This window comes from Humulus lupulus, chromosome 1 (genome assembly GCF_963169125.1).
Source record: "Humulus lupulus chromosome 1, drHumLupu1.1, whole genome shotgun sequence".
NCBI classification, from domain to species: domain Eukaryota; kingdom Viridiplantae; phylum Streptophyta; class Magnoliopsida; order Rosales; family Cannabaceae; genus Humulus; species Humulus lupulus.
The window spans coordinates 116046104-116118192 of record NC_084793.1 but is presented as its reverse complement, the minus strand read 5'-3'; the positions used below and the strand labels follow the sequence as shown (position 1 = coordinate 116118192).

General features: G+C 38.4%; 1 protein-coding gene across 1 annotated transcript; it reads right to left on the bottom strand.

Moving 5' to 3' along the window:
* Positions 1 to 52172: 52172 nt before the first annotated feature.
* On the bottom strand, positions 52173 to 53850 carry LOC133797169 (scopoletin glucosyltransferase-like). The gene has a single exon (XM_062234993.1). It carries the CDS (start codon positions 53836 to 53838, stop codon positions 52381 to 52383), a length of 1458 nt encoding a protein of 485 aa, XP_062090977.1. The 5' UTR covers positions 53839 to 53850; the 3' UTR covers positions 52173 to 52380.
* Positions 53851 to 72089: the final 18239 nt, after the last annotated feature.

Genomic DNA, 72089 nt, shown 5'->3' with positions numbered 1-72089 from the left:
AAAAAGTGAATATACACATTATTTATTTATGAAGTCAATACAATCAATCTAAAAAAATTATAGCTAATAACAATCTTAAAAAATGTCAAACTTAAACACAAACACAAAAGTCTACGTTGTAACATAAATAGTAATGTTCAAATATCTCAAAATAACTATTAGGCATCATTTTGCAACATATTCATAATATATAGCATTTTCACCTCATCTGACATTGCACAAAACACTCACATCAATGATGACTTTTTTGCTAATATGTTGGTGCCTTCAATACATTGCATTGCAGTTAGGCTGTCAATCTTGCTTATTTATGTATATAAATTGGCTTGCATATCAGCTACTTATTTATCAGTCGATAATGCATTGATCAGTCCTTGAAGCTTGGGCACGATTTCTGATACAGATTTTGCTAATGCACCAAAATTAGCTGACATACCATCCATTACCTTTGACCTTTTCTTTTTATAACGTTGTTGGACACTAGTAGTACTCTTAGTGGATCTGCGACACATATTATTAGGTTGTTGAGTATTTGAGACACCATCAAACTCATCTATTTCTTCATCATCCCCTCCACCAGCTATATTATCATCAACTCACAAATCCACACCAATTGTATCCTCTTGTCGTATTTCCTCTTCATAATCGTCAACATTACCAACATTTGTTCCAGTAGCACGATCTTGACCATATATTTCTGCTAGCTTGTAGTAATAAGGAAATGGTTTTCCATATAATCCACTTGCATCTTTACGTTTCTGTGTATTCGCAAAACAAAGCAATCACATGTTCTCATAAATAAAAGACATTAATATATATACATGATTATATATAAATATATGTCAAACTATATTATATTTACCTTCACCCATTCATCATATGCTCATTGTCCCAACCAAAACCACTTAAAGACAACAATTCAGTCAAGCAATAATACTTTCCCTTCAAAGTTTTAACATGAGATTCAATATGGGGTGAGGCCTTCAATCCAGAACATTGTAATTTTGTTTCTAACATAATCTCTATTTATTGAAAATATCCATTTTTGAATCCACAATCAGCTCGCCATGTAGGATTTTGACTTAACTATAGAAGACAGTCGATCAAAGCATTGTCTTCCATTGGAGTCCAGTAATGTTTATTTTGACCTCTCCCTCTTTGACCTACAATAGAGTTAGAACTCATCCTGTACATTCATATAAAATTTCTCATGAGTATAAAAACAAAACTCAGAAGAATTAAGTACTCATAAATCAATATGAATGAAATTAAACTCAAACAACTTGGACAAAAAGTATGGGCATTTCAAATTAATGTATACATGTCGTTAATACATCAAAATATGATCAAAAGTGCTCAAATACAAATAGTAGAATAATAACTACTAAAAAAAATTTATCCTAATTCTCTATTTGCTCGCCATGTATTCCACATTTCTTAAGCCAAATTTTGTCTCCATGTGGTCCAAGAATTTGAAGACTCAACACTATTTATATAATTATTATCTGTTGTAGTACGATTTTCCTGTAAAACTATCCACCTCATTTTTCACTGGATCAATGTCCATCTCTTTTCGAATAAAATTATGCAACATACAACAAACAAAAATTATACGTCATTGTGTTTTCAAGTCATAAATTGCCCATCGCATTTTCAACAATCCAAAACAACGCTCAATTACATTCCTAGCACTTGAGTCTTTCATATTGAAGAACTCTTCTGGTGTGTTTGGAAGGTGTACATCGTCCCAATCATTAAGATGGTATCGTGTTCCTCGAAAAGGTGCAAGAAAACTTTGACCATTGGTGTATCCAGCATCAACTAAATAATAATAACCTACCACGAACATAAAATAACTTTGTTATTCGATGGAAAACTGCATTGTTAGTTTGAGATTAAACTTATACAAGTTTTCTATATTTTATTTTACCGTTAGGGATTTAACCCATTTCTCCTAGCCACAGCATCTCTCAATACTCGTCCATCGTTTGTTGAACCTTCCTAACCTGGTAAGACATATATAAATTGCATGTCCTGTGAACAAACCCCCAAAACATTGGTTGCGATCTCTCCTTTTCTTGTTCTATATCTTGGTTTATCAGCTTCACGTACACACAATCTTATATAGGTTCCATCTAATGCTCCCAAATATTTCTACATCAAATTCATTCCACTTATTATAACAAATTTTAGTTAACAATCAACAACTACAACTTTTAATCCATAATCCATACCTTAAACCACTTCCACCTTGGATCGATTGAGTTCTCTAATACTGGCTCAACTGGTTTCCAAAATTCTTTTTGGCAGTGAATCATTGCTTTTTAACATTCATGAATATATTTACTAACAGTTTTTCCTAATCGTTTAAAACTAAAACCAACAACATGATTCTTATGGTGTTGTGCTAGAATATATAGAAACATTGCTACCATCTCCTTAATCGATACATTGCGTGTCCTTCTTAAATTTCCTCTTGTAGTGAGTATGTTACATAATTTTTGAAAAGTTTGTCTATCCATTCTTAATTGTGAAACACATTTGACATCACTTTCATACACTAAATCATGTAATTTTTCTAATTGTCTATAGACTCTCATAATAGATAATGGATGATTGAGACATTTTTTGTAACCTATCCATGCATAAGCGCATGTAGTTGTACATACACTCAAAATAAGTTGTAATAGTACAATCCAATTTTGTACTACAACAATAATCTTTTGTTTCCTTGTCAAATTTAACGAAGTCATTCGACTAAAAAATAAACATAAATTAACAAACTATTTTGGTATAAAAAAAAATAGTCCAATTCTCTTTTCAAAATATGAAGATAGCAACAATTAATTAACAACACACATACATACATATATATATAGTTACTATGTATATATATAAATAATTTGGTTCTCATTCTTCTTATATGGTTTTCTTTTGTTTTATTGTTATTTATTTTTTGTTTTTTTTGTTAAATGACTTTTCTCTTTTCTTCTTGCCACTATATTTTACAAAAATAGTTAGACTTCTTTTACTAAAAAAAAACTATTGCACCACTTTATTTTATTGTAAAATTTTGTAATAATTAATCAAATAATAACATTTTTTCAAAAAAAAAAAAAAAACTATTCTTTCTTTAATAGAAACTATCTTACATAAATACTATTATTATAATACATTGCATTGCATTGGAAGACAAAAACAATGAATATATACATAAATCTTTAAGAAAAAAAAATCAAGAAACGATGTAAATTTTAAAATAAGTAATGATATTCTGTTTTTTTTCCCTACTAACTCATAAAATTCCTCAAGTATATAAAGAAAAAACATATTAATATATTACATATACAGTTAATATATTATTGTTTAAGAATTCATATTTTTTTTAAAAATTGTTTTTTCTAAAAGAATTTAAAAAACGCATTTAAGCATTATTATATATATATTAGTTCTAAAAAAAATGTACGTACCAAAATTTTATTTTAAATTTATACAAAACAGTACTCATTTTTAGTTGAGAATTCCTTGCATTCTAGTTATATATGCATCTTTATTTAAATTTCCAACAAAATATTTATCCTAAATAATAATAATCACAATAACATTAATAATGAAAATAATAACTTTTCAAATTCAAATTCTTAAATATCTATTTGAATATTCATATGTCGATTTCTTTTCTATTTTATTTTTTAAAATAAAAAAATGGAGTGAATTAGTTTTAATTAACATCATTTAAATTTGCTTCTATCATGTATTATTTTGGAAAGTCGATAATGAAAAAAGATTCATAGAATTTAATATTCACTATCTATATATGTGTAAATAATTACACCTGAGTCAACATGTTCAGAATTGAAACTATCCATATATGTATCATAAACAAGATGCGAGAATATTAAATACAACTAAAGTGAAAAACACAAACACAAATCTTTAACATAACATATCTCTAATTTAAAAGAATTAAAAATTAAAAAAATATATAATATGTTACCTAAAGGTGAAGTGTGTGTCTGGAATAACCACAATGGAAACAAAGTGTAGATTTGATTGTGTAAACAGAAGTCAATAAGAGAAAAAAAAATGATGAAAGCACAATAACAATAATGAAGAAGAGAAGAAATCATAAGAAAAATGATAAGAAGTGAAAAAAAATTATGTTTACTTTAGATAAATTAGACTGATATTTATAGGGTAGAATTATCTATTAATTTTTAAATATAAAAAATCAAAAAATATTTTCAGCGTAATCTCATTCATTTAGGAGATGAGAGGAGAACCTTTCTTTTTCTTTTTTTACTAAATTTATGTGGGTCCCACTACTCTTTCCCATTCCTAAAATTTAATAAACACATGAATGAAATTGGTTACCATGTAAGTTATTCCCATTCCCTCTAAGTAATCATGCCCTTAGACAAACGAAAAAAATAGATAAATATAGGGCGATCATGGAAGAGCAAGGTCAAAAAAGAAGATTGGAGTGGGTGGTTGTGGGCAGTTTGGAGAGGAAACGATGAAGAAAACTGTAAGAAAAGAAGAAGGACCGTTAAAATGAAAAAACTACCACAGAGCTCCAAGAGGGCGCACGCTCGAATAAAACGCAACAAATGTGACTGTGATTGTGAAGTCTATGCTAACAAATGTGAAGTTGTTATAAAACTATTATGATTACAGAAATATAAAGTATAAATAAATAAACAGAATAACAGAGAGATGTAAAGAGAGAGTGAAACTCTTGTATCTATCATTTTAATGGGGGAAGGACCCTTATTTATACAGATAAAAAAAGCCCTAAGGAAATTGGGTAACTACTCTTAATACAATCAAGAATTATTACTGATATTTTACTTTGGGTAATCTAGTGATTCTTCATTATTATGGATATCCATATATATACTATTTATAACACTCCCCCTTGGATGTTCATGAAAACCGCCTCATTAAAAACCTTGCTAGAAAAACTCAGTAGGACAAAAACTCAACCAAGGGGAAAATAGTGCAATGTATATTTACTCCCCCTCATTTCGACGCTCTTAAAGATCCCTTAATCGACGCATTATGATATTATGTACAATCTTCTCGAACGTTGATGTTGGTAATGACTTTGTAAATAAGTCTAGAAGATTGTCGCTTGATCAAATTTGATGAACAACAAATCCCCATTCTTTTGAAGATCATGTGTGAAGAAGAATTACGGTGAAATGTATTTAAATATTTCTCCTTTAAGGTATTATCCTTTTAGTTGAGCAATACATTCATCATTATCTTTATAGAGAATTGTTGGTATTTCTTTATCGGGCGATAATCAACATGTTCCTCAAATATGTTGTTTCGTTGATCTCAATCACACATTTTCCCCTAGCCTCGTGAATTGCAACTATCTCAACATGATTTAAAGTTGCCTCATTAAAAACCTTGTCAGGAAAATCCAATGGGACGAAACTTGAACTAAGGGAAAAAGAGTGCAACACGTATATATCTCCCCCTCATGCATATATCCATGGTAACTTTCGTGATCAAATATCTCATATGAATTTCATTATAATTATAAATCACCATAAATTATCTATGATCACATATTTACTATAACTCTTCTAGAGTATATGTGTAGAATGGAATATGAATATTTATCCAACATATTAAATCAATCATGTATATAACCTTGTTCATTATCATATCATATCAACAATTTTATAATATGCATCATATTTGTGGATATTCATTATCTATGACTATGTTCAATCCAAAATTTGAAATTTAAATATGATCACATGAATGAATATCTTCAATAATATCAATTTTCATTTGTAATAAAGATGGTACTTCGGGACCATATATTTATTGCATTCTCGTTACATGTTCTTTAATTTCTACATCAAGTAATCATATACACTATGATTCTTTATACATATGAAGTTCTTTGGGACTTCTCTACTCCTAATTTAATCTATAAACAAAGAATATATTTAATAATTCACAATCTACAAGATGAAATAAGAAATCATTTTTCAAAAGTTTATAAAATAATCAGGAGCTCTTCAAGAGCTTTTTACAAAGTATTATTTACGAATTCACATTGCATAGATAATCATACTTGTAATTTTAAATAATTTTTCACCTACATATCTTTAATCTAGACAAAGATCTTTATTGTATAATGTGCGGGACTTTGAATTTATATCTCATAAGGCATGTTAAATTCTTCTAGAATTTTTCCGGTAAGGCATATTTTCAATTCTAATATTACTAGGAGCTCCAAATAAATAATTTGTGTTGCAACGTTTATATGACACATATCAATTCTCATAAAATATATATACTCCAGGCTATAATCAAATCTTGATTATATTTTCTCATAACAATATGTATATGCCTTTATTTAATCATTCTCTTTTCTATGCAAATTTCGTACAATAATTCATTTGTGTACAAATATACAAAATTCTCATTAGAATTACCTTTTTTCGTACAAATATTTATTTGTACCCTACAAGTTTTACTTCATTCTATGTGAGTAAATTTATACTGCTTGGATTGCGTCATATAATTTTAGCCAAAATTATTTATATATCGATAATTCTCGACTCATTTAATATCATGATCATTGCTATCTCATATTAGTTTATTGCATATGCAAACATTTTGTATTGTCGACAATAATTCATAATATGATAACCCATATTGACATAACTTAATGAGATCTCATTATCTTCAACATTCTTGTCAAACATGTATATTATTTATAGGTACCTATATAACCACTTCAAGGGCTTTAATTATTATCAACTTTGTTATGTCTACAACTTCTTTAAGGACTCCCTTCAGGGGCACCATTTTTATTTAATGTTTAAATTATCAATACTTTATAACATTAAGGTATCTTCATGAGTGCCTCGTACTTACAACATCTTCAGGACGAACCAAATGAACATTTGTTTTCATAATTTCTACTTTGTTCACTTATGCTTCAAGTTTTATTAGACTCGTTCTAACTCAATTTAAATAGTATTGATTTGCAATTGGCATATAAATATGTATGATTTTATCATTTTGAACTTCTAGTTCTTATTTTGTGCAAGGATCGTTTTTCAAAATATTCATCGATCCAACTGCATTTCTCTCCCCCTGATTGAGAGAATATTTAAAAAAATAATAATACATCCTTTAGGGATTTCAATATATCACAATAAATTAATATTTGTTCAAACTCATATATATTATTGGGTCATTGAACTTCAGGTTCAATAAATCACAATTATGAACATATTTCATTTTCAAGAATGAGTCATATATATGTATAGTTGAAAATATACAAGCTTATAATTCTTGTAAGTTAATGATCATACGACCTTATCACATCGATAAGAAATTATGCAATGAAAATACAACAATGATTCAAGAATGCAAAGTGAATATAATTAAATTCTCATTATCAAAATAATATAGTTTTTTTTCTCATACTTATTGGACAAAAAATATAACTATATAGCAAAATAATTTTCAGAAGAAATATAATTTCAACTTATAAACAATTATGAAAATTTTGAGAAATGAATGCACTAACATTCTAATGAGTGACACGTTTATAAATGATATATATGAAGTAAAAAAAATTAACAATAAAACTGGACAAGTTAAAATATTTGTAAACAGAACATTTGAAATATATATATTTTTTCTTTTAAAAAAGCAAGTTATTCAAATTTATTTTCACTTCCCATATGCAATATTTTTTTTTCTTGAGCACCATATAAGAATTAATAATAAAAAGAATCTTCTGGTTCTTCATCTAAATTTAGGAATTTTTATACATTTCATTGCATATGATTGATCATTCAATTAATGAAATTCAGGTTCACTATATTTTGTATTTCACTAAAATTTTCAACATATACATAACCACTATAAAAGTTTCTTTTTTTTTTTTTTGATGAAAAAGGAAAATTATATTGCACCAAACAGATTACAACCGCCAATTCACAAACAGCCTAACTCACAACAACTTACAACATCTGAACAAAGTCATAAAGCTTACAATTCTTACTCAAATCTTTTTGACTAAGCCTACCCTGCAATCTTATCTTAAGAGTCCTCTTGATTATCTTAAATAGACTATGGGGCGTGTAGGACACCTGAGAGAAGTAACACATGTTTCTGTTACACCAGATATGATACACTAAAGCTACTAGACAAGCTATATATATGCGTTGCATCACTGTTTTAGGCTTCCCGTCCAGCCAAATCTTCCAATTGTCCCGCTGCTTCGGCAAAATCTCAGCACCAATCTAGCTATTAATCAACTCCCAGATTCTATGAGAAAAGACACAGTCAAAAAATAAATGACTGTGAGTTTCCTCACCTCTATCACAAACCGGACAAGCCACTGAATTAACCTCAACATGGCATCGGGCCAGATTGTTTCTCGTCAGAAGATGCCCAAGAACCGCTTGCCATAGAATAAAACGATGTCTTGGCACAGAAAAACTACTCCAAACTGCCTTAGCAAACCCCACCTGCTCCTTCTGAAGCATGTTGTTATATAGCAGATTCAAGATCAGCTTACCATGAGGAGCCGCACTCTCCAAATCCTTGACAGAAAATGTCTCTCTCAAATAACAAACCTTGCACCAGTACCAAGAAACATCTGCTTTCAGGTGGTAATCCCATATAGAAATTCCTTTTAAATAGACTCCATCAATCCATTTCACCCATAAGACATCTTGCTTTGAAGATAAAGCCCAAAGGTATTTAGCCAATAGGACTTTATTCCAAAGAGATCCTTCCTTGAAGCCCAGACCTCCCAATACTTTCGGAAGACAGACTTGGGACCAAGAGGAGCAATGAAATTTACTCCGATTATTCTTTTCTCCCCAAAGAAAGTTACGAAAAAGTCTGTCTATTTCAAGAACCGCACTAATGGGAAACATAAAAATGTTCATCCAATAGTTATGAATGCCCTGCAACACTGAGAAAATCAATTGAGTGCTCCCCACAAATGAAAGATGTCTACTAGCCCAAACATGGAGCCTATTCTGAATTTTCTTAAGAATTTCTCCACAATCAGCAATCAACCATCTCGTAGGCCTCAGCGAAACTCCCAGATATTTCAGAGGAAAACTCCCCTCACCAAGTGCTACTGATCTAAGAATTTCAGTTCTAACCTCAGCTGCCACTCCCCCAAAAAACACTTGAGATTTGCTCAAATTAGCTTCCAAACCAGAACATCGACAGAACTTCAAAAAGCCATCAAATAAAATCTGAACAAACTTCACATTCCCCTTACAAAACAGAATCAAATCATCCGCAAAGCACAAATTTACTAGATGCAAATTCTTACACAAAGGATGATACCTAAACTCTTTATGATGAGAAGCTTGGATCAAAACTCTAGTAGGATACTCCATTGCTAGAACAAACAGCAACGGAGAGATGGGGTCTCCCTGTCTTAACCCTTTCTTCCCTTCAAAACTTCCTTGTAATCTTCCATTGAATAAGAGAGTATAGGACGTTCCCATCAAGCAATTCATTATCCATTGAATAAATTTCCTAGGGAAACAGAAAGCATTCAAGATATCCTCCATAAACTTCCAGTCAATAGAGTCATAAGCCTTGCTGAGGTCAATTTTTATAACACAACGGGGAGAATTGTTCTTCCTAGAATAACCATGCAGAATATCCTGAAGGATTAAGATATTGTGAGCAAGCTGTCTGTTCTGAATAAAGGCTCCTTGATTTTGATGAATTATCACAGGAAGCACCTTAGCCAATCGGAAACAAATCATCTTGGAAATACATTTGTAAAGGGTGTTACAACAAGCTATAGGACGATAATTTGTGGCCTTAGATGGGGAAACAACCTTAGGAATAAGAGATAAGATTGTACCATTCAATGTAGTCGGAATCACACCACTTTCAAAGAACATCAGAATCGCCTCAGTTATTTCATCTCCAATATCCTTCCAGAGAGTTTTAAAAAAACCAGAGCCATAACCATCGGGGCCAGGACTCTTGGTAGTTGGAATACAGAAAAGAGCTCTCTTAACATCCTTTTCAGTAAAGGGATGAATTAGATCAAGCTGATGATCTAAAGTCAAAACAGAATTCTGTTGGAAATAACTCAAGTCAACCCGATCAGTTAGAGTAACACTCTTGCCCAGAAATCCTTTAAAATGACTGTGAAAATGTGCTATCACCTCAGTAGGATTCTCTACAACTTGCCCCTCATCATTAGTAAAACTCGTGATACGATTCCTCATTCTCCTCTGTTTCAAACTAGCATGAAAATACGCTGTGTTTTCGTCACCAAATCTCAGCCAGTTATTTTTACTTTTTTGCCTCAGGAAACTTTCATACAACTTGGACATGCTAGCAAACTCAGCTGCTGCCCCATCCTCTTCCTGATGTAATAATCTCGAACAAGGATTTTTCTGTAACATTAATTGAGCTAATTCATATTTTTGCTTTGCTGTTGCATAATTCTGAACCACATCCCCAATCTGCACTTTGTTGAACTGGATCAAGGCAAGCTTTAGTCTTCTAAGCTTCTGTATATTCTTCTGCAGACCAGTACCTCCTACTGGTTTAGACTAGTTACTCAAGACAGAGCTCCTAAAATCCTGGTGTTTATCCCACATATTGAAGTACCTGAAAGGCCTAACCCCTGAAGTTTGGAAATGAACAGTTTTGATGATACAAAAACAATGATCAGATAAAGTATCCCAATTAATCCGGCCTTCAGAATCAGGAAAAGTATCAATCCACACTTCATTAACAAATATTCTATCAAGTTTTGAGAATATTCTTAAACATTCTTTTTGTTTATTAGACCAAGTGAAAAAGGAACCACTGGATCTTAAATCAATCAATAGAGAATTAGCCTTCCATTGCCTACTGTCCTCCACTTCCAAAGCTGAAATCTGCCTACCTCCAATTCGATCATCATATTCAAAGACTGCATTAAAATCCCCTGCAACCAGCCAAGGCCTAGAATTAGACTGAGGAACTTGAAGCTGAGCCTAGAAATTTTTCCTCTCTTCCATTGAATTTCGGCCATACACAAAAGAAAGAACAGTTGTTTGACTAACACCCTTTATTTGCACTTCACAAGTGACCAGCTGGTCCAGCTTCTAAACAACAGCCACATGAACCAAATCTGGATTCCAAACCAACAATATTCTCCCTTCGATTTCCTTACTACTGTACCAACTCCATCCTACGAACACATCATGCATCATCTCCTCAATTTTGCTGCTGTGAAGTTTAGTTTCCAGGAAAAAAACCAACTTTATGAACAAAACAGAACTGTAATAAGGATTGTTGCTTATTCCTCTTATTTAAACCCCTTATATTCCAACACAAAACATTACACCCCTCCATTAGAAATATGATGCGTGTGTGACTCCTTATTTGAAACCATACCAGTCTTCTCCTGCAGAACATTGAATTTATTAGCTCTCACAGTCTCTTCTGTGGAACTTTTTTTCCTTAGACCCCCCACTTTCTTAGGTGTAGTCCAAGTGTTCTCCTTCTCAGCCGTTGAACAACTAGCCTCATTTGTATCTTCAGTTGTTGTGATCATGGAATCCTTCGAACCTCCCTTAAGATCCGACTCATCTCCTTTATCTTTTTTCCCAGCATCCTTTTGATTGCCTACCACTGGCTTATTCTCAATCTTTGATTCACTCAGTACCGTAGCATCCCTAATATCCCCTTTACCTGAAGCTGAAACTTACTGTTTTGGTCTCCAGACTACCTCCTGAGCATTCTTACAGCTGGACGCAGTGTGGCCTAAACCCTTACAACAAGAACACCGTGTGGGAAGCCATTCAAATTCTATAGCCTGTTCCATCAACTGCCCTCGCTCATTGATAAAACTAATTGAGTGAGGTAATCTATCAGTAATCTCGACATCCACAAGGACCCTAGCGAATTTTACCATAGATTTTTCCTTCGTTACCCTGTCCATCATCATAGGTTTCCCTATTGTGCTAACAAGAGCACTCAAACTTTTTAAACCCGAATATTGAAGGCCAAGATTTGGTAATCTCATCCAAACCGGGACTGAATTCACCACCCTCAGTGTATCTAAATCAGTCGACCAAGGCCTCAATAGGACTGGTTTCCTATCAAAGTGAACCACTCCTGCTTCCAAAACCATATCCCTAGTTGTTTCATCCTTAAACTTGACTAGAGTATGACCCGCATTCATACAGGCTATCCTTTCTATACCCAATTTTCCCCATAACCGATTAATAAATCCTTCAAAAACTACAAAAGGGGGATTTGCTCCTAAAACAACACATACCAAAGCTGACTTCCAAAAGGATGCCTCCACTTCAGTCTCCTCTATATCAATTTGAGCGATCAGTTTCCCATCACGAACCAGCGACTCCTCATAATTGAGCCGAGCTCCACCATTAGTTGTAATTTTCCCCTGAAAGTTAGACCACTTTTCCTTAGCCAATTCTTGAAAGTCTGTCTCCTCCAATTCAATCGCCCACATCCGGGAACTAGCCACTTTCTCAGATAAAGGTTCTACGTAACCCTCCAGAACAATATCCTCCCCAACCTCTTGAAATTTCTCCTCTGAATCTGCAAAAATCTCATCCGTGAGTTCTTCTCTGACCAGATCCTCCTCTACAACTTCATCACGATGTACATTATCCTTGTTGATTACCTTCGGAGATGAACGCAGTCCAGGCTTCTGACCAGCTTTCTTACGCCTCACCATGGGGAGAGAGAAACCAGTCACACACCAATTCTTTTTTATTTTTGTTCTCCGAACCTTTCATTCATTTTTTTTATATACTAGAGAATGAAATAATTTTAATATCCTTCAAAATATATAATAGCATTGATTCTTCAAAAATCAGATTTCTCCATTTAATTTTTATAATATATTATGTTCAACAACATTATATTTAACAATTTTATTTATCCAATGGTGTGCTTGCTTAAAAGCACAATTATTTTTCAAATATAAACTTATCATTAATTCCAGTTAATACACAATGATAATAATCATGTTTGTTGTAGCCAAATAGATATAATCATAATATGAATATATCACTTTTTTTTTCTCATTTCTTTCCAACAAGTGGTCAAATTTATTAATGAAATAAATCATTCCTTATTCTTATGACTTTATATATTATATAATTAATGTACAACCGGTACATATTATAAGTAATTTTTTGCCACATTCACAATTATATAGAAATTGTACAACTAGTACATAAAATATGTTTAACTTTAGCTAGCAATATATTGTGTTAAGGTTTCATCAAGAACCTTTTCAAATAATCTTTGTGACTTTAGAACACTTTGAGGAATGTAATTATAAATTACATTTTGATCAATGAAAAAGTTCACTATAATACTAATAATTAGATATTCAATTCTAGGAATGTGCAATGAATAATTGACATAAGTAATGAATCATTCACTTCAAGGAATAACATTGAAAAGACCATACTTGCTTCTCGCAAGAAATATTGCATATATAATAACATGACTAATAATATCAATACTCTTTAAAATAAAATTTACTTTCTAACATTCTCTTCACGGAATAATATTTAAATGTACAAAAAAATTGATATACATGTTAACTTCTTTATTGTACAATAAGCACACATCCAAGTCAATATCAAATGTAGTTACACCTGAATTATTTTATTCTCTTCATATTTGTTTTTCAATCTTATTTATCATTATTACATATTTTAATGTTTTGATGCGATTTTCTTAAAACTTTTGGGGATTGGAAAAATCAGTCACCAATTGCATCAATCATAATACATTTCAATGTTTTCTTAAGTTATGTTCATAAATTCCATATAATTGACAAATTTGTGAAATATTCACTTCAAGGATTTTGCTAAAATATCACAACTCTTTAGCAATTATGTTTCTTTTATATATCTTAATGAATAATATCACTTTTGTATAATCTTCTGGATATATGGATGACCTTATCTCAAGGTTCTATTAAAAAAAAATTCAATATGCCATCGACATGGAACTTTACATATTCTAATGTCACTGCTACAAAAAAGGGCAATTGTGTCTGTCAAACGTGTCAGTCAACACAATTGACTAACGTTGTTGACCAAGAATTAGCATTTGTGGCAGTTGGGCAATGCCACAAATGTGGGAGCATTTGCGTAAGTATGTATACTAACGGCATTAAACGGGTTGGTTTGCGTTAGTGCCCCACTGACGCAAACGGGCCGTTACCGTCAGTGGGCCACTGACGCAATTGGCCTATTAACTAAATTAAGCCCCTTCGTCCCTGAGAGCCCATCCACATTGACCTAAAACTTTCAGAAAAAAAAACAGGTGCGATTTTGGTGAAAAACCAGTGGCGCATGAGTGAGTTTTCACTCATTTTGGTGAGTTTTTCTCTTTTTTTTCTTTTCAATTTTAATGTAAAAATGATGATATATATATATATGTTGGGGTTTTATGCCCTTATTAAAACTCAATTTCTTTGTAATCTCATTTATTATCAATAAAAGAATAGAAATCATTTTTTGACTTGGTCAATCACTTTGCTCACATGTTTTATTTTCATGACTATTTGTTTAATATAAACTTCTATTAAATCCCGAGCATATAGCTAATCATATTTATAGTGACGTAGTCACAATGCAATATAAATATGATTATATGTTCAAAATAAGTTACTCCTAAGATTAATCAGTGCACAAGATTTACATTGATTGGCCAATCTACGATATGATCTACTTACACATTACAGTGTTATGTTATTTCCAAAACATTAGCAAAGTAGATAAGATCGGATGTATTTGTTACATCGGATTGAACCGATATTGACAGTTGATAAGATAAGTAAAAATACCGTTATTATCTATTCTAGTCATATCATATAGTTGACCATAGGTCAATTCAATCTCAATTCTGAGTGGTTAGTATTCTAACTGATTGTAGTATTTAAGTTCTTTGACTTGTTCGTTACCAGCTTACCCTACGGACTAGCCCATACTTACATCTTGGGAACTCAGTAGTATAATTGAGTGGGAGTGTTAAACATCTATTGCTTCTAATGAAGAAGTGAAACAATGGTTTCCTTTTAGTTTGGTTCAAGGTGTTAAATGATAGAGATCTCACTTCAGTATGTAAATTAGTTTACTGAAATATCATTTACAAGGAACTAAGTGTTTTAAGGACAAAATACAATGAGGGGTAAAACGGTATTTTAGTCGTATCTCATTGTAGACCGTCTTTAGAGGATTGAGTGACAATTATGGTTGTAACAATGGATAATTAATAGCGTATCTATATTTGTTATAGAGCGTTCTATGAATTCAAGAGTGAAATTCTAATTCTATAGTAGAGTCACGAGGAATTAATAAGTAGTAAATTTTTTTGTTAGATTTATGATAACTTATTGGAGCCTGATTTCATAGGCCCATGGTCGCCATTGTAACTTGGATAAAATCATCTAGATAGTCTCAATCAATTGATTTAATTATCAAAGTTTACTAGGTCAATTTTGGATAGTTTCACAGAGTTATGTATTTTTTAGAAGAAAAGAGAAATTATGGCAGATTTATTAATTAAGATAAATTGGTATCTAAATTAATAAATAAGTTTAAATCAAGGTTCAAATTATAAATAATTAATTTGATAAATTATTTAATTAATTAAATCAATAGAAAATAATACAGGCCTTGATTTTAAGTCCAATGGGCTTATAATCAAATGAGAAATTTCACGGACCTAAAGCCCATGATAATTTCGACCTAGAGCTTCAAATTGGTTATTATTTAATTGAGTTTTTAATTAAATTAAATGGCCTAATTGAGTCTATAAAAAGAGTGCTTAGAGAGAAGATGGAAGATAAGTTTAATCACTGGTTTTCTGATAGTTTTAGATTATCTCTAAACACAAGTCATTTTCTATGCCCTTAGCTATTTTCTCTTCTTCTCTCTGTATCTATCTCATGTGTTGAGAATTTCCCACTTTAGTCTAGGTGATTCTAAGGATACTTTGGAAGACTGTGAAGAAAATATAAGATCGAATAAGTTTCTTGATTATACTCTGTGATAGAAAGGATACAAGGGTTAGAGAAACTGAAGGAATGACTCATTCATTCCGCTGCGTATACTGTAAGTATTCTTATCATTGTTTCTCTTTGAATTCAATGTAGAAACATGTTCTAGGTTATCTCATATTAATTTTTTTAATATTAGTTCTACATGAAAATAAATAAAGATCTTGTATATGTTTCCCTAACAACTGGTCTCAGAGCCTTTGGTAATCTTTATTTTCATGCATGAACATGTTTAAAATTGGATGGTTTTCATGCTTTTATGAAGCATATTGAATTTTATGTGATTATTAGTAATTTTTAGGTTTTTTTTTTTTGATCAAAATGAAGATTAATTGATCAACCAACAAAATACAAACAAAGGCCAGAGCAAAAGCTCCACCAAACCAATTACAGATTAGAAATGAAATCTAACATTTTCCTCTCTCTAGATGACATCTTTTTAGAGCTGAAACTAAGAGTTCTGGTTTTAATAGAAAACCGGATCAATTGGTCTAATTTAGTGACCGAATAACAACAATTATCAAACACACATTTATTCCTGTTAAACCAGAGGAAATAAACAGTAGCTGCAAGAGAAGCAGCTACCACCTGGCCCAGCCAATCATGCCTGCAAACAGCCAACCAATCATGCCACTCAACAAACTTCTCAGGCCAGATCAAATCCCCCAACCAGGTAGCAATAGACAGTCTGAGCTTCTAAAAAAAAGTGCACTCAAAGAAGAGATGCGAATGGGATTCATTCATCTGGCAACAAACAGGGCAGCTCAAAGAATCAATATTCACATGAGAGTAATGGAGAAGATCTCTAGTGAGCAAGTGATTATTAACAGCTTTCCAAAGAACTAACCGGTGCTTAGGCACTGAAAACTTGCACCAAACTGTACGCCCATAGTCTATGCTTAGGTTATTTTGTTGTGTTTCTATGCTATTAATTTTTATATATGCTTTATTTTGTGTAAAACATGTTAAAAATTAATTAGAAATTTGTTTTGGTTTGAAAAATTGCTTAAAAAAAATTCCTAAATTTTTTGGCCTGGCTGCCCATGCGCGCGCAACATCTGCACGTGATGAACAATACCGTAGTGGTCATCCGATTTTTTTTTTTAAATTAAAGAAAAGTAAAAATTGTGAAAATAAATTATTTATAATCAAAACCAAAAATATCTAATTTGTTTTATCTTTAAAATTATTTTTTTAAAATAACATATTTTTGTTTGTTGAGATTTAAATAATTAGGTATTTTCTACAAAGATTCAAATTCAAATTTAAAAATAGACTAACAACTCAATTTTTAATCTTTTAATATATTAAAATATTAGAATTATGATATTAGATATTTAAGATATTTTCTTTTAAATTCTTGATATTTTTATTAAATATTTATTTGAAAATATAAATATCTTTTTATTCTATAGTTTTTAATATTTAAATTATTTGAAATTTGAATATTGTTAGTTAGATATTTTTATGAATATTTGATTAACTATTTTGAGATATTTTATGTTTGTTATAACTATTTATATTTTATTTTTTTAATGGTTAAAATATTAGCTAATAGTTGTAATAACACAATATATTTTTTTTAAAAACATTTAAGATATTGATTTTACAATTTAAAATTGGTTAAATTTTGAAAAATATCATTTTTTTCAACCAATTAATAAAATATTGTTTTAATAAATGGGATTTAAATTAACTTTGGTTAATTGTTGATAAATCCTATTTAAATTAAATTAATTTTTTTCTTCAAATTAACATAAACAAAATTGATTGTTGATAAATGAAATTTAAATTAGCTATTGTTAATTGTTGATAAATTTCATCTAAATTGACTTATTTTTGTAAAAATTTAATTAATTTGAATTTTTTTGATAAATTCTAGATAAGTAATTGTGGTATTTTTGCAAATGAAATAAATTGTGGTATTTTTGCATAAATTCATAGAAATGCTCATATAGTAACATGATTAGGCCCATCCAATTATAATATGTATGTTTGCACTATATGTGGTATTTTTGCAATTGGGCTAAGATGCATATAGTGGCCCATATGTTTGTTAGATATATGGTTTTTCCCAAATAAAACATTCATAAAATGATAGGTTTTATTTGGGCCCATTAGAAAATGTAAAGTTTAAATTCCTCTCTTGTGGGTGATTCCACTTGTGAAGGCCCATTTGTTTTGCATGACTATAGTGGGGCCTAATCAATTAATAACAATTAATAAAATGAAGATTTAAATTCCTGTCTTTTGGACCTTGTATGGAAGATTAGGGGGCCTCTGTAGTGGGAACGATATACTGGACCCAACCCTCCTCCATACAAGCCCAATTGGTAAGACCCATTTACCTGAGTTGGACTTAATTGTATAGGTTCATTATATTAGTTAAACCTAAATATTGATTAGTAACAGATTAATTCTAAATTAATTGAATTTGTTTCAATGTGACACTTTAGAATTAATAGGAAATTATAGGACTTTGGTTTTAAAAATTCTAATCTTACAATTTTTTGGAGAACTAGTCATTAATTTTTGAAAAATAATAAAAATACTATTTTTTTAATTTTATAATGAGCTTATTTTAAGATTTTTATTCGATCTCCACCGTTGGTTTAACATAGTCAATAGCTTAATGGGGCCTCGAGGCGCTTTGATTCGTCCCCCTACGGAAGGTGTTCATTAGCTATTTTGACAAGGTTAGATTTTGAAATATAGATAATTATAGGTCAAATTCTACTAGACTCACTGCAATGGTGACTACTAGGACTAAATCTATGATTATCAAAACCGTGGGTCTAGCACATAAAATAAGAGATTTTGTTTTCTTATTTTGATTGAATAGTAGGTTGCTAATAGCAGTGTCCATTATTAAATGAGTTTACAACTCTATTTAACTAGTGGTATTTTTTTACTCTCGCCAACCGGGACAAGGATATCATAGATTAGTTAAAAACCTAAAGAAATAGAGATATGATTGTTTTTGGTATTTTTTTTCTCATATCTTACATATTTTGGTATATATTGTGCTATTTCTTGAAATTTGTGTGAATAGAAGTTTTATTGAGTAAATGTGATTGATTTCTATTTTAATATAATTTGTAGTTTTAAGCTAAGTAGTGTCTGTGACTACTCCTATCCTTTCTCAACTTTCGATGGAGAAGCTCACTAGAGAAAACATCCTTAATTGGAAGCAGAATATCAACATAGAGTTGATTGGTGACAACTCTGAATTCGTCATAATTGAGGAATCCCCAAAATGAGCATCGTGTCCGCATGTTAGTGATGGCACTGTCAATGCTCGTGATGGCACCGTAAATACTTTGATAGCACCATCTCCGCACATACGTGATAACACCGTGAATGCTCGAATAGCATCGTGTCTGCACATTTGTGATCAACTCAACTATGGTCTGACGCAGCTCATAAACGAGCTTCAAATTATTGAGCCTGTCATGGGTGGACATAGTAAAGGAGGAGAAAATAAGACTACTGTTGTTGCTGCTGATCTAGCTAAGGCTGAAGCTAACCAAGCTTCGTCTTCGAAAGCTGGAAACAAGAGGAAAGGTGGACAAAACAACAACCCCAAGCCTGCAAAGGCTACAAGGAGGAGTGCACAACCAAGTGCACAGACGCCTAAGGGGAAGAACAAGAAAAACAAGGAAAGTAAAGATAAGTGTTTTCACTGCAAAGAAAAGGGGCATTGGAAACGAGACTGCCCCAAGTTTCTAGCAGCTAAAAACAAAGGTAATGATTATAATTCATTTATCTTAGAAACATGTGTTTTAGAGAATGATAAATTCATTTGGATTATTTATTCTGGATCTACCAACCATGTTTCCAACTCTTTACAGCTTCTTGAATCGTGGGAGGAAGTGAATGAAGGCGACTTAAAGCTTAGAGTTGGGAACAGAGCGTTCGTTAAGGTACAAGCTAGAGGAGCTCATCTGAAGTTCGGAAATAAATACTTAATTTTAAAAGATGTATTTTTTATTCTGGATTTTAGTAGAAATTTAATTTCAGTTTCCATGTTGCAATTAGAACAATTTGTTATGACTTCACAAGTTCTAATATATTTATTTTCTTCAATGGATCACAATTGTGTATTGCATGTCTAGAAAACGGGCTTTATATTCCGCGACCTAATGAACCCATCGCTCTTAACAATGATTTATTCAAAGTAGCTAAACCTAGGACCAATAAACGTCAAAAGACCGATAACGATAATATTATGTATTTATGGCACTTGGGACTAGGTCATGCTATGATAGGATTCAAAGACTTACAAAGGACGGACCTTTGAGGGAACTCACCTTAGTTGAATTACCTGTCTGTGAATCTTGTCTAGAAGGCAAACTGACCAAGCGTGCATTCTTTGCAAAGGGTGATAGGGCCAAAGAACCACTTGGACTTGTTCATTCAAATGTTTGTGGACCTTTGAATGTACAAGCCAGAGGTAGTTTTGAGTATTTCGTCACTTTCATTGATGATTACTCTAGATACTCATGTCTTTACCTAATGCATAGGAAATCATAAACATTTTCAAAGTTTCAAGAATTCCTAGCAATGACTCAGAACCAATTAGGTAAATCGTTAAAGATCTTGCGAAATGATAGGGGTGGAGAATATTTGGATATGCAGTTCCAAGATCATTTAACTGAACTTGGGATTTTATCACAACTTACTGCCCCAGGTACTCCGCAACAAAATGGTGTAGCGGAATGCCGGAACAGAAATTTATTGGAAATGGTTAGATGCATGCTTAGTTACTCAACTCTACAAACTTCGTTCTGGGGACATGCAATTGAAACTGTGAATGACATTTTCAATGTCATGTTGTCTAAATCAATCCCCAAAACACCTTTAGAATGCTGGAATGGTCGTGAACCTAGTTTACACGATTATAGAATCTGGGGTGTCCCGCTCACGTTCTGAGGAAAAAGGAAGGAAAACTAGAACCACGAAGTGAAGTTTGCATGTTTGTTGGCTATCCTAAAGGTACTCGGGGTGGACTTTTCTATAGTCATTCAGAAAAGAAAATGTTTACTTCTACGAATGCTACTTTTCTGGAAAATGACTATGTCCAAAACTTCAAACCTCGCAGCAAAGTAGTTTTAGAGGAGATGGTTAAAGATTTGACTCCAACCAATGTTCCATCATCATCAACGTGAGTTGAAGATGAAATTCCCACTCTTCATGTCCAACCGACGCACGTCGATTTAAATGAATAAAGTTCCACTGTTCCTGAGCAAACAGTCACAGAGCCTCGTCATTGTGGGAGGGTTTCTAAGAACTCATTTCGCTATGGTTTGTATGGTGAAACCAAAATGTTTTTTGGTGACACTAGTAATGATGATCCGTTGTCTTTCAAAAAAGCAATGGCTAGCCATGAAAAGGAACTGTGGCTCGAATCTATGAAACAGAAAATGGAGTCCATGTACTTAAGTTTCGTCTGAGATCTTGTGGAAGCACCTAATGACTTTAGGGCCATTGGGTGCAAGTGGATCTACAAGAAGAAACGAGGTGTTGATGGAAACATCAAGACTTATAAAGCTTAATTAGTGGCAAAGGGTTATACCCAAAGAGAAAGCGTGGACTATGAGGAAACTTTTAGTCTGGTAGCCATGCTCAAGTCCATTCGCATCCTCCTATCCATAGCAGCCGCTCTGAACTATGAAATCTGCAAATGGACGTCAAGAAAGCTTTTCTTAATGGAAAGCTTGATGAAGTCATTTATATGGATCAACTAGAAGGATTTTGTTATCCAAAGAATAGGCGTTGATGATGTGGTAGACATTTTTAACACGAGGCTGACACCTGGCAGAAGTTCTGTTCGACCATCGACCACTGAGATTCCCCTGACATGATATTTGGATTTTATATACGACCAGCTTGGTCATATACTCCGTATTATTTGAGATAATTTTGTACAATTGTAATCATATCCTAGATTATCTCCCTTGATCCCTGATGATCCGACTATTTTGGAAAGAATATCTGTAACTAAATTATGTAATCTTCCTTGAGCCTATAAATAAAGAAAAGAGCTCAAGGGAGGGGATCTTTTTCCTTTTGGCTGATTTAAGTTTATGCTTTACAAGATAATTAGAGCTATTATCTTACGATTGTATTATTCATCCTTCTAGGGCTTGTGAAACTCAGAGAACCCTAGTTCTTTGATCACTCCTCTGAGGATTAATATCAATAATAGCTTAAGTGGATGTAGGTCCTTACCAATTCGTGGGGCCGAACCACTATAATTTTTTATGTCGTTTATTGTTTTTCCATTAGGTCTATTTCAACACCATCCATCACATCAAGCATTTGACTCCGGGTCAGTTGACCAAAACGAGGGTCAACATATGGTGCTTTCGTTGAGAGCTTGAGATGAGGTTGTTGAAGCACTAATGGCGAAAACAACAAAGAAGACTGGGCAGACGGCTGGCACTGCACCATCTCAACCTCCTCCTCCGAACGTGGCTGAAAATGAGCCGGACTTGGAATTTGTTGAGGAGGAACTGGACTCTGAAACGCTGAGAAATACCCTGGGAGTATTGCAGGACGAATTGGCCAATCTGAGGGCCAGTCAAGAAAGTGCTGCAGAGACTATGGTGTGATAGCAGCAAGAAATAGAGCGTCAGCGCCAAGAGCTGAGTGAAAGACAGTCGGAGATGGACCGTCGTCAGAGGGAGGCCACGGCATGTAACCACCGAACTATCTATGAAACTTAGGTCATTAAACCCACTAGACATAAGCACAACTTTGAAAAGAACATACATAAGAAAATTCATAACTTTATTGAAAACTTTAAAGAAACAATATTTGTAATACATAAATGAGCTCATTGTTTTAAAATAAAACATAACTTTGAATAAAATTGTTTACAAAGCTACATGTGGAAAAATACATAAAAACATAATTTTAAAGAGACTAAAAAAAAACGTTGTCCTCAAATCGACACGCAGCCCATCCACTCCATTCCCCTCCATACACACACCAAACTTCCAAGAATCCTTCCGCCTCTGCATCTATTTTCCTGCATCATACTAAAAGAAAAGGAGTAAGCCTAATGCCCAGCAAGGAAAAACTACTAACAACATAAACATACTCATAAAATCATATCATAACATATGCTATAAACATATCATAAAATATACTAAAAACATATCATAACATATACAATATAAGACTATACTAATAATGGCCATTATGACATGTGATAAACCATCTACGTCCCCTGTCTAATATTTGAGGTAGGTTAGATCACATGTAATGTATGATAACCCATCTACATCCCCTATCTAATATTTGAGGTAGGGTAAATCATAACATAACATATAAAAACATAAACTTATCATAACATATTAAACATAACATAACATAAAAACATAATATATCATACAAACATACAGGATCTAGCCTATTTTCTTTACCAAAATACCAGGATGATGAGAACAAGGTCAGGATTTTGGAACACTCCTAAAACCATTAATAGAGAGGTGAGTTTTCTAAAAGAAAGAGATGAAGAGGAATGAACTAAACCATCGAGAAGATACTTACCAACGAGAAATCTCAAGTTCGAAGAACTTAGATACCTAACAAAGAATAGAGAAGATTGGGTTAGGAATTGAGTAGAGAAAAACTATAAGAACTAATGAAACAATACAGAATAGGAACTAAGAATAGGAATACCTTTGAAATTTCTATTACCGAACTACACTTTGAAACCGAAATAGACTCTATGAACCATACCTCCCAAGTGTCTAATAAGCTTAGAATGATAAAGCTTATAACCCCAACCCAAGTGTTTATCACTCTATAGTCTCACTAGCATCTAGAAGGCTCTGATCAATGCTTGAAGAATGAATGAAAAGGCTTGGTGCTAGGTCCTATTTATAGAGTTCTAGGAATAAAAATCTTCTTTTTGGCTTTGAATAAAAATAATGAATTTAATTGAAAATATTTGAATATTCTTCAGCCAAAGGCTTAGGACTTGGTAAAATTGTTCAGAGAGGTTTAAGGAGTCAAAGCTTGATTTTTAAAAACAAAAATAATAAAAAAAAAATAGAATCCTAACTTCTCACTCCCTAAATCTCGTAACTCTAAACTAACCTACAGTAAAATCAACACATCTGGAGTTGTAGGACTCCTATTTTGAATATCTTTATACCCTTAGAAATCTAATTAAATTATCTACAACTTTTTGGAAATACTATTTTTCGAAATTCATAACATAACTAGGTCAAAAATAGGTCGGAAGTTATAGTTCCCTAAAGTTACGGAAAAAAAAATATATTTAATCATCTAAATAACAACCTAATCCACAAATAAATAAAATTGTGATAAATATCATGCTCCTAACAGATTCTGGTGATGACTAAGTCTTATATTTCCCTTATTTTATCATTAAAATAATAATTCCTTAATAATAATGCATACGACAAGTGTCATAATCCTATTGGCTCTATCTAAACCTTAGGAATAACTATGCTCATGACAAGTGTCATATTCTTATTGGCTCTATCTAAACCTTAGGTTATAATAATCATCGTATTAATAACCAGCAATATTAATCAAAGCTTATGTTATAATTAATATTCTTAAACTATAGGTTAAACTTATAAAATCCATAACTATTGCTAGGAGTTTCCAACTAAATCCCGGCTTGAACCAAAATCCACAGTTCTAAACATACTATAACTACTACTAACTATTACTATTACTACTACTATCTAACTAGATAAGTAAAGTTCTTGGACTCTACATGGCAGCCCTCGAAGTAGCCCTACAATTGGCTAGGAATCAGGCTGCACCTGCCTCGCAGCCTGATCAACCCTCGAATGGGCCACCTAAAAGGGGTCCCAATCCTAGCCCTCCGACCCAGCCAACGATCCCTCAAAGGCCGGAGCAGCCACCAATGCCTCAGGATGATGTCCCACCTAGGGATCCTAAGATGCAACCCCCATCCCAGGTTGGTCGAGGCAATCCCCCATAGCCAAGGCAGAATAGGGCCGGGAAGCAGCCCCGCAGTCCTAGATGCCAAGGGGGTGAAGAGCCGCACCCACCGAGCAGGGGACAGCATCCTTCTGGCAACAGAAGGAACTCAGAGATAAGCTCTGTGGTCAGGGGGCCCCCACGGCATGATAATGCACGGGGACCTACCGACCAGCGTAGGCTCCCCCTAACGCTCGGGAAGTTCCAGCTCGAGGAGGCAACCGAGGGAACAGTCAATCCCACCATAACCAATCGAGGTTAAAAGATGGGCATGGCTACAATGAGGCCGACTCAGGCAGAGGGAATGCCGGTCGGAGGAATGAAGAGAGAGGTGGAGGCAGAAGTCCGCCACCAAGAGAAGACCAACAAGCGAGACATAATGCTGGGGGCAGCCCAGACAAAATAACGTCTTTAGCCAGCTCGGAGCTAGCAAGCAGCGGCGGAGAGACGACGACTTAAGAGATGTACTCAACGACCACCGAGAACGGCACGACGAGTACATCCCCCCAGCACCAGGGGTCCCGGCAATTCCTGAAGTTGTTCAAGCCCAGTTAGATGCCCTGAACCAGGTAGTGCAATAGCTGGTCGGGGGAAGAACGTCTCACATCGAGTACGATAGGAGGAGGGGCACTCCTTTCGTCCAGAGGATTGCTGTGGCAGAGACTCCCAGTAAGTTTAAAATGCCCACACTTCCTAACTTTGATGGGTATGGTGACCCGGTATCTCATGCAACAAATTTGAGATACAAATGGACATTCAGAAAGTGTTCAAAGACGCCCGGTGCAGGATCTTTCCTGCAACACTTTCTGATGCTGCACAGGAGTGGTTCTTTAAATTCCCTCCTGCAAGTATTGAATCTTGGGAGATGTTCATAAAGGAGTTTTACGGACAATTCTATGCGGGTCGTGTGCACCCAACTGAGGCAAACTAGCTGGTCAAGATATGCCAGCAAGAAGGAGAACCACTGAAAGACTACGTCCAGCGTTTCATGCGAGCTGCTGCTGGAGCCAAAACAGTGGGAGACGAAGGCAAGATGATGGCCCTAACTGCAGGAGTTAGGTGTCGTACGCCTCTTTGGAGTAGCCTCAGGAAGCATGGGGTTAAAACTACCCAAGAATTCTTGGATCGAGCTGATCGATACATCAAGCTCGAGGATGCCATTGCCAACGAGGGAAAGACCCCAAACAAAGATAAGGGGACCGAAGACCCCGCCAAATCCGCCAATGGGTCAAAACCCAACGGCAACGGTAAAGGCAACGGGAATGGCAACGGCAAAAATGGGGGCAAGAGACCCCACAACGAACCTTCTACCTCTGAGAATAAGCGCGTTAAGGGCAACCGTTATGAGCCACGGTTCACTAACTACACTGCCCTTGTCGAGTCTCGAGCAGAGGTGTATCAGACCACAAGTTCCAGTGTGCCTTACAAAAGACCCGCTGCCATTCGAAAGGATATTTCAAAAAGGGATACCACCAAGTTCTGTCGTTTTCATAACGACTACGGACACGATACAAACAAGTGCAACCAGCTGAAAGATGAAATCGAGTTCCTTATTAGACAAGGACACTTGAGGAGATACGTACGGGCCTCGGGGCTTCCCAACGAGAGGCTCCAGGTGGCAGCGAGCAGGCGCCTGCACGCCAACGCTCGCCACCTTTGCAGCCTGACCCCGTGGCTGGTACTTTACTCACCATCTGCGAAGACTCGCACCTTGCGGGAAACAGCGGAAAGGCAAGGGAATGATATGCTCGGACCCTACGCCACGACCAGGACATTTAGATGATGACTGTGGAGGACCGAGCATCAAAGAAGGCTTGGTCAGAGGACGGTGAAATAACCTTCTCTGATTGTGATGCCCAGCATGTCCGGTTCCCACATTCTGATCCGCTGGTCGTGGATGTTCAAATTGCCAACATGATGGTGAAGAGAGTGCTAGTCAATATAGGAAGTTTAGTTAACATCCTGTATAAATCTTCGCTGGAACGAATGAAGTTGTCCGTCAAGGACTTGGATCCCTGCAACCAAACAATTTACGATATCTCTGGTGAGGGACTCACTCCAACATGGTCAATCAGGCTTCCGATAACAGCAGGTACAGCGCCCGCTACAAGGACATTACTTACTACTTTCATAGTGGTCGATTGTCCTTCGGCTTACAATGCTGTAATTGGAAGACCCATACTAGTTGACCTTCGGGCCGTCACCTCAATATGGCACCTGGCCATGAAATTCCCAATAGACGCAGGGGTAGGACGCGTGTCGGGAAACCAGAGGGAAGCAAGGGAGTGCTATAATGCCTCAATTACTAAGGCCAAGAAGGGAATGTCGAGGAGCGCTCCCCCAGAGAGGTTGCAGATGTCCATTGATTTACAAGCCCAAAGTGAGGATAGAGACTTAGATCCTCGCTTTGGGGATTTTGAGGAAGATGTTGGACCTGTCAAGGACCTTGAGGAGGTCTAGCTTGATGAAGAGTATCCGACCATAGTTGTAAAGGTCGGCAAAAATTTGGAAGCAACAACCAAGCACGCACTGGTGTAATTTTTGAGGAAGAACCAAGAAGTTTTTGCTTGGTCACATAAAGGCATGGCTGGGATAGATCCTGTAGTCATTAACCATGTCCTGAACGTCGACAAAAGCTTTCCACCCGTGCAACAGAAAAGAAGGCTGCTCAATAAAGACAAATCGAAAGCCTTAAAAGAAGAAGTTGAAAAACTAAAGGAGAATGGGTTCATCAGGGTGGAATTTTATCCATCATGGGTCTCTAATCCAATACTGGTTCCCAAGCCTAATGGAAAATGGTGAACCTGTGTGGATTTCACAGACCTTAATAAGGCTTTCCCTAAGGATTGCTTCCCACTCCCAAGGATCGACCAGCTGGTCGACGCAACTGCAGGCCATGAGATCCTCTCTTTCATGGATGCATACTCAGGATACAATCAGATTAGTATGCATCCCCCTGACGAGGATCACACTAGCTTTTGGACCAATACAGGGCTATACTGTTACAAAGTAATGCCCTTTCGATTGAAAAACGCTGGTGCAACTTACCAGTGACTAGTTAACCACATGTTTAAGGAGTTATCAGAGTAAACATGGAGGTATACATTGATGACATGCTGGTAAAGTCAAAAAAGGCAGAAGGACATGTGAAGGATTTACAAGAGTGTTTCAATGTTTTGAATAAATATCAAATGAAGCTAAATCCTTTGAAGTGTTCCTTCGGAGTAGGATCAGGAAAGTTCTTGGGGTTCATTGTCAATTCGAGGGGAATTGAAGCTAATCCCGAAAAGATCAAAGCCCTGATCGATATGAAATCGCCAGTAAAGAACAAAGATGTGCAAAGTTTAACTGGAAGGATTGCCACGCTCAGTCGATTTATTTCAAAATCGACGGATAAATGCATCCCTTTCTTTAATCTACTTAGGGGCAACAAGAAGTTCGAGTGGAGTTAAGACTGCGAACAAGCTTTCCAAGCCTTAAAAGCCCACAAGCCTTAAAAGCCCACATGGCGCAGTCTCCTGTCTTATCAAAGCCTATAGATGGGGAAACTTTGTTCATTTACCTGGCGATCACCGAATATGCTGCTAGTGCGGTGCTAGTAAGAGAAGAAGAAGGCGTACAAAAGGCGGTGTATTATGTGAGCAAGAGGTTAATCAGGGCCGAATTGAGGTATCCTCCCATTGAAAGATTAGCCTATTGCCTAATTTTGGCCTCGCGGAAGTTACGTCCTTACTTCCAAGCCATCCAATCACAATCTTGACTGATCAGCCCCTTCAGCAAGTTCTACAAAAGCCAGAGGCTGCTGGTTGTTTGTTGAAATGGGCAGTCGAACTCGGGCAGTTCGATATAACATACTCACCGCGAGCAGCAGTAAAAGGACAAGTCTTGGCTAATTTCATCGCTGAGTTTACTGAACTCCTAGACAGCAAACAAAGTGAAACACCTAGTGCGTCTGAGCCTCAAATTGAAGCTCCTTCGTGGAAGCTATTCACTAATAGATCGTCCAACGAATCTCACGCAGGAGTAGGGGTGATATTGATAACGCCAGAAGGGCATCGATTTCACTGCGCAATTAGGTTTGATTTCACCGCTTCAAACAACGAAGCCGAGTATGAAGCTCTACTCGTTGGGTTAAGGTTGGCCAAAGACATGAGCATAAAAGTGCTGGATATTTACAGTGATTCACAGCTTGTAGTGAATCAAGTCTTAGAGGAGTATCAAGCACGAGGGCTGAAAATGGCGGCCTATCTGAACAAAACCAAAGATCTGTTGGCACAATTTGAGAAATATACACTCCAGCAAATACCTCGAGATCAGAATTCAAACGCAGATGCCTTAGCCAAACTCGTGAGTGCGAAGGATGCTGACACTTTGAATATAGTGCCAGTTGAACGACTGCGCGAGCTAAGCATACAAGCCGAGGAAACCAATATGGAGGTCCGGTTAGCAAACACATGGATTGCACCATACTTGGAGTATATCACAAACGGTATACTACCGGCAGATAGAAACAAAGCCAAGACCCTTCAGAGACAAGCTATTGGGTATATCCTGGTCGATGGGGTTCTATACCGAAGAGGATACTCAATGCCACTGCTCAAGTGTGTTACACCGGAAAAGGCTAAAGAGCTGATGAAGGAGGTACATGAAGGCTTCTGTGGAGATCACGCTGGGGGGCAGAGCTTATCAAAGAAGATTCTAAGGCAGGGTTATTTCTGGCCGACCATGAATGAAGACTCGATGGAGTTTGTGCGAAAATGTGATAAGTGTCAAAGGTTTTCCAAGATCCCATGGGCAGCTCCTAATGAGTTAAAGCACATGCAAAGTCCATGGTCCTTCACATTATGGGGTATAGATTTAATCGGGTCATTACTGACAGGAAAAGGCGGGGTGAAATACGCAATGGTGGCGGTCGACTACTTCACCAAATGGGCCGAAGCTGAGCCACTCACTACCATAACGGCAAATAAAGTGCTTGACTTTGTCATCAAGAACATTTTTTGTCGATATGGATTGCCCGGAAAGATTGTCTCAGACAATGGCACCTAGTTTGATAGTGACCTATTTACAGACTTCTGCAAGAGGCATGGGATCATCAAGAGCTTTTCTTCAGTTGCTCATCCACAAGAAAATGGGCAAGTTGAAGCAGTAAATAATACATTGAAGGATACATTGAAGAAAAGGTTCGAGGAAGCTAAAGGAGCATGGCCAGAATAGCTGCCTGAAGTACTCTGGTCGTATAGAACTTCTCATCGAACAGCAACAAGTCATACCCCGTTTTCCTTAGCATACGGATATGAAGCTATGTTGCCAGCCGAGTTAGATCCGCCCTCACATAGAAGAATCACATATGACCAAGACGAGAATAGCCAATTGCTGATGGAGTCCCTAGACTTGATTGAGGAGAAACGAGAAAAAGCCCAACTCTGAGTAGCTGCGTACCAGCAAAAGGTCGCACGGTATTTTAACTCCAAAGTAAAAGAAAGAAAGTTCAGCATCGAAGACCTAGTACTTCGAAGAATTTTTCTTAAACACCCGCGACCAAGCTGCTGGAGTACTCAGACCAAACAGGGAAGGACCTTACCGGATTGAAGAAGTCCTTCATCCAGGCACCTATAAACTTGCACGCTTAAATGGAGATCTCGTTCCGCGTTATTGGAATGGAGAACACCTGCGCAAGTATTACCAATAAACATTCCTTTTTAAAGGACTGACTTGTATTAATTTTTACTTTTTACAAGTGTTGAAAAAGGGTTGGTCATGTTATATGGCTAATCGCTTATAAGTGTAAGATATTTCAAAGATCACTCGTAAAGGCATGTTTAGTCCATTTAAATATGAGATTTATAAGGGATTGTGTGCAGCCAGTCATTCTTGCCAAACTTTGTAATTTTTTACAAGTATTTGTTCATTACGTGTGTTGTTTTGCTGCATTATAAGTTTTACATGATATACCGAGCAGTAATGTTCGTATAGGTCATGGTCAAGGCAATTGACCAAGGACCTAAAGCTCCTCGATCACTTGGGGGGCATATAAGGTACATCGATAGAAAAGCATACCAAGAGGTATGTAAACACATGAACAAAATAAGTGAAAGCATACTACGGTACTTAGAGTATTTTTCAAAATTTATATTTTGAAAAATCAAGCCAAAGTACTATGCTAGGTTCGGTCATACGAACAGATGTTATAATAAAGCATAAATATTATAATATCAAAAGAATCCTTTTACACCGCGAGCTGTTCTGCTCGGATGTAATTGTTCAAGTAAAAGTAAAAGCTGCCCGTGCAGCAAAATAAAAGAAAAATTATAGTCTTTACATCATGACCCGTAGGTCGTGTAGTTAAAAAGAAAAGAGAAGAAATATAAAAGAAAAAAAATCATGGAGCTTGAGGAGCTGGAGGATCCTGAGAAGAGGCCTGGTCGACGGCTTCATTGTCTGCACCCTCCATCCCGGCGGCCAGCAAGATTTCGGGGAAGCAGGGACCCTCGATCCATCTTCTTCAGCCAGTTGAGCCACGCAACGAGCCAGCTCAGCTTCCCTTGCATTCTCAGGAAGGTATTCAAAATTGGCACCCTGATTGTGCTTCCAGAAATCATAGAAGCACCTCAGAGTGGCATTTTTGTACCTCTCTAAGTTGGCAGCATTAGTCTCCTCCAAAGCCTTAGCTCAGGCCTCCATGTCCTTGGTTTCAAGCCTGCTCGCGATCAAGTCCAGCTCCAGCTGCTTAGCCACCTTATAATTAGAGCGGTTGGACTCCTTATATTGGTCCCTCGACTCGCGGGCTTTCTCCAAAGATTTTTGCTTGTCCTCCAACTCCTTTTCCAGTTTGGCCTTTTCTGCAGTCACCGCTGCCAGCTGATCAGCGTATCGAGCCTCAGCAGCTTTGAGTTCCTCCTCGTGCCGATGGTCCGAGGTCTTGGCCTCCTCGGCAATGGCACCCAGGCGGATGCGGCCAACAGTGAGGGTTAGCATGGCCTGCATTCAGGACAAATATTAACAAACAATAAAAGGTCGAAAACCCGATTTCACAAAAGGAAACAACTTACGCTGGTGAACTCATTCAGGGCTCGGTTCAGAATCAGGTCGACGCCCATCGTCTCCGTGGCTGCCATTGCTGCTCGGCAACGGTCGTGCTTGGCGATTTTGGTCAGCCTCTCCTTGATCAATCTAAAGGAGCGGCCAAACATCAGGTTCTCAGTTAAGGCAGGACCTTCCTGCTGAGTTTGATCGGATGGGGCGGTAGGAGAAGGAGTTGACCCGGCCGCAGCAGATGGAGTCTGCTGCTCACGGGGGGAAGACGGAGTCGCGGTGGTAGAAGGCCCTTCCTCCGGAAGGCCTGCATCCTGAGCCTTCTTCGCTGCAGCCACCTTACTGCTCTCCCTAGCATGTCTCTTGCAGGCTTTCTTTTTACTCGGAGGAGCAGCAGCAACTTCTGGGTTGCTGTAAAGATCAAGGACGTTGGTAGAGTCCATACCTGAAAAGCAAATCCAAAGCCGAGCCATGAGATAGTATGAATAGCCAAACACATTACATCAAAAAGAGAAACAAAGAGGATTACAAAGTCCAAGACCCAAGCTATTATAACTGGTCGCTACACTACAGACTCTACTAATCTTATATTCATTCTTTGATACGAAGAAGTCTGGCCCTAAGCGTGGAGCATATTTAAAATTGCCGTCCCCGTCGAATAGATGACAGGGAATTGGCAAATTGTTTAAGAGCGAGATTACTATACCATTATCGTCCGACGAGTCATCAGAGAGTTCGGCAAGCTCGACGGCCTTTTGTTTTCCTTTTCCTTTTTCTTTGGGAGCCGAAGGCCTCTCTGCTCGAAGAGTACTAGCAGGTTCCCTGATCGTGACCCCAGTTGGTCTCCTCCACAGAGGAATCGTTTGGGGTTGCTGCTCGGGTTCCGCTTCAGTGCGAGGAGTCCCTACCAAAGGCCCACTCACACTTGGTTGAGGGTCCCAGAGGCCAGCCAACCTAAGGTTAGCCTCTATAACTAAATTTTTGACACTCTTCTCAGCATTTGACATGCTGGCTAAGAGTGTCGCCCTTGACTCCATCCCTGGAGTTGGGTTTTGTCGCAACCATGGGCCTGAAACACATTATAAGTTCAAGACATTGTGGTGGAAAAACACTAAGTGAAGAAGCCAGCGATGCGAAAATTTTACCTCCTCGTGTGAAAGCCAAGTTGTCTGCGACCAAGTCAGGCGTAAGGAAGTACTCCTGGTACTACCTCCCCACGTTGGAGATATGGATGGTATCAGTCAGGAAAGCGCGCCCGGTTTCCTGATGACAAATATGGAAGAACCCTGTGCCTTCTTGGTTGGGGTTAGATTTGAGGTAGAATAGGTAGTTGACCTCATGTGGCGACGGCGCGGGCCATTTTTTCTGGCTATACATGATATAGAGTGTGGCGAGCATTCTATATCCGTTTGTGGTAATTTGGAAGGGGGAAACTCCGAAGTAGTTGGCCACCCCCTGAAAGAATGCATGAAGAGGCAAAGTGGCTCCTGCCTCAATATGAAACCGCGACCAGGCGCTGTAAGCACCTCCAGGCAGATTAGCCCTTTGTTCTGGGTTAGGTTTGACTAGGGTCACCCCTGTCAGATTGTATTTATTTAAGTAGTTGGCGATCTTCCTGATCGTCACCCTACTCTCAGCGACAACATGCCACTCGACATCCGGCTGAGTAGCGTGTCGAGGGCGGGCATGCCTTTGCACATTTGGGTCAGGAATATTTTTATCTCGACCACTGGTCAAGGGAGCATCAACAGTAGGCTGATGAGAAGTGTTGGGAGTTTTTCTTTTTCGAGCTTTAGTTTTGGTGCGAGCCATATTTTGGGTCAGAACTGGGGAAGTGTTTAGGTTAACGCGAGAAAAAGGAATATCTGATATCAAGGTCGAAGGTTGTTCTTCGTCTTCAAGCAGTTGAACTAAGAGATCGTTGTCGATGGGCCTTTCTCCTCCCCACGGGTCTTGCATATGAACTGCAAACAGGAAAAGGAGGAGATAAGACACACAGTCTGGGAGTTTATGTTGAAAGTTGGAATAACGTTGCTCGCGTCTATCGACCAGCAGCATTCTAACCGAAACACTAAGTTTTATGCTAGCAGTTTGAAAAACGGATCAAAAAGTGGAAGTAAAAAGTTTTCTGACAAAAAGCTTTTTCACCTCCAAAGGGGCGGGAAAAACTCAGTTTTTCAACTAGCCTAAAAATCGAATTTTTACGTCGATTTTATGCCCTAAACTTATGATCTTGACTATCGAACTAATTCCTAATTTATATAGATGAAAATTACACTACCCTATCAAGCATCAACGGCATAAGCAGAATCCTCACAAATTTCTACTCAAGAACACAAAAGTTTCAGAACTCTAAGACAGTATGCATGGCATCTCAAAAGGTTTAAAAGATAAAGAAGTTTACCTGGGTGAAGGATGAAGATTCTGAAATGGGACGACTTTGGGCTTGCAAACAAAGAACCCTCAAGCAAAACGATGGGAGACCTTCGAAGTTCTGAGTTCTGAGATGGAGTTCTTGAGTGTTCTTGGCAGAAAATGGCGAGTAAAAGGTTAAAAAGTGAATGAGAGGGTTACTTATAGACGCTGAAGTGTGACAAAAAGTAATAATCATTAATTCCCTTTTTTCGAAGCATGGGGGAGTGTAACAGCCGTCGGAGTGGTTTCTTGAAAACTGAAAAGGCTTGATTAGACGTGATTAGGTCATGGTTTTCAAAAACGCACGAGGGCTCTAACAGATTTCGTGGGGCATATGAAAGGTTGTTTTCCTAAGTTTACTTATTGTTGGTCGCAATAAATAAACTTGAGGGGCAAATGTTATCCAAAGAATAGGCGTTGATGATGTGGCATACATTTTTAACACGTGGTTGACACCTGGCAAAAGTTCTGTTCGACCATCGACCAGTGAGATTCCCCTGACATGATATTTGGATTTTATATACGACCAGCTTGGTCGTATACTCCGTATTTTTTGAGATAATTTTGTACAATTGTAATCATATCCGAGATTATCTCCCATGATCCCTGATGATCCGACTATTTAGGAAAGAATATCTATAACTAATTTGTGTAATCTTCCTTGAGCTTATAAATAAAGAAAAGAGCTCAAGGGAGGGGATCTTTTTCCTTTTGGCTGATTTAAGTTTATGCTTTACAAGATAATTAGAGCTATTATCTTACAATTGTACTATTCATCCTTCTAGGGCTTGTGAAACTCAGAGAACCCTAGTTCTTTGATCACTCCTCTGAGGATTAATATCAATATTAGCTTAAGTGGACGTAGGTCATTACCAATTCGTGGGGCCGAACCACTATAATTTGTTGTGTCGTTTACTATTTTTCCATTAGATCTATTTCAACACCTTCCATCACATCAAGCATTTGACTCCGTGTCAGTTGACCAAAACGAGGGTCAACAGATATAAAGTAGCTGGACAAGAAGGAAAAGTTTGCAAGTTGAATAGGTCCATCTATGGACTTAAGCAAGCTTCTCATTCCTGGAATCTTAGGTCTGATGAAATAATCAAAACCTACAGCTTTGAACTAAATATTGATGAGCCCTGTGTTTACCAACTGAATGAAAATCAAATAGTGGTATTCCTGGTTCTTTATGTAGATGATATCTTACTCATTGGAAACAATGTTAAGAAATTATCAGATGTGAAGAATTGGCTGAGCACTCAATTCCAGATGAAGGATTTGGGTGAAGCAAGTTATGTAATAGGTATCCAGATCATCAGGGATTGAAAGAACATACACTTAGCTCTATCTCAAGCAGCTTACATAGATAAAGTGCTTGAACGTTTCTCAATGACAAATTCCAAAAAAGGGAGTCTGCCGTATCGCCATGGAATTCCTCTTTCAAAGAAGCAGTCTCCCCATACTCTTGAAGAGGAAGATGCAATGAGAAAAGTTCCTTATGCATCTGCAGTTGGAAGTTTGATGTATGCTATGTTGTGTACTAGACCAGATATCTGCTATGCAGTGGGAGTAGTGAGCAGGTATCAGTCAAATCCAGGACCGGAACATTAAGCATTATGAAGTATTTGAGACGGACTAGGGATTATATGTCTACAAGGGTGGTGTTCTGAACCCTGTAGGCTACACCGATTCAAATTTCAAACTAATGTCGATGACAGAAGTTTACTTCTGGAACGGTGTTTACTCTTGGGGGTGGAGCTGTGATTTAGAGAAGCGTAAAGCAGTCTGCAATCTCAGATTCCACCATGGAGGCTGAATACATAGTCGCGTCAGAAGCAGCTAAGGAAATAGTCTGGCTAAAGAAGTTCTATTCGGATCTTGGTGTTATTCCAGAAATGGATAAACCGCTTGTGTTTTTTTGTGACAATACAGGAGTGATAGCCAACTCGAAAGAACCTCGAAGTCACAAGAGGAGTAAGCAAATAGAAAGGAAATAATACATTATTCGAGAATATGTGGCCAGGGGAGATGTGAAGGTTATGAAGATTACAACTGAAGACAATCTTGCGGATCTGTTTACAAAGACACTACCAGAAGCTACATTTGATAAGCATATCAAGGAAATGGGATTAGTAGAATTATGGTATTAGTTTCAATTAGTGCAAGTGGGAATTTTTTGGGGTTTATGCCCTAATTAAAACTCAATTTCTTTGTAATCTCATTTATTATCAATAAAAGAATAGAAATCATTTTTTTGACTTGGTCAATCACTTTGCTCACATGTTTTATTTTCATGATTATTTGATTAATGTAAACTTCTATTAAATCCCGAGCATATAGCTAATCATATTTATAGTGACATAATTACAGTGGAATATAAATATGATTATATTTTCATTATAAGTTAGTCCTAAGATTAGTCAGTGCACAGGATTTACACTAACTTGCCAATCTACAATATGATCTACTTACACATTACAGTGTTATGTTCTTTCCAGAACATTAACAAAGTAGATAAGATCGGATGTATTTGTTACATTCGACTAGACCAATATTGACATTTTATAAGAAAAGTAAACATACCGTTATTATCTATTCTAGTCATATGATATAGTTGACCATAGGTCAATTCAATCTCAATTCTGAGTGGTTAGTATTCTAACTGATTATATTATTTGAGTTCTTTGACTTGTTCGTTACCAGCTTACCCTACGGACTAGCCCATACTTAAATCTTGGGAACTCGGTAGTATAATTGAGTGGGAGTGTTAATCATAGATATGAAAATCTATAGCTTCTAATGAAGAAGTGAAACGATGATTTCCTTTTAGTTTGGTTCAAGGGGTTAAATGATAGAGTTCTCATTTTAGTATGTAAATAAGTTTACTGAAATATCATTTACATGGAACTAAGTGTTTTAAGGATAAAATACAATGAGGGGTAAAACGATATTTTTGTCCTATTTCATTGTAGACCGTCTATAGAGGATTCAGTGACAATTATGGTTGTAACAATGGATAATTAATAGTGTATCTATATTTTTTATAGAGCGTTCTATGAATTCAAGAGTGAAATTCTGATTCTATAGTGGAGTCACGAGAAATTAATAAGTAGTAAATTTATTTGTTAGATTTATGATAACTTATTGGAGCTTGATTTCAGAGGCCCATGGTCCCCATTGTACCTTGGATAAAATCATCTAGATAGTCTCAATTAATTGATTTAATTATAAAAGTTGACCAAGTCAATTTTTTATAGTTTCACAGAGTTATGTATTTTTTAGAAGAAAAGAGAAATTAGGGCAGATTTATTAATTAAGATAAATTTGTATCTAAATTAATAAATAAGTTTAAATCAAGGTTCAAATTATAAATAATTAATTTGATAAAGGATTTAAATAATTATTTAATTAATTAAATCAGTAGAAAATAACACAGGCCTTGATTTTAAGTCCAATGGGCTTATAATCAAATGAGAAATTTCACGGACCTAAAGCCCATGATAATTTCGACCTAGGACTTCAAATTGGATATTATTTTATTGATTTTTTAATTAAATTAAATGGCCTAATTGAGTCTATAAAAGGAGTGCTTAGAGAGAAGTCAAGACAGACGACAGACAAGTTTTACAAGTCACAAGATGACATATAAGTTTATTCACTGATTTTCTGATAGTTTTAGATTCTCTCTTAACACAAGTCATTTTCTAAGCCTCTTAGTTATTTTCTCTTCTGCTCTTTGTATCTTTCCCATGTGTTGAGAATTGCCTACTCTAGTCTAGGTGATTCTAAGGATACTTTGGAAGACTGTGAAGAAAATATAAGATCAGTTCAGTTTCTTGATAATACTCTGCGACAGAAAGGATACAAGGGTTAGAGAAACTGAAGGAATGACTCATTCATTCTGCTGCGTATACTGTAAGTATTCTTATCATTGTTTCTCTTTGAATTCAATTTAGAAACATTTTCTAGGTTATCTCATATTAATTGGTTTAATATTAGATTTACATGAAAATAAATAAAGATCTTGTATAAGTTTCCCCAACAATATATATGTTTATGAACCTTATACATATATTTTTTTAATTTTTTGTATAGATTTTGTATTTTTGAATATTATTGTTTGAAAACTCATAAACTTTCTTAGTTTTTTGGGGTTTTCTACTTTAAGAACCCACATTGCTCAATTACCACAAGTAAGTGCAATTTTATTAATTTTTATGATTTAAATTTAATTTTTGTGATTTGTTTTTATAAATTGACTATATTTCGGATTTTTTAATTTTTGGATAGTTTTATATTAATGATTGTGTAATTTTTTTAGGTTTAAACTTTGCATTTTAATATTTTAGATTTTTTTTATTATAATTTCTTTATTTTTTGTTAAATTTTTCAATTTTTTTAAAAATTTAATTTAATTTTGGCTTTACTTATGTAAATGAGTATATGTATTAACGTATATATTTTATATAAGTTCTACTTTATTAATTATTTAGTTTGAATATTTTGAGTAAATTTTTCTTTATATTTTGTTAACTTTTTAAATTTGTTTTCAAATTTTGGGTTTAATTGTTTAAATATGTATATATATATTTTTTTTTAAAATTATTTGTTTTATTTAAGCTATATTTTATTATTGATTTAGTTAGGATATTTATAGTAGATTTTTCTTTATTTGATTTGTTAAGTTTTTCAATAATTTTTTTTTTTCATTTCGGGTTTAAGTAGTTAAATGAGTACATATAATAAATTATTTGTTTTCTTTAAGTACTTTACTGTTTATTTAGTTAGAATATAGCTTTAATATATTTTTCTTTATATTTTTTCAACTTTTTTATTATTTTTTTGTTTATTGTTATATTTGAATATGTATTTTGTTGACAACTTTGTTGTTGAGATCAAGCTTTGGAGGATTTTATATTAGAGGTTATATTTTAAACCTTAATGTATAATTAAGATATTGAACATAGTGGAATGTAGGAATTATAAAATACTGGAGAAAGGTTCTGGGAGTGTGTGATGCAGTGATATAAAGTTGTAATTATGCATGTTTGAATGATTAATTGGTTTGTTGTGTTTATGTGATGAATATATGTTCATTTTAATTTTGGGAAATGTTATAGAAGTAGGGGAAATGTGGCCCAATATTTTTTTTAAGATTTAGTAATATGAGAATTATGCATGTTTGATTGATTTGTTGAATACTTTTGTGTATATCATGTGTTGTATACATGCACGTTTTAAATTTGGGAAATGTGATAGAAATAGGGGAAATGATGCCCAATGTTTTTTGGACATATTGTTTCCCTTACTTGTCAATTAGGTAATCCACGAACCTAATTGTTAATATTTGTTGCTTTGTTTGTTTGTTTGTTTTTTTTGTGAAGTTTGACAATGGATAGAGATTGGATGTCGACAGATAGGTTATTCGTGAAATATAGGAATGGAGTTGAGTTTTTCTTGCAATTTAGTGGAAGAAATACTCAATCTCCTAATAGTATTCCTTGTCCTTGTGTTAAGTATGGTAACGTTGTCAGGATGCCAATTTTTAAAATAAAAGATCACTTATTTAGGAATGGAAAAGACAAAAGTTATAAAGTATGGTTTTTGCACAAAGAAAGAATGAAAGTCACTGATGAGGGACCGTCTAAGAATAATAAGTATTTTGATGTGGATTATGAAGCTGATGATATTGGAGAACTGATTTGTGATTCACAATATGAATCACATGTGGATCCAATTAAATTTCAGTCAATCTTAGAAGATGCTGAGAAACCTATTTTCCCTAATTGTACAAGGTTCACTAAATTATCAACACTGATTAGATTGTATAACTTAAAAGCCAAACATGGGTGGCGTGATAAGGGAATGACATAATTGTTAGCATTTTTAGGAGAATTATTACCAGAAGGTAATGAAATGTCATCTTGATTTTATAAAGCAAAGAATACATTGTGTTCGTTAGGCATGCAATATGAAAAAGTACATGCTTGTCCTAAAGATTGCATCTTATATCGAAAGATATTTGTTGACGCAATTGCATGTCCAACATGTGGCGAGTCTAGATGGCAAAAGAAAAACAATTCAGATACAGTTAGAAAATGTGTCCTTGTAAAGGTTTTATGGTATCTACCACTGATACCTCGTTTGGTCCAGTTGTATCAAAATGATGATTATGATAAAAATTTAATTTGGTATGCCAAAGATAGAGTAAAGGATGGTAAGCTAAGACATCCAGTTGACTTGCCAGCTTGGAAAACAGTAGATGTTAAATGGCCTGAATTTGGCAATGAACCAAGGAATATTTGTTTGGGTCTTTCTACCGACGGATTTAATCCACACACTTCCCTTAGTAGTAAATATAGTTGTTGGCCTGTAATGCAAGTCATTTAGTAGTAAATATAGTTGTTGGCCGCCATGGCTGTGTATGAAGAGGAAGTTTACCATGTTGACCTTGTTGATATCTGGTCCTAAACAACTTGGAAATGATGTTGATGTATACCTAGCTCCTTTAATTGATGATTTGAGCACATTGTGGTATGAGGGGGTTAATGCTTACGATGCTTATAAGAAAGAAAATTTTAATCTTAAAGCAGTGTTGTTGTGGACTATTAATGATTTTCCAGCCTTAGGTAATCTTTCTGGATTTAGTGTGAAAGGGTACAAGGCATGTCCCATTTGTGAAGAGGGGAGTCATTCTGAATATTTAAAACATTATAGAAAGATTTGTTATATGGGACACCGAAAGTTCTTATCCAAAGAACATAAATTTCGAAGTTGGACAAATGCCTTCAATGGTAAACCTGAATTTGGAAAGGCTCCACCACCTTTACTTGGAGGATAATTGTTAACAAATTTGAACAAAGTCAAATGCAAGTTCGGTAAGCCTAGAAATTATAAAAATCAGAGAAAAAATGTTAGACGTGAAAAAAAGGAGGTTGTAGATGGTGCGACAGGTTGTCGGAAGAAGAAATCTATTTTTCTTAGCTTGAATACTAGGAGCATTTGGTTTTGCGGCATAAATTGGATGTGATGCACATTGAGAAAATTGTGTCGGAAAGCTTAATTACTACATTGTTGAATATTCCTGGTCGGAGTAAGGATGGAATTAAAACTCGGTTGGATTTAAAAGTAATGGGTATACGCAGTAAGTTACAACAAGAGGTTGGTGAGAGACGAACCTATTTACCACCTGTGTGTTATACCCTGTCTAAGGAAGAAAAACAAATTGTATGTCATTCTTTGTCGAATGTGAAAGTACCGGAAGGTTATTCTTTAAATATTTCTTATCTGGTAGATATGAAAATTGTGAATTTAGTTGGAATGAAGTCTCATGACCATCATACACTACTTGAACATTTTCTACCGGTAGCTATCTGTTTAGTGTTACCCAAAAAAGTTCGATATGTAATTACCAAACTATGCTTATTCTTTAAATCTATTTGTTGTAAAGTGGTAGATATGTCAAAGTTGGAAAATCTTCAAACAAATCTCGTGATAACTATGTGTGAGTTGGAGCAGTATTTCCCACCTTCATTTTTTTACATAATGGTTCATTTAATAGTTCATTTGGTGAGAGAGGTAAAATTGTGTGGACCAATATACTTGAGATGAATGTACCCATTTGAATGGTATATGAATATTTTAAAAGGTTATGTTAGAAATAGAAGTAGACTTGAGGGTTGCATTGTTGAATCCTACATCGTTGAAGAAGCAATGGAGTTTTGCTCAAAATACTTATCACGTGTTGCGAGAATTGAACAATATTTTTCTAAAATTGAGTTTGAAATAAGTAAAGGCGGTAGAGGTGGTGTTGTTTCTGAAGTAAATAAATCTAATAAAGATTAAGCACATCGCCTAGTCTTACAAAATATTGATGATGTTCAACCATACATCGAGTAAGTTCCTATACATATGCATGGTCAATCTTATTTTTCTCTTTCATTACATTGGCAATGAATGTAATTTGTTGATATAAATTATTTTTCTTGAAGAGAACATTTCAATTGTATCAAGACCACCATATCCGCTTACAATGGAAGGTTATACATTGGTTGGACAAGTAGTCGGGTACGATGTTGGATGGCCACAACATTGGGCCCTTACTAATCAACAAACGAAAGTGCCACTTGCGCCCTCTACTCACAACCAAGACAATCAAAGAAAAGAATATAGGCATTAACACAGGAGCCTACAAAAGTGCCTATGACAAGAATGTTGAAGTTTTTGGTGAAGTTTATTGATAAATGGAAAGCAAACTGCATGGTAGAAATTCCAATTGTAGAAATGGTATTTGGATTCCAAACTATCGCTCTGTTAGGGAAAGATGATATCCTCCACTTTTGCAACTATGAGATGATCAAATAGACTGAGCTAGCATTATATATGAGGTACAATGGTGTTTATAATCTTTGAGTTTATTTAGTGTAACTTGAAATTTAATAGTTTATTGAATTTTTTAATTGTATGTAGCTTACTCGATGATTTAGTGCAAACGAAGAGTTTGAACCACATGTACACTTTCATGCATCCCGCTTTAGTGTCCACTAATGCAGGAACCAATGAAATATGTACTAAAAATCTCTTCAATCGGTTTCTACAGATGGAGTTAGAGACACAATTTCTAATTTGTCCTTGAAACAACAAGTAAGTCAACATAATTTTATATTCATATATTTTGTTTATTGATAAATATCTTACACAAGTTTTTTTTTATTGTAGCTATCATTGGATGTTAGTATTAATTCAGCCACAAAGTCATTCAGTAGCTTTTTTGGATCCTGTAAACTCACATTTTCATCCGGAAATCAAGGAGAGAATTATCATGTAAATTATACATATTACTTAATTAATTTATGATTTCATTTCAAACTCATATCTGGGTAAATATTAATATTTTGTGCAAGGCATTGGATTAATATAATACACATCGAAAACAAAAAGAGTCAATTAATCTAAAAGTTTGTATTCCTAAGGTAAATAAATTATATTACTTATCGTATTAAAGTTTTTGACATATTTTTATTATAATAATTTGCTTAATATAATACTTAAATTTGGATAACTATGTTGTAATAGTGTCGAAACCAAACTGGGCCAACTGAGTGTGGCTTTTACATTATGTAGTTTGCTAGAGAGTTGGTTTCACAGCCTAGACCAAAGACCTACTTGAAAAATGAGGTATTGTTTTACCTTTTAATTTTAATTTAAACTATCGTTCATGATTTTATTTGGATGATTTCTAACTTATTATTTTAAATATTTTCTAATTAGTTTACGAATACGAAACCGTATTCGGCTCACGAAATCAATGAGATACGAGATGAGTGGACTGAATCAATTATGGCGTATCTCAGTTACAAATGAGCAAGTTGGTGAAGAAATTTTAGTTTAAGTAGGTTTAATACTTAGAAAGTTAGAACACAAGAGTACATATATACATAGATTAACTTTGAAATATGAATTACTTTTGTAGATTTGATCACAAATGTTAACTTTAGATAAATGTTTAAATAATTTATAAGGTTGTTTTTCTATTTATACTACTGTTTTTCTGTTTCTGCTGCTATATTTCTGTTTCTGTTGTTGTTTTTCTATTTCAGCTGCTGCTTTTTTTTTTTATCAAAATAGGCCAGGGAAATTGGCGTAAACATTTACAATTTCCCTGGTTAATACTTTATGTGACAGTTCCCAACCAACGCAAAAAAAAATCGTCTTTAACATTTGTGGTAGTGCCCCACTAACGTAAACCATGCTAGCATTTGCGTCAATGGGGCACTGCCACAGATTCTAGATTTGTGACAGTGCCCCACTGACGCAAACGTCAGGCTAATTTGCATCATGAGATTCTGCGTTACATATAAAACTGACACAAAAAATTATGGCCGTGAGAAACTGACGCAAATGACATTTTTTATTGTAGTGTGTAAGCATTTGTAAATAACTATAAAATAAATATTATAAAGAAATTAATATTAAATATGTGAGATAGTAAGAACACATACATATGAATATAATCATATTTACGATAACAAGACATTAAACCATCTAGTACAATAACAATGGTAAAATAACAACTCACATATACATTATTTTATGATCAATATATATAGTATGGTAATCATACATACATACATTCACAATAAAATATTTTTTACCTCAATAAACTATGATGACTAGAGGCTTGATAATGAATTTTGTTATCAACACAAGATGGCGGTTGAAGATTGAATCATCTAGTTCAGATTCAACGAATGATTATGACTAGAGATTCATGATAAGAATTTGAACCTACAAATAATGATAGTTAGAGAATCGTGCTGATAACGTACTATAAAACTATTAAGATTACAGAAATATAAAGTATAAATAAATAAAGAAAATAACAGAGAGATGTAAAGAGAGAGTGAAACTCTCGTATCTATCATTTCAATGGGGGAATGACCCTTATTAATACAGATAAATAAACTCTAAGGAGATTTGGTAACTACTCTAAATTCAATAAAAAATTAATGTTGATATTTTACTTTAGATAACTTAATGATTTTTCATTATTATGGACATCTATATATATAATATTTATATCAGAAGTAAAATAATTATGTATCAAATTATCTTTGAATCTTAGAAAAACCCACCAGAGGATTTGAAAAGGAAGTTACATATAATATCTTTTATAGTTTTCTATTATAATATATTTTTTCTAATAAAATTAATTCTAAAAATTTATAAATAATATAAACTGACAATTATCCATACTATGATGAACATATATCAGTTTTCTTAAAAGGAAACTCCAAAAATTTAAGTTTAAGTTTATTTTAAGGTTATATAATCAATAAAAATTTAAAAAATTGGAAACAAAATATAAAATCCTAACAACAAACAGAAATGCAATGAAAATCTAGCCTTCAATTTCTAAAAATGAGTTATGTAGAAGAAACTCTGAAGAATATGGAGTGTTGAGCATCTTCTGTAAATACTGAAACAAATCTTCAAAAGAAGAAATCTCATTGTTTCTTCTAACATCTTATATTTATATAATTTGATTTTGTATTATGGACACTATAGAGAGATAAAGTGAAAGAGAGACACCACATATATATTTTCTACCATAAATACACAATCAAAGATCACATATAATTTTTTTTTTCAGTATGAACACATATATGATTGACTAAAAGAAATATTGAGAGAACTAAATATACCAAAAATAAATGTGATTATTTCAACGAATAATTCCAACATGCCAATATAATACAGAAGACCAAAAGTTTAATAAATATCATATATAATTAAATAAGGGAACAACCTGGCTTATGGCTTCAATATGATGAATCATTTCCTCTTCAATTCAAACCAACCCTACATCACCAGAATTATGTAGAAGCTTTTGATAGGCCACCTATTACTTATGTGTATGCTAGGAGGAGCAGGAGAGGCAAGGGTGAAGGAGCAGTAGGGGATTAGTTTTGTTACTGAGTTAGTTAGGTGGGTTAGGCCTTGGTGTGGCTAGGGTGCACGTTATCAAGGTAGGGAGGAGTATTAATAGAAAGAGTATGACTTGTTAGTTCTTTGTGATTTGTTTTGTCGAGTTGTAACCAAAAGGGAGAGACCATGCTCTCGAATTTCCTGGTGTGCAATATTGATGCATCTTTTCTTCTTCAACTCTCTCCATTTTCTCTGTTTGGCTAACAACTTGCAGGTCTAACCTATCAAGTGGTATCAGAGCACTCGATCGACATGGGACCCAAAAAGGAATTCTCAGTGGGAAGTCTTGGAGAAAGGGTGGAGGAGATTCAGTCGGAGGTTAGTCGGGAGATGCAAGCAGTTCTGACTGAGTTTCAACACATTCCCAAGGAATTAGAATTGCTGAAAACCGAGGTTCAACCATTGTCGGCCATGGAAAAGAAGATGGACTACTTAGTTACCCATTTAACTCAGCTACTTCAAGCTCCGGGCAAGCCCAATAACGACACCACGGCGGCTAGTGCAGATCGGCTTCGTCGAGTGTTGGAAGGGGAAATTTCGTCAACTCCAACTCCTGTTTCATCGATGTTACCGTCTGCTCCGGTTCCGCCTGCTTCTGGATCAGCACCACCACCACCCTCGGTTCCGATGGACTCTTACTTCTCCGGTCCGAGTGTTGGGCAGGATTACCGGCCGCCTCGAATGGAGCTTCCTTTGTTCAGTGGCGATAATCCTGATGGTTGGATTTATCGAGCTGAGAGATACTTCCTGCTCACACGAATGTCTCAGCAATTGATGTTGGAAACCACCATTATGGGTTTGGATGGGGATGCTCTCACCTGGTTTCAATGGGAAAACCAACGCCGACCGATCACCTCTTGGGCAACATTGAAGAAACTCATCATCTTGCGTTTCTGAGCTGTTCTAGTCGGCTCCCTCTCCGAAGAGTTGATGTCCATTACTCAAACTACGACTGTGAAGGAAAATAGAGTTCGTTGGGAGCTCCTAGCTTCTCGGATACCAGATGTACCAGACCATATCCTCGAAGGGAGCTTCGTGCGGGGGCTCAAGGATGACATCAAAGCTGCCCTGCATATCCTCCAACCAGTGGCTTTGGCCCAGCTCATGGAGACCGCCCAATGAGTGGAAGAAGGCCATCAATTGCTGCACATGGGCCCTCAGTCGTGGCCCACTTTCCAAAGATGACTTTGAGCCCAATTACACCTTTCAGACAAACCATAAACCCATTCAGTAGTCGTTCTCTTACGCCTCCAGTCACGACATCCTCTTCTTCGGCACCGTCAATTCAGCCTCGGCCGCTTGCTCCTCCACTGCAGAAACTGCCGTTCCATCACCTCACTGATACAGAATACCAGGATAAGAAAGCCCGCGGGGTTTGTTTCAAATGTGATAAAATGTTTTTTCGAGGGCATGAGTGTTATCAGAAACTATTGCAAGTTTTACTAGTGATGGATGAGGATGATTCGAATTTACCTGAGGAGTCCCCGCTGCCATCACCTGATTTGGGGGAAACCGTGGGTACTGAAGAAACTCTAGCCACTCTATCGCTTAACTCCTTAGTGGGCATCACATCGGCACACACCATGAAGCTTGTTGGCCACATTGGGCAGCACCAGTTACTATCTTGATTGATAGTGGGGCTACCCTCAACTTCATTTCTATGGACGTGGTATCAACTACGGGTATCCCAAACACAGCTACATCATGTTATGGAGTATTGTTAGGCACCGGAGACAAGGTTAGGACATAAGAGATTTGTGCCCACGTTGAGCTGGGTTTGGGGACTTTGCGTGTGGTGACCGATTTCTTACCATTGGAGTTAGGGGGAGCATATGTGATTTTGGGCATTAAGTGGTTGGAAACCCTTGGCAATATGCAAGTCAATTGGCGCACATTAGTGATGAAGTTTGAAATGGCAGGGGTATGGGTAACCTTGCAAGGTGATCCCAGCCTGTGCAAATCGCTTATTTCGCTCAAAGCAATGATATTATCAGTGGAGAAGGAGGCTCAAGGGTTTTTGGTACATTTTGGGGCTTTGTCAATGGAGACACCACTCGAGCAGCAGCGGGTTCCCTCGGCAGTAGGCAGCATGCTTCAGGAGTTTGGGGCGGTATTTGCCATGCCCACGAGACTACCACCTAGCCGCACCCGTGAGCATGCCATTACACTTCGGCCAGGAGCGGGGCCTATTTCAATACGCCCATATCGGTATGCGCAAGTTCAAAAGGACGAGATTGAGAGGTTGGTGTCTGAGATGCTACAACCAGGTATAATTCGCCCAAGCACTAGCCCTTTTTCGAGCCCGGTGTTACTTGTCAAGAAGAAGGATGGGAGTTGGCGTTTTTGCATGGATTATAGAGCTTTGAATCAGGAAACGGTGGCTGATAAGTTTCTGATTTCGGTGATCGATGAGTTGTTAGATGAGCTTCATGGGGCTAAGATTTTCTCCAAGTTAGATTTGAAGTCAGGATATCACCAGATTCGCGTGACGGCTCGAGATGTGAAGAAGACAGCTTTTCGAACTCACGAGGGACATTACGAGTTCCTTGTCATGCCTTTTGGCCTCACAAATTCCCCAGCAACTTTCCAAGCACTTATGAACGAGGTTTTTCGCGATTACTTGAGGAAGTTTGTCCTGGTGTTTTTTTATGATATATTGGTTTATAGTGCTTCATTGGAGGAGCATGTTCAGAATCTCACCTTGGTGTTGCAGTGCCTTCAACAACATCAGTTGTACACCAATACCAAAAAGTGTATGTTTGCTCAAGAACAGGTGGAGTATCTCGGTCACATCATTTTGGCACAAGGGGTGTCGGCTGACCCGAGCAAGATCGAGGCCATGGACAGCTGGCCTGTTCCGCGGACAATCAAAGGCTTACGGGGATTTTTGGGTCTCATGGGTTACTATCGGAAGTTTGTCAAAGGCTATGGTACCATTGCGAAGCCTTTGACGGATCAGCTAAAAAAAGATGCGTTTGATTGGTCGGTTGAGGCTCAAGAAGCTTTCGGGAAGCTTAAGAAAGCCTTGTGCTCGGTTCCGGTTTTGGCGTTGCCCAATTTTTCAGAACCATTTGTGTTGGAGGCAGATGCTTCGGGAGTGGGTCTTGGGGCTGTGTTGATGCAAAATGGCAGACCAATCGCCTTTTACAGTCAAGTGTTATCATCTCAGCACGCACAAAATCTGTGTATGAGCGGGAATTGATGGCAATAATTCTTGCTATACTAAAATGGAGACCTTACCTTCTGGGGCGTAAGTTTTTGGTCAGAACGGACCAGCGAAGCATGAAATATTTGCTAGAGTAGTGGCTGGTAGCTTCGGAACATCAGAAATGGCTCACCAAAATCTTAGGATATGATTTCGACATTCAGTACAGACTTGGATTGCAGAACAAGGCCGCTGACGCCTTATCGAGGGTCCATTCCGAGATTTCTCTTGCTGCCATTTCAGTATCGAATGTACTGTCCATTCCTGATCTGAAAGCCCATGTTGCGGGGGACCCAGCGCTAGCAAAGGTGATAAAGGAGTTAGCGTTGGGGTAGCCGGGCAGGGGGTTCACTTTGGTGCAAGGGTGCCTTAAGTTTCGTGGCAGGCTTGTGCTACCGTCGTCGTCTCATTTTATTCCTCTATTGTTACAAGAATATTATTGCAGTCGTGTGGGTGGTCACTCAGGGGTCTTCAAGACATTTCAACGCCTCGCTACAGATTATATTGGCGAGGCATGCACAAGGATGTTCAGCATTTTGTGGTTGAGTGTGTCGTTTGTCAGCAGCACAAATACCTCGCCCAATCCCCAGCTAGGTTATTGCAACCCTTACCTATTCCGGAGCAAGTTTGGGACGATATTTCTATGGATTTCATTGAAGGACTGCCATTGTCGAATGGGTTTGATTCTATTTTGGTGGTAGTAGGCAGGTTGAGCAAGTTTGGACACTTTATCCCTCTTCGACATCCCTTTACAGCCGTGACAGTAGCTATAGTTTTTGTACGGGAAGTTGTTAAACTTCATGGTACTCCTCGTTCCATTGTCTCGGATAGGGACAAGATCTTTTTGAGTCTTTTTTGGAAGGAAATATTCAGATTGCAGGGGACAGCCTTGAAGCACAGTACAGCCTACCACCCTCAATCGGATGGCCAAACAGAGGTCGTTAATCGGTGTTTGGAGACTTATCTCTGCTATTTTGTTAGCGCTAAACCCAGCCAATGGGCTAAGTGGCTGCCTTGGGCAGAATATTGGTACAACACTTCGTTTCACTCCTCGGCGGGTATGACTCCATTTCGTGCCATTTATCACGCGACCCTCCCCCATTGCTTTGGTTTGAGCAAGCTAGTACCAAAGTATCCGCGGTGGAGCACAACCTTCGAGATCGGGATGCGATATTGAGTACGCTGAAACAAAATTTGCACCGGGCGTAGCAACGAATGAAGGTTCAGGCGGATCACAAGCGTAGAGATGTGCAATACAAGGTGGGAGAATTAGTTTATGTGAAGTTGCGGCCCTATCGTCAACGTACGGTAGCTAACAGGTTGAATGAAAAGTTGTCACCTCATTTTTTTGGCCCATTTCCTATTCTGGCTCGAGTTGGGGCTGCTGCCTATCGGCTTGGATTGCCTTCCGATTCCACTATACATCCGTTCTTCCACGTTTCCCTCCTTCGGGCAGCTTTGGGACCAAACCAGTAGGCTTCGTCGCTTCCTCCAGGCCTTACAGCAGACTTGGAATGGGAATTGGAACATGATTCTGTGTTGGAAGTTCGACCAGGTACCCATAAGGAGGGTCCTCAAGCTTTGATCAAGTGGAAGCACTTGCTAGATTTTGAAGCTACTTAGGACGAATTTGGGGTCATCCAAGAACAATTTCCTCATTTTCACCTTGAGGACAAGGTGAAACTTCTAGCGGGAGGTATTGATAGGCCACCTATTACTTATGTGTATGCTAGGAGGAGCAGGAGAGGCAAGAGTGGAGCAGTAGGGGATTAGTATTGTTACTGAGTTAGTTAGGTGGGTTAGGCCTTGGTGTGGCTAGGGTGCACGTTATCAAGGTAGGGAGGAGTATTAATAGAAAGAGTAGGAGTTGTAACCGAAAGGGAGAGACCAGGCTCTTGAATTTCCTGGTGTGCAATATTGATGCATTCTTTTCTTCTTTAACTCTCTCCATTTTCTCTGTTTGGCTAACAACTTGCAGGTCTAACCTATCAGCTTTCTTCAAACGGTGAAGGTATCTTCACAAGTTTTCTATATCAATGCCCAAAACCAGAAAACCATATTTCACACCAAGTTCTCTCAAGATTATTTCAAAGCGTGGTAATATATTTTTTATAATTTTTTTGACTGAATTCTCTTCTGAAACATCTTTGTCTTTTTCTTCTTATACATTTATTAAAGTAATTTGATATTTCTTGTTTGTATCTATCCATTCATAGTTTAATATACAATAAAACAGAAAGGAAAAAAAAACAAAGAGATGACAAAAAACAATAATACTTTAAACACGGTTAATAAAATCAGCTTACGTATAAAAACCATTAAAATCCAAATAATAACAATAATAGACGCCATGAAATTGATCAAAAACTAAGTTAAGAATTAGGAAGATAGATTGATAAGAAGAAAACAAACCTAACATAGGGGCATTCATCGCACTCAAAAATACTCCAAATTTAATTATCATTGATATTTTCAAATACTTAAAAATTAAAAATCTAATTAATAACAAATAATTTTTACTTTTTATTTTTTAACAATATAAAATAAATATATTTTAAAATAAAAATTAAAAATAAATCATAAAATAATTTTTTTTTCTCTTTTGTTCTCCTCATCTTAAATTAAAAGTTTTATTTATTTATTTGAGTCCTCGTCCTTCTCTTTAATTAAATTTTTTTTATTTGTTTAATATTTATTTTAAATATTCATTCTAAAATAGTTTTAATTAATATTGTAAAGGAAAAATTAAAAACGAGTTATTTGTTGATAATTCAATTTTTTATTTTTTAAGAATTTGATTATTATTTTTAAGAATTTTTTTTTTTTTTTTACAAAATATGTATTATTTGGTAGTGGCCAAAGTTCTTGGCAAAAATTGATAATTATTCTACCTATAATACTGTCAAATCAACAAACAAAATACTACATCATGAATGAATCTGTTAGTCAACTAAGTCGAAATGTAACATAAGTCTCATATTTCACTAATTCAGGTAAATTTTTAATATCACAAATCATTATCAAGGCCCGGTTAGTGGTAGTTCAGGAGCAAATATTTGCTCTTAACAAAATTATAAGTAAATTAGACAATTGACCGAATGAATGAAACAGGGTAAATTTTATCATTACAAACAGAAACATCATCCTTAGTTACAAATTCTACTTAAACTGAATCACGGGTGGCTCGAGCCAATCTCAGTTCTTCAAATAAGGCATCCAAATCCTTGTAAGACGATCCACCTTCCTGGACTGCCATTCTGCCCATTTGTGCATGTCCTCTGGCTTTCCTTCTCATTTTTTCGGCTTCATCTCCTTCCATAACTCGTCTCACCGCATTCTCTATAGCATCCCTCCTCAAAAAGTCTCCCCCATTCATCGACCATTTTTTAGCACCGACTCCGATCCCGATTCCAAGAATTTGAGTCACCAACTTCTCATTGTAAAACTGCTCTGCACCAATAGGCCATGCCACCATCGGGAGGCCGGCGCACACTCCTTCCAGCGTCGAATTCCAACCACAATGCGTCACGAATCCTCCGATTGCTTCATGACCAAGAATCACAATTTGTGGTGCCCATCGTCTTATTATCAATCCCTTTCCTTCCATTCTCTCCTCAAATCCTTCTGGTAACCACTCTTCTTTAATCCCTTCTTTTTCTTCTCTCACAACCCAAATAAATTGCTGCCTGGAACCCTCTAAAGCCAATGCGATTTCCATGAACTGTCTTTCTTCAAAATTCGTTATACTCCCAAAACAGACGTAAATAACTGAATTGGGTTTCTTGGAATCCAGCCACTTTAAGCACTCCTGTTCATCAATCGAGGATTCCATTCCCCTTTTCGTTATCATTCCTTTGTCGTTTAAGAATAATGGGCCAACGTGCCATGCCTTGATCCCCAAAACGTTCCTGTAATGATCTGCATAAGTTGGTTCTAGCTCATAGAAGCTGTTAACAAGAACCCCATAACTCCTCATTTCTACTTCATGTATATCCTTGAACAACTTTATGTATTGGGGTTCAGCATCTTCTTTATAAAAATCAGGTACTCTGCTCGCTGTGAATTCAATATCTTCTGGAAAATTGGGAATGATAAATGTTTCATATTCAGAAGATACCTTTTTATGAGGCTCATGTCGTAACACACAAAAGGAAGCGCACAGAGCAAAATAAGAAGTTCCATGAAAGATGAGCCTGGGAATACCAAACATCGCAGCAACATCTGTAGCCCAAGGGAAGAACATATCAGCCACTAGACCATCTGGACGGTGTTGCTCTAAAAGCTGTTCGATTTGTGGCCCAAGCATGCCAATAGCTTTAAAGAATTTTCCAGCCATTTCAGGTGTTGTAGCCATGTGTAAACTTTCCACCTCTTTTGGGAGTCCGACCTCATTAGTGGGAATTTGAATCGTGAGAACGTCGATTTGAGTACCTGATGAAGCCGAGTTTTGATTGACTGCTTCGGATAGAAGTGGTACAAAGTGAGGGGTTATGATAATGGTTGACCTCATGCCACGCGAAGCAAAAAGCTTGGCCATGTCTATGGCTGGAATTATATGACCTTGAGCCATTAAGGGGAAGAAAAATACATGGAGCTGGTGTTGATGTGTTTCAATTTCCATTAGATCAGAAGATTTGGCTACGACCAGTACAACAGCTGGTCGGGGGAAGGACATCTTACATCGACCATGATAGGAGGAAAGGCACTCCTTTCGTACAAAGGATAGCTAATGCCGAAACCCCAAGCAAATTCAAGATGCCCACGCTCCCAAACTTTGACGGATATGGGGACCCAGTGTCCCATGTCAACAAGTTCAAAATTTAGATGGACATTCAGAAAGTGTCCGAAGACGCTCGGTGCAGGATCTTCCCTGCAACACTTTCTGAAGCTACGCAGGAATGGTTTTTTAAGTTCCCTCCTGCAAGCATAGTTTCCTGGGAAATGTTCGTAAGGGAGTTCTACGGACAGTTCTATGCAGGTCATGTGCATCTGACCGAGGCAAACCAGTTGGTTGAAATTCGCCAGCAGGATGGGGAGTCAGTGAAGGACTACATCCAGCGTTTTATGTGAGCAGCAGCTGGAGCGAAGACGGTCGGGGACGAAGGCAAGATGATGGCCATAACTGCAGGAGTGAAACGCCATTCTCCCCTCTGGAAGAGTCTCCGAAAGGAAGGGGTGAGAACTACCCAAGAATTTTTGGACCGAGCTGATCGCTATATCAAGCTTGAAGAAGCCATTGCCGATGATGGAAAGCCCTCAGGCAAGGATAAGAAGGCTTCCGAACCCGCCAAAGCCGCCAGTGGGTCCAAACCTAATGGCAACGGCAAAGGCAACGGGAACGGCAACGGTAGTGGAAAGAATGGTGGAAAACGGCCGTATAATGAGCCTTCCACCTCCGACAACAAACGAGCCAAGGGTAATCGTTATGAACCTCGGTTCACTAACTACACTGCCCTCGTTGAGTCTCGGGGAGAGGTTTATCAGGCCACAAGTTCGAGTGTGCCTTACAAAAAACCTGGCCCCATTCGAAAGGACATTTTGAAAAGAGACACTACCAAGTTCTGTCGTTATCATAACGACTATGGACATGACACTAATGAATGCAACCAGTTAAAAGACGAGATTGAATTCCTTATTAGACAAGGATATTTGAGAAGGTACATACGGGCCTCGGGAAATTCCCAACGAGAAGCTCCGGGTAGCAACGAGCAGGCGCCCACGCGCCAACGCTCGCCACCCTTGCAGCCTGCCCCCGTGGCTGGCACATTATTAACCATCTGTGGAGGCCCACACCTTGCGGGAACTAGCGGAAAGGCCAAGGAACGATATGCTCGAACCCTGCGCCACGACCAGGACATCGAGATGATGAATGTGGAGGACCGCGCTCCTAAGAAAGCTAGGTCAGAGGAAAGTGAGATAACCTTCTCTGATGGCGATGCCCAGCATGTCCGTTTCCCACATTCTGATCCGCTGGACGTGGATATCCAGATGGCTAACATGATGGTGAAGAGAGTGCTAGTCGATACAGGAAGCTCAGTGAATATCCTGTATAAGTCTTCTCTGGAACGCATGAAACTGTCCGTCAAGGACTTGGAGCCTTGCAACCAAACGATATACGGCTTCTCTGGGGAAGGACTCGCCCCCACAGGATTAATCAAACTCCCAGTGACGGCAGGTACAACGCCTGCTACAAGGACATTACTCGCCACTTTTGTAGTGGTCGATTGTCCTTCGGCGTACAATGCCGTCATTGGAAGGCCTATACTGGTTGATCTACGGGCCGTCATCTCTATGTGGCACTTGGCCATGAAGTTCCCAACAGATGCAGGGGCAGAATGCGTGCTGGGGAACCAGAGGGAAGCCAGAGAATGCTACAACGCCTCGATCACAAAGGCAAAGAAAGGCACTCCCTCTGATAGGTTGCAGATGGCAGTAGACACACCAGCCCAATCCGGTGATGAAGTCACCAAATAGGGTGTTGCCCAAAGTGAGGATGAAGATTTAGATCCTCGCTTTGGGGATTTCGAAGAAAATGTTGGACCCGTCGAGGACCTGGAGGAGGTCCAACTCGACAAAGAAGACCCAACCAGAGTTGTAAAGGTTGGAAAAAACTTAGAGCCTACCACGAAGCACGTGCTGGTGGAATTCTTGCGAAAGAACAAGGAGGTTTTCGCCTGGTCGCATAAGGACATGTTAGGATAGATCCTGCAGTAATCAGCCATGTTCTGAATGTAAACAACACCTTTCCACCCGTGCAACAAAAAAGAAGGATGCTCGATAAAGACAGATCACAAGCCTTAAAAGAAAAAGTCGAAAGGCTAAAGGAGAATGGGTTCATCCGGGTGGAATTTTACCCATCGTGGGTCTCCAATCCTGTGCTGGTCCCCAAGCCTAACGGCAAGTGGCGAACCTGTGTAGATTTTACAGACCTCAATAAGGCCTACCCAAAGGACTGCTTCCCGCTCCCAAGGATCGACCAGCTGGTCGATGCAACTGCAGGACATGAGATCCTCTCATTCATGGACGCATATTCAAGCTACAACCAGACTAGCATGCATCCCCCTGATGAGGATCACACCAGCTTTCAGACCGATACGGGCTTATACTATTACAAAGTAATTCCCTACGGACTGAAAAACGCGGGTGCGACTTACCAACGGCTTGTCAACCACATGTTTAAGGAGCTAATCGGTGTAAACATGGAGGTATACATGGACGACATGCTGGTAAAGTCTAAGAAGGCAGAAGGACATGTGAGGGATTTACAAGAGTGCTTTGATGTGTTAAACAAGTATCAGATGAAGTTGAATCCCCTCAAGTGTTCCTTTGGAGTCGGATCAAGGAAGTTTTTGGGGTTTATCGTAAATTCAAGAGGAATCGAGGCCAACCCTGACAAGATAAAAGCCCTGATCGACATGAAGTCGCCAGGAAGGATCAAAGATGTACAAAGTTTAACCGGGAGGATCGCAGCCCTAAGTAGATTCATTTCGAAATCGACAGACAAGTGTGTTCCTTTTTTCAATCTACTTAGGGGGAATAAGAAGTTTGAATGGACAGAAGACTGCGAGCAGGCGTTCCAGACCTTAAAGGCTCATATGGCACAACCTCCCATCTTGTCAAAGCCGATCGAAGGAGAAACTTTGTTTATTTATCTGGCGATTAGTGAAGTTGCTGCTAGCGCGGTACTTGTACGGGAGGAAGAAGGCGTACAGAAAGCAGTCTACTATGTCGGCAAGAGGCTGATTGGTGCAGAATTAAGATATCCGCCAATCGAAAGGTTAGCATATTGCTTAATTCTAGCCTCTAGGAAGTTACGCCCTTACTTCCAAGCCCACCCTATCACAGTTCTAACTGACCAGCCCCTTCGGCAAGTCCTCCAAAAACCTGAGGTGGCTGGGCGATTGTTAAAATGGGCAGTCGAACTAGGGCAGTTCGATATAACTTATTCACCGCGAGCAGCAGTAAAGGGACAAGTCTTGGCCGACCTTATTGCAGAGTTCACCGAACTCCCGAACAGTGAGCAGTACGAACAGCCTGAAGTGCCCATGCCTCAAGATAAAACTCCTTCGTGGAAGCTATTCACGGATGGTTCCTCCAACGAATCCCACGCTGGAGCGGGAGTGATATTGATAACGCCGGAAGGGCATCGATTTCACTGCGCCATCAGGTTCGACTTCACCGCATCAAATAATGAAGCGGAATATGAAGCACTCCTCGCTGGATTGAGAATGGAAAAAGATATGAGCATAAAGACGCTCCATATCTACAGTGATTCACAGCTGGTGGTGAATCAGGTCCTAGGGGAATATCAAGCGCGAGGTTTGAAAATGGTGGCCTACTTAAATAAAACAAAAGACCTGCTAGCCCAGTTCACAAAGTACACCCTCCAGCAAATCCCGCGGGATCAGAATTCAAACGCAAACGCCTTAGCCAAACTCGCAAGCGCGAAGGATGCTGACACTTTGGGCATTGTGCCAGTAGAAAGACTGAGTAAGCCGAGCATACAAGCAGCTGAGTCCAATATGGAGATTCGGATGGAGGATACATGGATGGCGCCTTCTGGCCAACGATGAGCGAGGATTCAATGGAGTTTGTACGAAGATGTGATAAATGTCGAAGGTTCTCCAAGATTCCACGAGCAGCTTCGAACGAATTGAAACAAATGCAAAGTCCATGGCCTTTTGCATTATGGGGAATAGATTTGATTGGATCCCTACCTACAGGGAAAGGCGGAGTAAAATACGCAGTTATGGCAGTTGATTACTTCACCAAATGGGCCGAAGATGAATCACTCGCAACTATCACGACCAACAAAGTTCTCAACTTTGTTATCAAGAACATTGTCTGTCGGTATGGTTTGCCCAGAAAAATAGTTTCAGACAATGGGACCCAGTTTGACAACGACTTATTCACCGATTTCTGCGAAAGACATTGAGTTATTAAAAGCTTTTCTTCAGTTGCACACCCCCAGGCAAATGGGCAGGTCGAAGCTGTGAATAAAACTCTTAAAGACACCCTGAAGAAAAGACTTGAGGAAGCTAAAGGAGCGTGGCCAGAGCAGCTGCCTGAAGTCCTCTGGTCGTATAGAACATCTCACTGAACAGCGACAGGACATACTCCATTTTCCTTAGCCTATGGATATGAAGCTATGTTGCCTGTCGAGTTAGATCCCCCCTCACATCGGCGTTTAACTTACGACCAGGATCAGAACAGCCAGCTAATGATGGAGTCCCTAGACTCAATTGATGAGATCCGAGAGAAATCTCAACTCCGAGTTGCTGCATACCAGCAAAAAGTCGCCCAGTACTTTAACTCCAAAGTTAAAGAAAGAAAATTCAACGTCGGTGACTTAGTGTTACGACGAGTTTTCTTAAATACCCGCGACCCTACTGCTGAAGTGCTCGGACCTAATTGGGAAGGACCTTACCAGATTGAAGAAGTCCTTCATCCAAGAACCTACAAACTTGCACGCTTAAACGGAGATCTCGTTCCACGCTATTGGAATGGAGAACACCTGCGCAAGTATTATCAGTGAACAGTCCTTTTTAAAGGACTGGCTTGTATTAAATTTCAATTTTTACAAGTTTTGCAAAGAGGGTTAGCCACGTTGTATGGCTAACTTCTCGTATATGTAAGGTTCTATTATAGAATCACTCATAAAGACATGTTTAGTCCATTTTTAATACGAGATTATAAGGGACTGTGTGCAGCCAGTCATTTTTGCCAACCATTGTGAATCTATATTTACAAGTATTTGTTCATTACGTGTGTTGTTTTGCTGTATTACAAAATATCATTTTTTACACGAACAGGAATGTTCGAACAAGCCATGGTCAGGGCAAGTGACCAAGGACCTAAAGCTCCTCGATCACTTGGGGGGCATATAAGGCACATCGATAGCAAAGCATACTCGCAAGGTATGTAAACACATGAACAAAATGAGTGAAAGCATGCCACAGTACTTAGAGTATTTTTCAAAATTTATGTTTTGTTAAATCATGCCAAAGTACTATGCTAAGTTCGGTCATACGGACAAATGTTATAATAAATAAAAATATTATAGCATCAAGATTTAAGCTTTTACACCGCAAGCATCGCTGCTTGGATGTAACTGTTCAAGTAAAAGAAAAAAGATTTACTGCCCGTGCAGCAAAGTTTAAAACAAAAATATATTGTCTTTACATCACGACCCGTGGGTCGTGTTGCCAAAAAGAAAGAAAAAATAAGGGAAAAAGTTTAAGAGGCATTTGGGGCTGGAGGGTCCTGAGCAGCATCCTGGTTGCTCGCGTCCTCAACAACTTCTTCTTCTTCTACACCAACAATGCTTGGAGAAGCAGGGATCCTCGATCTTGCCTCCTCTTCGGCCAGTTGGGCAGTGCAGCGAGCCAACTCAGCAGTCCTGACTTCCTCCGAAAGATAGCTAAAGTCCGCACCCTGATTATGTTTCCAGAAGTTGTAGAAACATCGGAGCGTCGTCCTCTTGTACTTTTCCAGATTTTTGGAGTTTTCAAGCTCCAGCTGCTTCACCTTGCCTCCAAGAGTGACAATAGCCTCATCCTTGGATTTGAATGTCTCTTCCAAATGCTTGATTTCGCGAAGGTGGGTTTGGCTGGAATCTCGATACTGTTGCCTCGACTTTATCGTGGCCTCCTTCACAGCTTCAGCCTCCGACAGCTTTGTCACTGCAGCATCCCTCTCTCGAACCATTGCCTCCAACTCCTTGGCGTGCCTAGCTTCTGCAGCCGAAAGCTCTTCGGCTGCCTTCACCTGATACCTCTCAATGGCCTTTGCCCGAGCCTGGTCGATGGAGGCTTGGGCACGGGTGCAGGCAGTGGTAGCAGAATGCAAGGCCTGTGCATAAAATAAAAAGTTAGAGCCTGACATGAAGAATAAGAAATGGAGAAGTACTCACGATGGAGATTTTGTTTAGGGTCTTGTTCAGAACCTGGTCGACCCCCATGTTTTCAGCCTCGACCATTGCACCCTTGACACGGTCACTTTTGCCGATCCGTTCAAGGCGATCCTTGGCTGATCGAAGGGCACAGCTCATGAGTTTGGCCCCGAGAGCCTCTTCGCGAGTAATTTCCTCTCTGGCGGGCGTAGCCGGAGGATTAGGCGGGGCAAGAGGGGTCTGCTTCTCAGAAGGAGCTGGTGGATGAGTTTGCCCAGTTGGCGCGTCCTTAGGAATGTAACGCCCCAACTCCAGGGACCGCTATAGTGAACATTGCAAACAGTGATAAACTCGCTAACCGAGTCATTTGGCCATAAATGTGTAACTAAGTATGATTAGCGGTTTAGGGTTAAAAACTTTGGTTAAGGTATAACGTTTCACTAGAACGTTTACTGTATACATTGGGATCCCAAAAATATAATTTCAGAGTTCATTACAAAAGGTTATTTACATCAAGCCGATCTAGGCGGCAAAACAGGGTTCAACCCTAGTTCCACTTTCAAACCTCGCCCAAGTATTGGTCGAGCAGCTGCATATGTACACGTCATCACCTAAGCTCTCCAACTCAAAGATGGTCCAGCTTTCCCTTTTCCTTTACCTGCACCACAAGGCACCCGTGAGCCGAAGCCCAGCAAGAAAACTCATATGCTCATAAACAGTCATATCATGATATCGAATCATATCTGGCATGCCTAGCTATCATAGCTCTATTCAGCATGCAAATGAGTTCAAACAGATGCTGGGGTATCCAGGATAAGAAATCCTGGCCTTCTGATTGGAGGACTATCAAGTCACTCCTAATCAGATGAGTGACTGCCAAACAAGTCACCAACCAAATGGAAGAGTGGCTGCTAGGTTAGGCACTAGCCTTCAAGCGCTTATGATATTCATCAAGTGAGTGTCGCAACACTTGAGGTTCTGATAAACCACGCTGAGTGACCGACAAGCGAGTCACTAATTCAAATGGAAGGGTGGCTGTTGGGTAAGCCTCTAACCTTCAATAGGTTCTGGTAACCATACTGAGTGACTGCCATGCAAGTCACTAATTCAAATGGAAGGGTGGCTGTTGGGTAAGCCTCTAACCTTCAATAGGTTCTGGTAAACCTTACTGAGTGACTGACAAGCACGTCACTAATTCAAATGGGAGAGTGGCTGCTGAGTAAGCCACTAGCCTCCAAGCGCTTATTTCATTCATCGACCCTCGGGGTCGGTCTGGCATTAATGCTCTTTGAGTCATTCAATGCTGATAGTCAAATAGACCTCATCTTTGATGGCTTGCGTGATACATGCTAAGACCATTCTGACTAATGAGTCAGTACAACATGACTAGTGCCCAGTACCATTGCCTAACCTGACTAATGAGTCACAGCTTCACAATTGATACTAGCACCCTTGCCAAATCTGACTAATTAGTCAGTACCATGCACAGGTAAGCAATGCTATCAATGTGTATCATATGCCAATTATCCAAGAATAGGGCATTCAGCATGCTTACTAAACAGTTACTGGCATAATTATGATCATGCACAAACTCAGAGACGCAAACTCTGACCAATCTCATGTTCATCATTCATGGCATGCCCTAATCACATGTTTCTCGTGCATCACATGCATCACACTTAATCATCCAGCATGCCTCAATAACCATATGCAAATGGGCAAGATTGCCAAGCATTCATTATGCTATCAATGTTTACATTTAAACATTCAACATGCATCAATCATAACCATGCATGTCACATATGGGGTGCAGTTTTCTTACCTTTGGTCCAAGCACAGGTTACCAACAAATGAGCCACACGCACGATCCTGATCCAAGCCTCTAGTGTTAACCTAGTCACAACCACAAATGGTGATCCAATGAGTTCAAGTTCTAAAACCAACCCTTGAACTAAAACTTAGCCTCCAAGACATCAATCCTCACTAACCCGGATAGTAGGAATGATCCCGAGGCCTAAAACCATGTTTCCGGGGTCAAAACACCCAAACGGGCTCAAAAGCCTGCTTGAGCCGCGGCCCTGGCACCCTGAGCCGCGGCCCCCAGCACCACCAGAAGCAAGCGCCGCGGCGCCCAGCAAGGCAAAACTGGGGCACCTGCTTCATCGAGCAAGGACCGCTGCCCAACTTCGGGGCAGCCATTTTCCCTTCGTTTTAACCTTTTAAAACCTCCCAAAAACATGTCTAAACATTCCCAAATCATTAAATCAAAGTTCCCAAACTCCCCAATGGTCCAAAACCACCAAAACCCAAGGTTCAAACAAACTAGAAACCCAAGGATTCACAAAGTCCAATTCAAGCTTAAAGACTTTTATAAACTTAAAACTTAAACTTGAATTACCTCCGATTGAGTTGTTTCCAGTTAAATCCTCCGGCTAATAAGCTTCTAATTCTCCTTAGGATTGCTATGCCTCGATCCTCGCTTGATTCCGAGTCCTAGAAGTCAAGATACCTTCGAAAATGCGATCGGGAACGAAAAGGGAACTTTAGGGAGAGAGAACGTACAGATCGTTCTTTTTATTTCTTAAAAGGTTACTTCAAGCTTAAGTAGCTTCCAATAAAACCTAATGCTCGGGGTCCCGAAAACACCCCCGGGGACATTATAGTCAAAACTTCCAGAATTTCCCCCTGGTCTTACTAACTCCCAATTTATCACCAAATGTTACTTCCCAGTACCCAATAACCTGGTAATGCTACAAATACCCCTTGACTTACTCCAAGTCAAGCTTAAATCCCGTTGTGACTTTCCCACTAGCTTACCTCCTAGGATCGTCTTGTGCTGGGTAACCCTGGCATAACCAGATAATAACAAAGCACCACGCCCATTTCACATATACGCCAAAAATGCCCGAAATGGCCAAAATATGAAAATCACCCAATTAATCACAAATGGGTTCACATGCATATTTAATACACCTAAACATGCATATTATTATTAAATAGCATAATAAAGCAGTTATGGCCCTCCCGGCCTCCTAATCAAGGTCCCAAACCTTATTAGGGAATTTGGGGCATTACAACTATCCCCTCCTTACAGAAATTTCGTCCTCGAAATTTATCTGAACAGCCCGGAATAAGAATTCCGCACAGCTGATTCCAGTTCCCAGGTCGTTCTCTTGACCTCACTGTTTCTGCAACATACCTTAGATCAAGGTACACTTTGTTCCCCAGAACCTCATAACTCAACTTATGAGTTCTTTCAACCCATGTCCACTGCATGGAAATGCATAACACAATGTACAACCATCAGACCCAAAACTATGGTCCAACAAAAGATAATCTGACTAGTCTTATCCAGGACTCAAATTGTCTTACCAATCTAGGTTCAACTTGCCTTTACTCATCACCCCTTTCCATGGTGATTCTTTAGGAAGACACAACTCCCTATTTGGAACTTCATGTTCCTGCTTTCAATTCAGTAACACTTTTCCATCCAGTCTGAGAAGTGAGCATCCATGCTCCAACCTCTAATAACCTCTATGGTCCCCTGAACCATCACATGATCCAGATATCACATCTCACCCATCTCACTCCAATGAAAGGGTGACGAACATACTCCACCGTACCTTATCTCATAAGGTACTTTTCAACTCTAGACAATTCTCCCTCTGATTATCATCAGTCTGAGAACAATGAAGCGTACTGAGTTCCATCCATATATTCATTGCCTTCCCTCACTCTTCCATAACCTGGAAGTAACAATAAAGTCTTCATCTAATAAGATAAGCCTTTAATTCTCAAGAAGGTACACTATCTCTCTCACAAAGAGATCTGAACACTAATCCACTGTGTTACTTATTCTTATAACCAAAAAGAATCTTACTCACAACACTGGTCCAAAATGACCCAAGTCAATCATGCTGACCCACCTTCTTGGGTAGCCCCATCGCGATGCTTTCCTATTTCTATTATACAATACTCAAAGGCCACAATAACCTTATTGATCCCTGATACCCTGTCTGAACCTGTTAACAGGTTAAGAACTCAACCACACATTCCATTATGCCCCTCTTCATCTCAGGCCATCATCATAAAACTTTCATACTCTGGTACACTGACATGATGCCTGACCGAAGAGAATCAGAAAATAACACGAGATTCATCCAGAATCTCCCATAAAATCCCAGCGTCCATCAGACCCCCAAGTCTGATCCTTATATTACAAGACACTGTAACACTCTTAGCTAACCCAGCTAAGACTTCCATTCAATCTTTCTTATCTGAGAGTCACTTAGTCATCTTTCCTTTTAGTTCCTCTGAGATAATAATCTCAAGCACAGAACTGGCCATTGTCTCACCAGAAACACCACTCTAGTTCTAATCAAATTCTTTTACCAACGTGTTACATAAGTAATCTTTTCTCTGTATCACTGAGGTGTCATAGCAACCTTCCAATTGTTTCTGATTTGAAAATAGAAACCCAGAATTCCTTCCACAAATCACATATAGTACCATGCCCAACCAAGGGCACACTTGCTATCCCTTGTCCTTAGCAAACTCCACAAAGAATACATCACAATATCGTCGTCCCAAACGATTCTCAAAATACAATCCAGCACTTCCTAGTGCTCTTTATCTGTTATAAACATAGCTTTTTGCATATTCTTTTCCCCTGATCCCTAACTGGTACTAACCAGATCAAAGATCAACTCTTGAGAATCTCCTTCTCACTCAGTATCTAAGCCTCGAGTTCTTACAACTCTACTAAGCCATTCAATACAATGCTCTCAATTCAACTCTATCCCTGGTACTAATCAAACCACTATTTTATCTCTTCATATAACAGAAACCCTGACAAACCCCCTGAAAACACATTCAGGAACTCACAGACTCGTCCAGCCTGTCCTGATCCCACTGACACAGTCTAAGTGGTATCCACCACGCTGGCCAAGAGTTCTATGCATCTCTCTGCCATAAAACTCTAGCTTAACACAGATATCATCAGCATACCAAAGCTATGCACAGCACCAACTGCCTCAAGGCTTTCTATTCACAAATCACACCCAAACCAGTCATAACTAGCTTTACTCAACCACTGAGGGGTCCTTCCATAACCCAACATACCTTTTAAGTTGTCAATTCCATACTGTGTTCCCATCACAACACAACCATGTGGTCATCATATCAATTTTATGCCTCTCTATATGCAACAAACAAAGGAACAGCATGGCACCAAAGCCAATCACCACACTCAGAAATAAAACTAGAAAACTGACCTACCACTCCTGAGGAGCTAGTCCCAGTCCCAGACTCTGACTGTTCTGGAATAAACACTCGAGCTGGAGTCAAGCTGTCCATCCCCTTTTGCTCAAACTCTCCTAGCTTCGGGCAATCCTTCTTGAAATTCCCAACCATGCCACAAGCAAAACATGCTTTTGCTCGGCATTCTCCCAGATGATGCCTCTTGCACCGAGCGCACTCTGGGTAAGGCTTCCAGCTTTTCTTGTTGCTTGCTCCATCAGATGGAGAAATCACTATCTGAGCTCCATGCCTCGTGGCACTCCTTTCCTCATTCCTGATGCTCTCTACAGCAAGAGCCTTCTCTACCACCTGAGCATAGGTAGAGACTTCATGCACTGGGGCAACTCTGATGCCCTGAGCTATTCCAGGATTCAATCCTTGAACAAATCTTTCCTTCCGAGCCACATCTGTGGGTACCATGTCTAAAGAAAATTTGGCCAACCCATTAAGTTTACTAACATACTCGGATACTGATGCCTTTCCCTGAACGAGATTCAGAAACTCATTCATCTTGGCAGCCTTATCCACATCACAGTAATACTTTTCATTGAACAGCTGCCTAAATTCTTTCCAATCCATCACAGCTGTGTCTCGTGTCTGGGATATCACTTCCCACCACGTCTGAGCATCATCCCGCAATACATATGTCGCACAGATCACCCTATCGTGACCTACCAGCCCCATACTATCAAAAATGGAACTGATCATGCCCATCCATTGCTCAGCTCTAAATGGATCTAGGCCTCCCTCAAAGACTGGAGGGTAATATTCCTGGAATCTTCCACAAAGAAATTCCCATCTGCTCTCAACCCTAGGCTGAGCCAAACCTGGTGCCATTCCTGACACAACATAGGAAGATGTGCTTCCCAACAGATTCTGCTGTTGCCTCAGACACCTAATCTCTTCCTCATGCCTCTGCAATCTTGATTGCAAATCTGTGACTATCTGTTGAAAACTCTGAGGGGTAGATGAGGAACTCAACCCCTGGCTGAAACTCCCAGCCTCTGAATAGCCACCACCAGGCCTCATAACTGCCTTGGCTATAAACCTGTTCTGCAGTCAATAGCTTGACCCATTAGACACAATGAGCATATAATGAGTTTTCCCCCACGGGATCAATCTTACCACACCATATTCACAAATCACTGCGGTGCTATAAACATTCCCATGGCATTCATACATCAATCAAAATCCCTGCTCTTCCAACATCCACACCATGCCTCACCTCAAGCATGCAAATATCACAATTATGTAATCATGGAGCAGGTAATCAAATGATCATATTCATAAATATATCCACGGAGCATATAATCAAATATTCAAGAGCCAAGCTCTATCAGAATCTCATGCTCCCTAATGCAATGTGCAGGTAAAGCATTCACAATCTATTTAAGCAGCTAAGCACATAACTACAAAAATAGTTAACATTCCTTGAGTGGAGCTATCCTCAGTGATGAGTGTACATGCCCAGCTTGTCTTCAGGAACACATAAACCATGGCATTGCTCTGATACCAAAATTGTAACGCCCCAACTCCAGGGACCGCTACAGTGCACATTGCAAACAGTGCTAAACTCGCTAACCGAGTCATTTGGCCATAAATGTGTAACTAAGTATGATTAGCGGTTTAGGGTTAAAAACTTTGGTTAAGGTATAACGTTTCACTAGAACGTTTACTGTATACATTGGGATCCCAAAAATATAATTTCAGAGTTCATTACAAAAGGTTATTTACATCAAGCCGATCTAGGCGGCAAAACAGGGTTCAACCCTAGTTCCACTTTCAAACCTCGCCCAAGTATTGGTCGAGCAGCTGCATATGTACACGTCATCACCTAAGCTCTCCAACTCAAAGATGGTCCAGCTTTCCCTTTTCCTTTACCTGCACCACAAGGCACCCGTGAGCCGAAGCCCAGCAAGAAAACTCATATGCTCATAAACAGTCATATCATGATATCGAATCATATCTGGCATGCCTAGCTATCATAGCTCTATTCAGCATGCAAATGAGTTCAAACAGATGCTGGGGTATCCAGGATAAGAAATCCTGGCCTTCTGATTGGAGGACTATCAAGTCACTCCTAATCAGATGAGTGACTGCCAAACAAGTCACTAACCAAATGGAAGAGTGGCTGCTAGGTTAGGCACTAGCCTTCAAGCGCTTATGATATTCATCAAGTGAGTGTCGCAACACTTGAGGTTCTGATAAACCACGCTGAGTGACCGACAAGCGAGTCACTAATTCAAATGGAAGGGTGGCTGTTGGGTAAGCCTCTAACCTTCAATAGGTTCTGGTAACCATACTGAGTGACTGCCATGCAAGTCACTAATTCAAATGGAAGGGTGGCTGTTGGGTAAGCCTCTAACCTTCAATAGGTTCTGGTAAACCTTACTGAGTGACTGACAAGCACGTCACTAATTCAAATGGGAGAGTGGCTGCTGAGTAAGCCACTAGCCTCCAAGCGCTTATTTCATTCATCGACCCTCGGGGTCGGTCTGGCATTAATGCTCTTTGAGTCATTCAATGCTGATAGTCAAATAGACCTCATCTTTGATGGCTTGCGTGATACATGCTAAGACCATTCTGACTAATGAGTCAGTACAACATGACTAGTGCCCAGTACCATTGCCTAACCTGACTAATGAGTCACAGCTTCACAATTGATACTAGCACCCTTGCCAAATCTGACTAATTAGTCAGTACCATGCACAGGTAAGCAATGCTATCAATGTGTATCATATGCCAATTATCCAAGAATAGGGCATTCAGCATGCTTACTAAACAGTTACTGGCATAATTATGATCATGCACAAACTCAGAGACTCAAACTCTGACCAATCTCATGTTCATCATTCATGGCATGCCCTAATCACATGTTTCTCGTGCATCACATGCATCACACTTAATCATCCAGCATGCCTCAATAACCATATGCAAATGGGCAAGATTGCCAAGCATTCATTATGCTATCAATGTTTACATTTAAACATTCAACATGCATCAATCATAACCATGCATGTCACATATGGGGTGCAGTTTTCTTACCTTTGGTCCAAGCACAGGTTACCAACAAATGAGCCACAAGCACGATCCTGATCCAAGCCTCTAGTGTTAACCTAGTCACAACCACAAATGGTGATCCAATGAGTTCAAGTTCTAAAACCAACCCTTGAACTAAAACTTAGCCTCCAAGACATCAATCCTCACTAACCCGGATAGTAGGAATGATCCCGAGGCCTAAAACCATGTTTCCGGGGTCAAAACACCCAAACGGGCTCAAAAGCCTGCTTGAGCCGCGGCCCTGGCACCCTGAGCCGCGGCCCCCAGCACCACCAGAAGCAAGCGTCGCGGCGCCCAGCAAGGCAAAACTGGGGCACCTGCTTCATCGAGCAAAGGCCGCGGCGCCCAAGAACAGGGCCGCTGCCCAACTTCGAGGCAGCCATTTTCCCTTCGTTTTAACCTTTTAAAACCTCCCAAAAACATGTCTAAACATTCCCAAATCATTAAATCAAAGTTCCCAAACTCCCCAATGGTCCAAAACCACCAAAACCCAAGGTTCAAACAAACTAGAAACCCAAGGATTCACAAAGTCCAATTCAAGCTTAAAGACTTTTAAAAACTTAAAACTTAAACTTGAATTACCTCTGATTGAGTTGTTTCCAGTTAAATCCTCCGGCTAATAAGCTTCTAATTCTCCTTAGGATTGCTATGCCTCGATCCTCGCTTGATTCCGAGTCCTAGAACTCAAGATACCTTCGAAAATGCGATCGGGAACGAAAAGGGAACTTTAGGGAGAGAGAACGTACAGATCGTTCTTTTTATTTCTTAAAAGGTTACTTCAAGCTTAAGTAGCTTCCAATAAAACCTAATGCTTGGGGTCCCGAAAACACCCCCGGGGACATTATAGTCAAAACTTCCAGAATTTCCCCCTGGTCTTACTAACTCCCAATTTATCACCAAATGTTACTTCCCAGTACCCAATAACCTGGTAATGCTACAAATACCCCTTGACTTACTCCAAGTCAAGCTTAAATCCCGTTGTGACTTTCCCACTAGCTTACCTCCTAGGATCGTCTTGTGCTGGGTAACCCTGGCATAACCAGATAATAACAAAGCACCACGCCCATTTCACATATACGCCAAAAATGCCCGAAATGGCCAAAATATGAAAATCACCCAATTAATCACAAATGGGTTCACATGCATATTTAATACACCTAAACATGCATATTATTATTAAATAGCATAATAAAGCAGTTATGGCCCTCCCGGCCTCCTAATCAAGGTCCCAAACCTTATTAGGGAATTTGGGGCATTACAAGGAAGGTCTTCTGTTCAACCCTTCTTGGCTGGAGGACCTCGGCTGGATTCACCAGTTCTCCTCTTGGACCTCTGTTGGAGTTGAGGAACTTCTTCCTCCTCCTCCTCAGCCTGATACATGTCAAAGATGTTGGGAGTGGCCATGTTTGCATGCAAGTAAACACAGGAAAATGATAAGACAAGAGGCAGATGAAAAATTATTATACAACAGAAAAGAGGTAACAAGGTGAATACCCGAGCTACAACTACTGGTCGCTACACTATTGACTCTATTAGTCATATACTCATTATCTGGCATGAAGAAGTCTGGCCCTAGGTTTGGAGCATATGTAAAGTTACCCTCCCCGTCAAACAAGTGACAGGGAATTGGCAAACCATTTAAAAGCAAAATAACTTTACCGTTATCATCAGAGGATACTCCCAAGTCCACAATAGGCTCTTTGGCCTTTTGTTTCCCCTTGCCTTGGGGAGCAGAAGGTCTTTCTGCAGAAGGATTGCCCGTGGGCTCCCTGATTGTAACCCCCGTTGGCCTCCTCCAAGGAGGAGACACAGGAGGTTGCTGCTCGGGGACCCCCTCGGCAGTGGCTTCGTCCACCACAGACCCTCTAGTTTCATGGCGAGGAGCCAGGAGGCCAGACAGCCTCAAGTTTTCTTCAGTCACCAGGGTCTTGACGCTTTTTGCTGCGTCGGACATCCTGGCTAGGGTATTGGACCATAACACCATGTCTGGTGTTGGGGTCGGACGTAACCATGGGCCTGAAAAACATATTATAGTCTGAGAAAAATGAAAGGAGACACCTTAAGTAAAAGTATCGACCAATTGAAAACAAGCACTTACCTCCTCGGGTGAAGGCCAGGTTGTTGGTGGTTATGTCCAGGGTTAGGAAGTACTCCTTACTATACTGCCCCACATTCGAGATGTGTGTGGTGTCACTCAGGAATGTTCGGTTGGTCTCCTGGTGGCATGTTTCATGAGGCGAAGGCTCTGGCCATTTCTTAAGTTTATACAAGATATAGAGTGCGGCCAGCATTCTATATCCGTTTGGAGTGATTTGGAAGGGGGCAACACCGAAATAGTGGGCCACCCCCTCATAGAAAGGATGAAGAGGGAGATAAGCTCCCGCCTCAATGTGATACCGGGACCAGGCGCTGTTTGCACCTCCGGGGAGGTTAGCCCTCTGGTCTGCGGTAGGACGTATGATGGAAACCCCTGTGAGAGGGAATTTCCTGAAACAGTTAGCAACCATCCGAAGGGTCACTGAACTGGCCGGGGAAGTATACCACTCGACATCAGGCAGATTCTGATGGCGAGGGCGGGCCCTAGTTTGGATATTTGGGTCAGGAACAAGATTTTCTCGACCACTGGTCAAGGGAGCCCTAGCCTGCGAATCAGGCTGGGCGGGAGAATTTGGGTTGCTTTCAGACTCAGGTCTTTTCTTGCCAGAAGACTTGGAGCGGGCCATGGGAGGAGAAGGATGGGGTCTGGAAGAGGATCGCGAGAAAGGGATCTCGTGGACACGGTCAGCCGGTTGTTCTTCTCCCTCGAGCAGCTGGGCGAGAAGGTCGTCGTCAATGGGTCTTTCACCTCCCCACAAATCTGGCATTAAAGTCTGCAAACAAAAGAATGGGGAGGTGAGGATAGAAAACTTGTAAAAGCTTTTTAGAATAACGCTGGTCGAGTATAAAAGTTAAGCTTTTATACAACAGCATTCTAACAAAAAGCTAAATTTTTCTACACGAACAGTTTGAAAAACGGATCAAAGGGTAAAAGTAGAAAGTTTTCTGAAAAATCTTTTTCAACTCCCCTTAGGGCGGGAAAAACCTATTTTCCAACTAGTCTAAAGATCGAACCTTTACTTCGATTTTACGTCCTAAAAAGCATGATCCTGAATTTTAAACTAACTCACAACACTATTTTGCCTACAAAACATTCTGTCTACAAGCGTCTCAAATCAGAAACAGACAAACTCAAACAGTCCACATTCAGAAACATTTACCACGAAAGATTTGAAGCATGGGAATTCGAAAACTTACCAAGAAAAGTGATCGTGGAGATGGAAGAAAGGTCTTCGGAGATCAAGGAGCTCTCGGTCTGAGTCTTGGAAGTGCAGGAGAACGGTCCCCGGAGAAGTTTAAACTCTGGTTTTTAGGGTTTCTTGCAAAGACAGTGGCGTGCGTAAAAAGAAAAGGAAGACTTCGAAGGTCTTATATAAGTTTGTCTCTGGCATTAAAAAGTGTAATCATTAGTTTCCCTTTTTCAAAATATGGGGAAGCGGAATGGCCGTCGAAATCATTTCTAGGGAACCGAAAGGACATGATTAGACAGAAGTGAGTTACTTTTTTCAAGAACACACGAAGGGTTC

What these genes read in the sequence shown, in the direction of transcription:
- LOC133797169 (XM_062234993.1), bottom strand. Translation starts at nt 53,838, where the DNA reads ATGGAAATTGAAACACATCAACACCAGCTCCATGTATTTTTCTTCCCC.